General features: G+C 38.6%; 1 protein-coding gene across 1 annotated transcript; it reads left to right on the forward strand.

Annotated features, from left to right (window-relative positions):
• Nucleotides 1-5,647: 5,647 nt before the first annotated feature.
• LOC149012219 (SH3 domain-containing protein) lies at nucleotides 5,648-55,059 on the forward strand. The gene is made up of 27 exons (XM_089158351.1): nucleotides 5,648-5,693; nucleotides 5,807-6,225; nucleotides 6,341-6,400; nucleotides 6,517-6,609; nucleotides 6,994-7,222; nucleotides 12,962-13,068; nucleotides 13,423-13,479; nucleotides 15,470-15,570; nucleotides 17,978-18,072; nucleotides 26,264-26,284; nucleotides 28,871-28,966; nucleotides 29,061-29,181; nucleotides 29,306-29,491; nucleotides 35,196-35,389; nucleotides 41,369-41,640; nucleotides 42,302-42,403; nucleotides 42,938-43,114; nucleotides 43,245-43,433; nucleotides 44,016-44,257; nucleotides 44,347-44,493; nucleotides 49,035-49,251; nucleotides 50,098-50,223; nucleotides 50,346-50,480; nucleotides 53,067-53,150; nucleotides 53,239-53,415; nucleotides 53,766-53,825; nucleotides 53,938-55,059. Exons 2-27 carry the CDS (start codon nucleotides 5,962-5,964, stop codon nucleotides 54,010-54,012), a joined length of 3,627 nt encoding a protein of 1,208 aa, XP_089014477.1. The 5' UTR covers nucleotides 5,648-5,693; nucleotides 5,807-5,961; the 3' UTR covers nucleotides 54,013-55,059.
• The last annotated feature ends 17,030 nt before the right edge of the window (nucleotides 55,060-72,089 follow it).

Genomic DNA, 72,089 nt, shown 5'->3' on the forward strand with positions numbered 1-72,089 from the left:
TTTCAAAACTGCAGTCTCAGGTTCCCAAGTCATCATTAAATTGAGCATTGATTCATGAACCATCTCTTATATAAAATTGTAATTTTCTTGGAAATCAAACCATCTCATAATCATAAGGTTACTGTGCTCAGCCCCCAAATCATCATGCAGATCAGCCGAAATTTTTATCTTGTCAGACCTTTTATTCTTTCTTAAATATAACTTTCTGTCTTCCTTGATGTTATCCTTCTTTGCACCGTTTGATCATAAATTATGTCTCTTCCTAGTGTACGGTTATCACATCCTTCCCAACTCTTTTTATATTGTCTTCACGTCCAACCGTAATGCCTCTAAATCCACCGATTGACTCCACGCGTCGATTATGAGTCCACTTTTCAAGAAAAATCCTTCGCCACACTTCATCCCTTATATTTATTCATCTTCTACCATCTGCTCTCTCCTGTACTCTGTCTGCATTCTTCGAAAATATCAAACATATTCATCCGCCATCTCCATTGTTCTTCCTGCTTCTACTTTCATTCTGCAAATCTTCACTTTCTACCTTTCCTTCTTCGCCATGAACCTTTCAACTAATCCTTCTGCATCACACACTTTTTAACAACCCACTATTCTTTCGAGTGCCAACCAACAAGAAAAAACCCTTGGGTATTTTCTCCCCGATCAGGTTTCCTTAGACTGGAAACCCACTCCTTACGCTCACGATGAAGCTATTGTTCCTTACACACCTTAGACTGGAAACCCACTCCTTATGCTCACCATGGACTTTTCTCCCACGATATGCTGGTCCAGAGTGGTATCCAATGAAGGTGAAGAAGTCTCACCTGCTATCTTACTTGGAAGATTACCATTTTCCCTCCAATGCCAAGGTATGGGTCCCTGAACCTTATGATCGTCCATACAGTGTTGAACCTGGGGTCATTACCATTTATCTTGACCACCTTGAGTCTGGTTTTAGAGTTCCTCTAGTCCCGATAGTTCAGTCCCTTCTTGACTACTACCATGTTTGCCCTGTCAGCATACTCCAAAACGTTGGAGATTAGTGTACTGCTTTTTTGCTTTCATTCACAAAATGAAGCATCTCCCCAAATGAAGCATCTCCCCTCCATAGAACTTTCAGAAATTACTACACTTTGAAAGTATCCCGTGAATGCGGTTACATTCATTTTGCCAGAAGAACATGTATTGCAAGTGAACTGGGTCAAGATACCCGAATTTTCACTGATTCCTCCATTCCTCATGACAACAAACAATGGCGAGAGAAATATTTTTTCTGTGCCATTCCCATAGGGAATTTAGGACCAATTAGGATCAAAAGGAGGATCACATGCAATAGGATTAATAGGACAAGGGGGCTATAGAGACTTGACAAGGAGAAGGTTGAGGAACAAGTGGATTGTAGTTGGAAGGTCATTGGTTGGCAAGACAAAGTCATTAGTTGACTGGAGGATAGAACCCTGAGAGGGACCAACTTCGTGAGACATGGTTCCTTGAGAGAAGGAACAACGAGTACAAGATGTATAAAAAGTAAACAATGCAAATTGTTGGTGCTATTTCTGCCGATCGCCTTGAACCGTAGTTTTCCGCACCGAACTCCTCAGATCTGATTCGATCTGGTTTGCTCTTCGATCGATCAACCTCTCACTCCTGAAAGAAACAGAATACCAGTAAGAAACGGAGCCGATCATCTTGATCGGTGTCTCGTCTCCGACGATCTAGTCAGCATGGTGAAGATGGTGTTTCAGAGCTCTCTGGAGCTTCTAAAATGCTTGTAATGGAGTTCAATCAGAGTGAGCTTAGAGTTTGGTTGATTCCAGAGACTTACCTTGTTACGAATCTTCCCTCGCTTTTATACTAGCTTTCCCACTTTTAACACTTTTTCAATCACAGCCATCGGATCATCGCTCCTCTTTGGACGTCGCTGATCATCCTTCCTTTATCTCTCAATCGAACCCGGCTAAGATTGGTTTGGCCGGTACGAACCGGCAGTGGATATTTTAGTCACAACATAAGCCCCCAAGCCTACTGATCAAGTTGAACTTATATGAGACTCTGATCAGTAGGTTTAATCCTTTCTGTCAAAATTATACAGTATTCCCTGCTCAGCCATTACGCCTTTTCCCCAGATAATCCTTGATTTCTTCAAAACTTTGATGCCAAGTCACCATATCATCATTAACTTGAAAGTCGACTTATGACAATGTCCCTTATGAAATTATGTCCTCTGCAATGGTTGAAATTATAATACTGTACTCAGCCCCCAAATTATCTTAAAGTTGGCTGAAATCACTTTCCTGTCAGACCTTTTATGAATTTTCAAATATAACTTTCCAGCTTCCTTAACGTTACTGCCGCTTGATCATTAATTTCATCTTTTTCCCATGTATTACCATCATATTGTTCCCTTACCTTCTCACACATCATCCTCATTCTTTTCAACTACAGTTTTCATACGTTCACTGATTGATCCCACGCGTCGGTTACGAAAGGTAATGACCATTGATTTTGGACCATCGTGCATTTCCCCCTCCTTTCAAGAAATCTTCTCTCATTCTTTATATATATCTGTCAACTGTCACCTGCTCCTTTCCGTACTCTGCTCTCCTTCTTCGTGAACATCAAACATACCTATCTGCCATTTCCTTTATCACTTCTTTTCAGATTTTATCTTTCAGGTTTTCTTCTTCTTTCTTTCTTGTCTCCGCCATGGATTCTGCTTCCAACCCTTCAATACCCAGTACCTCTGCTCAACCTGATGTTCCTCAAAACGACGAGTGGATGAAAGACGTATCTGGTATTTCCTCATTCAGCATAATCCTTCAGACTGGAAACCTGTTCCATATGCTCACAATGAAGCCATCCTTATTTATACTCCTGTCAATATGTCCAGAGAGAAAATGGACCCAAAGTATGCTGGTCCCGAGTGGTATCCCACCAAAATAAAGAAGTCCCATCTGGACTCTTATTTGGAAAGTTATCATTTTCCTTCCGATGCTAGAATATGGGTTCCTGACTCCTCCGACCGTCCCTACTCAGTTGACCCAAGAGTTATCACCATTTATCTTGATCATCTTGACTCAGGCTTTAGAATCCCCCTGATCCCCATAGTTCAATCTTTATTGGACTACTATCATGTCTGCCCTTCTCAACTTACTCCAAATAGTTGGAGACTAGTTTACTGTTTTTTTGCTTTTATCCTCCAGATGAATCGTACCCCATCTGTCGACCTTTTCAGAAATTATTACACCCTGAAAGTATCCCGCGAACGCGGATACCTTCATTTTGCCAGAAGAACCTGCATTTTGAATGAACTGGGAAGAGATTCCAAAATTTTCATTGATTCCTCCATTCCCCACGACAACAAGCAATGGCGGGAAAAGTATTTCTTCTGTGCCATTCCAAATCCAAACTTTCGGTCTCGATGGTGCTTACATTCCTTGGAATCCTTATCTCCTCTGAAAGTGCGTCCCAAACTTACTGAATATGACCGAGTAACCTGGAGTATGATTCCCACCGGAACTCCAATAGATGTAGCCAAGTTGAAAATAGATGCAGGTCTCATTAGTCACGGCCTTTTTCCAGGTAAGGATAGTAACAACTGTATATCTTTCTTTCCTTTTCCCTTACTTTCTCTCTTTTTGTAATCTCTATTCATCATCATATACTTTTATCATCAGAAATAATTGCTCGTCCAGTCCCTAGCGTTGTTGATCTCCGAAAAATTGTTTCAGAAGAAAGGAAATCCGATTCTAGGGTTACCAAACCCTCCAAGAAAAGGAAACATACTACCTGTCATACTTCAAAAGATTCCCCTAGTCGAGAAAAAACCATCCAGGCTCCAGAAGATACCGCCAGAGAAAATACCGATGTTCAAATTGTGAAAACTGTTGCAAGTAAGACCCTTGGTCCCAAGATGAGGACCTCCAGAACTTCCAATACACTGAGATGCAGACTTAGGTCCACAAGTCCAGTTTCTGACTAGGGTTCGTCTGGCTTAAAGAAGAAGAAGAAGAAGAAAAGAAAAGAATTCCATACTGCTCCTACGAAGTCCCCACCGAAGAAAATAATCCACATGAAGAAATTCCTGCCGCCACCGAGGGTGATCTTTGAAGAAAATAGAGAAAGCTTACTGTCACACACACCAGCTGATTTACCCCACGATACTTCCATCTTCCCAGAAAAGATGGTTGAGGATGAAGATCGAGGTAAGGACTTTTTTGACTATTCTTCTGATCATCTGAAGAGAATTGCTGAAGACATATTAATACATGTTGCAGGTGATATTATTGAGGAAATAGCTGACCAATTGTGTGATGTAAATATTGATGTGCCTGTCTTTGTTAGATTTCTCTACAGGCTCAGAGTATTATGACTACACATACGAAGAAGCGCAGGGAGAGGAGACATATTTCCAAGAAGGTGATTGCGGTTACGACGATTACCTTGAAGATTCCTCGGGTGGTCATGCTACGTACAATGCTTAGTCCGTCGATAGAATGGAAGCGTCTCTGTGCTATTTTTGAACCTTACACTTATAGAGATGTTCTCTATAAGATTGAAAACGATTTAGTTACTGATGTTATATCTTTCTGGGATTAGTTGTAATCCCTCCCCTTTCCCTTTTTGCCACTTTCTTTTCGCTATTTTAGTATTGTGAGTTTCCGCCTCACTTTACTGTTGACTTGACATTTTCTTCTACTTGTTCGCACTCTGATATGATTTAATCTATTTCTTATCCTTCTTTGAATCTTTTATTATATATTTGCACACTGATTATTATGTTCATGATTATGTTATTGCTTACGTGGGAGGATGATTTCCTCGATACTTGTTCCTTGGGGCTGTGGATCACACACCCGAGTATGCCAGTTAAGGTACCGGCTTGGGGATGTGACAGATGTGGTCCTGCAAGTTTGTTGTGCTGTGAAGGAGTTTACTGGTTTTTTACAAAGTGGATGGAGGGTGGTATAGGTTGAAGACGTATTGGAACCTTAGAGGAAAATCTGGAAGCCCCCCTTGAACTACACTTACTTTGTGCATTTTGATGCTGCTCTATTTGCAGATTGAGGAAGGAGTGGGGTTGGTCTTGTGATTTAGGATTGGCATGGTGAACCAATTGTATCAAAGTCCATGGGCTTGTGTTTTGACAATATGGAGGTTGGTGAGGCTTAGCCATTCAGCATGGGCTTCTTGGGGGCATGTCGTATGGGTTGGACCATTTAGTCATCAAGTCGAATAAACATTATGTCATCAACATGTTGATTAACCAACAACCAAGCCCCTTTCCTAGGTACTAATGTAATTTGGGATATCAAGCACTTGGCAGACTATCTATATCATGTAGTTTTTCTTTACTTCCTAGGGAGGCCAATGTTGTGGCTCACTCCCTAGCCCAGAAGGCTCTCTTGATTGAGACTATAAGAAAACGGCCATGACCCACTAGTTGGTTAAGGGAGCCTGTTCCCCGTTAAAACCATTGGATTATGGTAAAGCAAAGGCCTTTTCTAATGCGGGCTAGTCGCAAATTCTGTCTTCCACCTCTTGATTGATGCACTTTGTTTTGCCTTTTAAATAACAGGGCCTTTCTACAAAAAACAAAGGAAACTTCTATTCCGTAGCATTTAACATTACAGAGTACTCTTTTTTCATCAACCAAGGATTTCTCATTTTGCAAGGGGCAGGACAGTCATTTGAAGGTAGCTGTGTCCGGACTCCGGGACTCCGTAGCCAATGGGGCTTCATTCTGATTAATTAATTTATTTTCTCCTTTTTCTGCAATTCCCGTTTTAATTATGGTTCGTCGTTTTAGTCTTTTCGGCAGAGCTTCTTTCCGGTTAACAGATCAAAACTCGCAGAGGAGCAGAACTGAAAAAGCACAAATCAACCTTAATTGGTCAATGTAAAGATTGAAGAAGAAGAAGACAACGAAGAAGCACTCAGAAAAGAGCTTCTGGTTTGAAGAAAATGGATTCGTCAGGTGCAACACTCATGGATCTGATAACTTCAGATCCTTCAACTACTTCCGCTGCTTCTTCCACCACTACCACCTCTTCTGCCACCATCAATTCAGTCGCAGTGCCTCCTCCTTCGACCCTAGGTAAACCTTCAGTGCCATCAGATCGTAAGAGCAAGAAAAGCACTTTGATGCAGATCCAATCAGATACCATTTCTGTTGCCAAAGCTCTGAATCCCGTCCGAAATATGCCCCAGAGACATGTCAAGAGAAAGGTTTTTTTCTCTCTCATTACGATTAATTTGTTTTGTAATCCATTATTCCTGACAAAATGCTACAATTTCTTTAATGGATATTGTATCTCAATGAGAAAACATGATTTTGTCGCAGCCGGTTTCGTATTCGCAATTAGCTAGGAGTATTCATGAACTTGCTGCCACATGTGATCAGGTAAACTGGTAGTCTTCCCTTTTTTTCTATCTTCTTTTTTGTGTGTTCTAGTTGGGTTTAACAGGTATAATACGATTGTGACGAATTTTTACCCCCCCCCCCCCATATCTTTGTAGAAAAACTCCCAGAAGCAGTTAGTGGTTCATGTATTCCCAAAGCTGGCTGTTTACAATTCTGTTGATCCTTCTCTGGCTCCATCTCTTCTAATGGTATGACTGTCTTACTCTCCACTTTCCTTTGGTTTCCTCTTCATGGTTTGGGTTTATATTTTCTCTCGCAAAATAGTTGTTACTTCCATTCTAGAAATGTCGCATTCAATTATTTAATTATTCGTATATTTAGCTGTTCCTGTTGTGGACTCCAGGAGCCAAAAGTAGTGGAAATTTTCTGAGTTCTATATCAAGATTAGTTTATGATATATTTCATTGTTTTAGATATTACTTACTTATAATTGTGCTTGAAATTTCTTCCATTCTCTGCTTTCTATGTGCTGTTGTTTCTTATAGCTCTGATTGCTTTAGAACTCTGGATTCAGATGCTGGAGAGGTCTAATAGAGTGAATCTCACACTGTTCAGCTTTTTCTGCTTTCCAGCTTCATCAGCAATGTGAGGACAGGAGTATCCTACGATATGTATACTACTACTTAGCTCGAATTTTGTCAGACAGCGGTGCTCAAGGTTTAGCTTCAGGTGGTGGGATTCCCACGCCGAATTGGGATGCTCTTGCTGACATTGATGCTGTTGGAGGGGTGACTAGAGCAGATGTTGTACCTCGAATAGTTGATCAGCTTACAAAAGAGGCCTTAAATGCTGATTTAGAATGTAAAGTGGTTATTGTATTATTTGAAGTTTATTTTATTCTATCCATAATCCTTGCATATTATTGATATGGATTATTTATTGTGTTTATGATTTATAGTGGTTATTATTTTTTTTGGGGTATGAAACATGAATTTTATGATTTATAGTGTTCTTTTTCTTGAATGAAACATGAAATTGAAGCAAACCTACAACAGAGTGGGTCTAGTAATCCCGTCTAAAATACATAAAGAAATTCTTTCAGTCTGAATGGGTTTTCTTTACATGAAATTTTCCTTGACCAGTTCTCTAGCTCATAAGTTGGCCAAATCAGATAATTCTAGTGATTACTTTTGCTTCAGGGCCTGAGGCTATCATTTTTAGTCCCTACTGAGGGTCCCCAATTCTTTGTGCTTGGTGGGTCATTGTATCTAATCTGGTAAAAATATGGAAATTAGTTGGAGGGTAGCTGGTACTGGTTTGGAAGAAACATAAAATAGGTTAATGACTATAGAATATAGATGTGAAGCATCATTCTCTGATGTGAACACAGAGACCGGCCCTGGCCGAACCCCAAAGTGGCCCCAAGAACCACCCAAACATGCCAGTCGAACTACATTCCAGGGGTATTTGGTCATTTTCCATCCCTTTTAGGGCTCAAGATGGGTCTGGTTGGAATCTCCTCGATCCAAGGGTTATGGATCTATCTTTATTTATTTATTTATTATTATTATTATTTTTTATAGTATTTTGTGAGTTGTGAAAGACTCCTAGTCCATCTTATTTCTTGTTTGAGTGGGTCTCTACTAGTTAAGTTGTGTATAAGATAAGACTCTTTTACAAGAAGGGTTCTTATCTTTTAGGAGTTTACCCTTGGTTAGAATTTATCTTTATTAAGTAGTTGTGGTTTATTTATGTAGGGAGTCTTTTCCTAAAGAGGACTCTTATAGATAAGTTAGTATTTTATTTCAAGCAAGGTTATCAAAGTGACAAAGCGAGGGAGGGTTTCAAGCGACAAAGCGCCAATAAAGCGATGTTTAAGCGGTCAAAGCGTTCTACTATTAATTTTTTGATATTTGATCCAAATATCAAAAGTTACATAAAATTCCTAGCATTTAAGTATGAAACATTTTGGAAACTCAATGAAAAGTTCATTCATATAATTAGTATATAAGATTGGAAAATATAACATAGTCATTAACTTCAAATATAACAACATCAAAGTCACAAATAAAACTTCAAAGTTTAACAACCAAATTATCAAAAGATTCAAAACAACTAAACAACCTCACTGGGAGACAAAAAATAACTCAGACACCTGCTGAATAAATAACTTAGGCATTATGCATTCACTTTCAGTTGATAACTAGGAAAAGTAACATAAAACAACCCTATCAGAATCTTAGAGATGAAATGCTATTTCAAAATCACGGAGATGTGATATTGAGTTTATTGTTAGTAATCAATGGTGCGATATATTGATATTGGGTTTACCATAGAAGTATTATTTCAGAATCTCAAAGAAGAAAACAGAAAAAAGAAGAAGATAAAGCGCCAATAAAGTGGTGGCTGGGTGACCAAAGCGCCCACTCAAACGCTTAAGCGACAAAGTGACCGCTTTATTGACTTCAAAATAAGCGATGGTCGCTTTGACTGGGTAGGGACTGCCCGGACGCTTAAGCGATGCCTTGACAACTATGATTTCAAGAATAATTCTTTTCTTTGATTTGGTAGTTAAGTTGGTCTCTAAGTCTTAGTTGAGTTTGAGTCAAGTTCTTCTTTCTTTGTAAAGGCTATAAATAAGCCTTACTGCTTATTGTAATTCTTCTGTTTTGATGATTCATAAAGTTGATTGAGTTTGACGATCAGGGTTTCCTAGTTGAGGCCTTGAGGGGGCCTTGGTTGAGTAAAGCTTGTTAAAGTTCAGCTTCTTCTTCTTCATTCCAGCAAGCTTCAAGCATTCCACAGTAAGTACAGGATCTCCCACTCCCATCACCTGCCTCCTCTCTCTCCCACAGATCTTTTCCCACCTTTCCCTTCCTTGCATGACCCTAGAAACCTCCGCCCCCCATCGCAGGTCCTATCAGGCCTTTCCCAAACCCCCAACAGCTCCCTTATTCCCTTCCCCTACAACCAGCGCAGCCCCTGCCCCTCCCCCAACTCTCCCTTCACAACTCCCCCACCCCTCCCTCCTTCCCATGGCAGCCCGAGGATCCCTGCCCCTGCAACTACCAAATTCCCAGCCCCTAGGCCTCCCCTTCTCTTCTTAGGTTGCTCCACCATTTAGGTATTAAATCTGTAGTTAGTCCCTCAGTTAAGCCCTGTTTTCTTAGTTCTTCAAAAATCCTGTACTACATCTTTTTTTAATCTAAAACTTATGCAACTTATTCACACTTCTAGAAATCCTTAACTACTGCAATTCAGACCTTCAATAGCATTCCAGACCACTAAAGTGGAGTCTGAAAATGCAAGGCAGCAAAGTACATAGCGGAATTACGCTAAACCCTAGTTTTCTGATTCTGTTAAATTTTCAGATCTGGAATTCTTAACACGTTATCTGAATTGATCATCACAGCGGGGTTTAGAGTCATAAAATACCCTATAAACCCTAGGATAACCATTTTCTTTTGGAGTCCGGATCAGCGACCCGTACGGGGAGCACAAAGTGCTCCCCCCACGCTTCCTGACCACACACATCAGTGGGGCCCACGGTGAAAAATACTTTTTGAAAAAATTAAAAAAAGTTTTTTTTTTTCACCAGTGGGACCCACTGATGTTTGTGGTCAGGAAGCCATGGGGGAGCACAGAGTGCTCCCCCGACGGGGAGAAGATCCGGATTCTTTCTTTTGCTGGAATTTCCTGGGCAGCCCTTTGGTTTAGGGAAATTCCCAAAATTCCCTTAACCCTAAATCTGGGTTTCCATCATTCTCTCCCCATCTCAAGTCAATCAAATACAAATGGTTAAGGCCTCCAAAAGATTCGTGCACCCTCTTAAAAGTGAAATAAGAGTGAAAAAATTATAACTTGGGAGTTGGAACTTGATAAATGTCAATCTTTCTAGAATTAATGAAAGGCTACTCATTTAATAATATCTAGTTTTTCGCTTGCCTGAAGATGAAAAGAAGGGAGAAAAAGGTTAGGTTTCTCCATGTTTATCTACAATCATGCTTGAGCTTGTGATTTATTATTTTTTCTAGCCCTGCGTGTGTGCTTATTTTCAATATTTCACAGTTAATGGAACATAAAGTTGTTGGTAACAATGATTTAGGCTATCATGTACCTGGACATTATCTTCATTTTTTTTCTTCCTATTTGCTTTGCCTTCTGTGTATTGTGCTCGATATCTCTTATTCCCATTGCTATGTCAAACTATTTTGGATCCATGTAGCTGACCTCATTTAGTTGGGATAAGGTTAGGGTGTTTGTTGTTGTTGTAGCTAGACTTATGAAGGACCAATTATAAGAAAACAGCTCTGCTTCAAGAACTAGGGTCAGAGCTTGACTGCTCAAACTGTAAATGGGATTCTCACTTATGGGACTAAAGTTAGGTTAATAGTTTAATGGTAGAGAACTAGGTTTTGTAGATCAAATTTTCAAGCCTATGGGTATTGAGTGTTAAGGTTAACTTGCCGGTTGATTTGTACAGAGGTTCTTTGTGGATTGGGTTCATTTGAAGTTGGAGGTCTGTGAACAGAAGCCACTACAAATTACAAACACCATCACCTCCTCGCCCCCACCCTCCTCTAACATGTCAATACCTATGCAATCTGAATGCTGTAGAATTGCTGTATAGTTCGTGTATGAGGTCTCGTCTAGGCTTGTAACCAAGACCAGGATTTGGTTTATGGATAGCATACAGAATTCTTCCTTTTTGTTCTTCTTGTTTTTGTATAATTTGTTGTTCCTTTTGCTTGAGTGGTGAATTAATTTGGCGGTCAGCATGAACCAAGGGGTTAACTCTGCAATCTGATTACACAAACCAAAAGAGAAGAAGAGTTATAAATATGAACAATAGTTTCAAAGTTAAGATTCAAAACCAAGATATAGGTAAATCACTTGAGTTTATAATTTAAACTACTGATAGTCTAACAGTTTCTATAGAGGTTCGATCTTCATTTGAAGCTCAAATATCTAGCACTCTGCTTGATTCTTCATGGCCACAAATCACAATTATGGATACATTGAAATTTGGTGTCACATTCCTCTAGGGGATAGAAGAGGAAAAAGGAGATGATGTGTTGCCTGGCAAACAGTTGTTGCTGCTCCAATTCTTTACTTACCTGTCATTCTTGTTGAATGGCAGTGAGAGGAAGGTGAAGGAGCGAGGGACAAGAGGGAGGGAGGATGCTGAATCTATGCTGACATCTGTTAAGTTGTTAACTATGCAAAATGAGAGGAACACATGAATGCTAATGCTTAGTCCTTATGACTCATTTGAGTTGGCTTGTTACAGAGCTACCCTTATGCAAATCACTAAAGATGCACAGACTCAAACCAATTAGCCTCATAATGACATAAAAATAATGTCATTACTAGTACACAATGCTCCTGTGTTTAGCAGGTTCTGGGGAGTTTCAAATGTATGCAGCCTTTCTCCTGCTACCAGGGAGGTTTATCTCTTATTTGTTTTCAGTTATGTGCCTCTTTTTTTATTTTTTATTTTGGGATAATTACTATTGGCCCCCTGTACTTTGATTTTATTGCTACTGTATCCCCTGTACTTTTCAAAATTACTAATCCAACCTTTAACTTTGTCTACAATTACTATTGCCCCCTACCGTTAAGTTCCGTTAGTTTACTGATGATGTGACATCTTTATATTTTCTCAAAAACCCCAAAATACCCTTATACTTATCTCTTTACTTATTTACCCTTTTGTCAAGTTACAGTAGTACCCTTAATTAACCGTGGAGAAAAAAGTAACTATAATCCGTTTTATTCAAAAAAAAAAAAACCACCAAATGAAGAAAGAATGATTGAATAAAACTCAAATAGAAACCGAAGAGGAAGGAAAATCGAATTCAACTCAAATTGGAAACTGAATATCACCTAAAATATTTTAAAAATAAATGAAGTTTAGTGAAGGTGGATTTTGCCCATTTCTTTAATTCAAAATAAATGAAGTTTAGTGAAGGTGGGAAACCAAATCGGATTTGGATTTTGCCCATTTCTTTAATTCAAAATAAATGAATTCAAAATAAATGAAGTTTAGTGAAGGTGGGAAACCAATTTGGATTTGGATTTTGCCCATTTCATTAATTCAAAATAAATGAAGTTTAGGGTAAAATTGACATTTAATCTGGTTTTTATAAATGGGGTAGCATCATCTTTTGATTTTTTAATTTTAATGAAGGGCAAATTAGACATAACATATTCAAACTTAACGGCTGCTTAACACCGTTATAAGGAAGGGGGGCAACAGTAATTTCGTAAAGAACAGGGTTTTATTAGTAATAAAATCAAACTATAGGGGGGCAACAATAATTATCCCTTTTATTTTTTATTTTTTTAATACTTTTCTCCTTGCATCTTGGTTCTGCTTCTTAGTGTGGTGGCTTAGGTTCCTCACCTTACATAGAATCTCTACCTGGAAAGTTCTTGGATCTTATAGTCTGCTTATATTTGTTATTTCTTTTGCAGTAGAGTTTTCAAATATTGGTTCCAATAAGTTAGGCAACAACAGTAAATTTGATTCCATAGGGTTTCCCATTCATGTTGATTTGGTCTGATATAGTTCTTGTTTTGTTTATTGGTCTTTTGAAGTTCATGCGCGGAGGATTGCGGCTTTGAAGGCCCTTACTTTTGCTCCCTCAAGCAACAATGAAATTTTGGCCAAATTGTATGAAATTGTGTTTGACATTCTAGATAAGGTTTGTGCTATCTGCAAATTATTTTGCCAATAGAAGCAGAGCTAGTAGTAATTTTCCATATTTACTATCCACTTCCAAAAATTACTGCAATCAGCATTACTCTAAGCGAACTACCTGTTCATTAAACTACCACTACTACATGGTCTGGGACGGCAAATGTATGCAACCTTACCCCCTGCTTTGCATGTGAGGTTGTTTCAATATATTGATCCCACAACCAACAGGTTGCAGTAGTGCAACTTAACTGTTGCGCCAATTGCCAGGGCTTCCCTCTAGCAATTTTATATGTTAGCTGTTGTAGTTTTATCACCTTAATAGTAGTTCCAAAATTTGAATTTTTGTTCTGAATTGCAGGTTGCTGATACAAAGCAAAAGCGTAGGAAAGGAATTTTCAAAGGTCTTGACAAAGAGGTAATTGAATTAAGAAACCATTGGAAGTGATGGAGTATAAAGAAACCAGGAGTATAAAATATTGGTCCTTGTTTCTTTCCTCCGGAGGGGAACCCCAAAAAAAAAAAAAAAAAAAAAAAAAAAAAAAAAAAAAAAAAAAAAAAAAAAAAAAAAAAAAAAAAAAAAATCTTAGGGATCCAGGATTCATGAAAATTTTGTTCTTTGCATGCACAATACCACATATTGGAAATTGTGTATTTCAAGTGTCTTTTTGACAGAGAATTGTGCTCTTGGAATACTATCCTTCCTGATATTTGCTGAATTTTATAAGTTATGCACTTAAACATTTTTTTAAGATAGATTAATAGCGGGGTCCTGGGAACAGAATCAGTCCTTTTTATATAGGATTGTAGGGATGTGACAGTAAATTGGCATTGAGTTCATGTGTTGTTTTTTTCTTCCTTTTGGTATGAAACCAAACACCTTCCCTAACAAATTACACCCAGACCTTGATTGAAAACTCACTCAGCAACTCTTAACATAGCAGAATGTTTAGACTATTCTTTCTATTCCTTCACAAAAGTAGGCCATGTCATGCAATGTCTTAAGAAATGCTCATTGTCCATCACAGCAGCCTGTGGGTCTCATTGACAAATGGTGTCTAACATATAATTGATGCCTAGCAAATGTTTGTCGACCCTTTTTTTCCCCAAAAAGGAAAAACTATTCTTTAAAGAAAACTGTTTTTCTAAACAAAAAGTTAAAAATAATTTAAAGACAAATTTAAACCCAACTCAATGACTACAGAGATCAGCCTACGATATGTAATTTACATATAACTAAAGACTATCCATTTAAATATTTATTTATTCTTTTAAAAAAATCTACTTAAGAGAAAGGTATCCACATCAAAGTTTGAATGTTCAACAAATCTCTCTCAACATGCACTCAGTTGTTGTGGTCTGTGTGTAGTATTAGTCTCTAACAAGTTCTACCAAGATTTGCCCATGATATGGCCACAGAATTAAAAAAAAATGGTTTCAGCAATTCTGAACGCAAAGGCAAGGCCAGCGGCAAGAGAAACGAGCGCCGGGGGAACCCAACCAGAAAGCCAAAGCCCAGAACACCGGTTCGGAAAGGCATTCAACCCCAAACGAAATAAAGGAGATATGGGTTTGCGAAACCACACCCACCCGAAGCCGAAATATAGACGTCACAAGTTGGTGCATTAGAGGCACAGGTTATCGGATCATGGCAAGTCCAATGTTAGAAATGAGGAGGCTCTGAAGTATGTTTACACCACTGTCAATTACCAGAGCTCTCCGTGACCTTGTGAAGCGCCATGAAGAGACTGTTAGAGTTAGCGGTTTCCAAGTTAGATTTCTGAAGCTCAAAGAAAAGTCCTCTCATCCCAAGTTTCTTTCTTATATTGTGGACATTTTGATTAATCACCACTTTATCCAGGAAAAGTTTCCCCCATGTTATTTCTGAATGATGTCAATGTGTAACCCCATGGCTGTTATTTTCTTACATTTTTTCCTGTTTTATGTTTGAGTTCATAATTATGAATTTATGGTCAGTTGACTACTGAGGATTTAGTGACTGAGTAGTTCCACAGTTCCACTACTTCTAATGCAAGTTGACAGACACGGATTATGGGAGTGAAATAAATTTGTCTTTTTTCCTCTTCAAATTTTTAAGTTCTGATAGTTTTGACGTTGAATTCAAAGTATATGCTATAATATCTCCAAGTATCCAACTATCTTATTTATGTTCAGAAGGGTCAACCAAATGAACTATTTGATTGCTTATATTTTCTTTTGTCATATGTCATCTCTTTTCTCTTTTCTTTGATTATTGTACATTTACTTACATATCAACATGTCTGATATGTTACATTTCATTTTCTGGTGCTTTTACTGATATTCTATTATAAAAAATGTGATGGAGTTTGTTTCTATTTCAATGGAGCAGTAAGTCTAAATCATGATTGATTGACAAATATCTGCAGTCTATTCTCAAGGGTAATTTGCAGTATGCTGCCATGAGCGCTTTAAGAAGACTTCCTTTGGATCCAGGGAATCAAGCTTTCCGTTATCGTGCTGTCCAAGGGTAAGTGTGTTACTTTTTTTCTGGGACAGTTGCTTATTTGATGCATGGAGTTCTGATGCATGGAGTTCATACTCTCATCAAGTTCGGAGAATTGTATCATTTTATGAGTTAGGGACCTAGTTGATTTGGTCTTGTACAATTCCTTTTGAGACAAGAAAATAGCTAAAGCAAGCTTGAAACAATTAGTTTGGCATGTGAAAATTGATTGATTCATAAACCTATGTTTGGTCAATTTTAAGAGTCAACCATTCAATTTCTTTTCTTTGTTGAAGAAGTGACTTGCGACATTGTTTTGATTTTTTTTTTGCGTAAATAATAATTTTACGGAAGACAGAAAGAATGAGTAATACAAAGCTGGGATCTGATTTTTTTCATTGGAGTCCCTCCCTGAATTATTTTTGAATGATTTTGTGATTATGTTTGGCAAGCCTATTTGGTTGAGCATAAGTTGACTTACAACTGTACTCATGGTGATGTAAACCAAATCCAAGACCACACAATGAGGGCTCAGGGGGTTTAACAGTATCCTGCAGCCCTACCAGCTACCCAAGCAATTGCGACCAAGGATAGGGGTATTTTGGTAATTTTGCATATTTTTGTGAGTCTAAATTAGGGTTTAGGGGACCCTAGATCTGCTTTTTTGACATTGAGTTCCTGTTTGTCAACTTATTAAAGAGTTTTATTAGAGTGGGGTTCCTAGTTTGTGAAGGGGTCCACTAGAGTGGTCCTACTCATTGCAAGGAATCCATATCTACTCTTAGAATTTAAATTGGTTTCCTCCGGAGTAAGTTATGAAGGTTCCTTGTGTAAATTGGAAGTCCTTGTGTGAGTTGAAGTCCTAGTCTATTAGGAGTTTCAGTTTGATTTGCATTGCAGGTTAGAGTCCTACTCTAATTTCTTTAGTAAGCTATAAATAACCCTTCAAACCTTGTGATCAGCAAGTTGATTTCTAAATAAAATGTTGAATGAGTGTTGAAGGTAAGCAGTAAGCTAGAGAAGTCGTGGGTTCCCTGGAGGGGGCCTATGGCACTTCAAGAGTACTGAATTCTGCAGAAATTCTTCAACTTCAGCTTTCATCTTCAATCTTCCACTAAGTGCAGGCCCCTTCCCCAACCCCAATACTCACTCTCCCCTCTCACCCGTAGTCTTCCTCATCCTGTTTAACCTTAGTTTTCTGAAGCCCAGCCCCTCCCTGTTCATCGTAGGCTTCTCCCAACCCTCCCCAAACCCTGTGGCAGCATTAGGAACACTCCCCCAATGCCTGTTAAATCATCCCGTCCCTTCCCCTTGTCCTAGACTTCTAATCCCAGCCCTCCCCCTTCACGTTTCTTCTTTTCCAGCTTGTTGCACATCTGGAAGTGCAGAAAATTAAAATACAGATTTGCAGCAAGTATTCTAAGACTAATAGGTCCCTGCCTCCTTGATCTAACCCTTCCCCTTTTAGAATTAGAATATCACTACAACCCCCCTATTTTTGGTCCCAACTTTCCAACCCTAGAATTCTGCAGTGTACTTTCTTATTAGGAAACCCTAACCCTCAAATGCTTCAAACCCTAAACTCAAGTTACAGTTCTAAAATTACAAGTACCGCAAGGTTTAAAGCTTGAGAAACCCTAAACCCCTAAGTCTGGCTGAGCCTACCCTACCCCTAGCCTAACCCTTACACCACTAGAATTTGTCAAAAACGTCCACTGAAGGGTATTGCCCTAGAAAACTGCTGGTTCTCAGGGAAGAGGATCCTGAAGTGAGACTAGATCTAGGGCATTATTCCATTCAGCCAAACCCTAGATCCTGGTTCATTTCACATGGTGTATATAGCTTGTATAATTTTCCTGCTTTTCCCTTTTTTTCTTGGGGGGTGGGGGGAGGGATATTTTATCTAATGCTTTTATCTTTTTTGAGAAATCAATATAATTTTGCTGTTGCTGACATTAGGAAAGATTGTTTTCATCTTCATATCTTTCTGTAGGTTGTTTATTTGTTCATTGTATCCTTTTGCACTTTCCTGAATAATTTTTTATCTTGTCATCCTTTCTGTACTTGTAGGTACATTTTTGTTGTCCCATTCTTCTAGAGTCCACTGTTATCAGTTTCACATTTCTTCTTTTGGCTTGTTAAATTTTCTTTTCTTTTGGTTGGGGTTTGGGGTTTGGAGTTTGGGAGGGCTGGGGAAGGAAATTGCAAACAAAATTTGGTATTTTCATTTCTCTACAAAAGGTGTAACGACAATGCGTGGTTTCCCTCTCCAAAAAGGAAAAAATTGGGGGGGGGGGGTGAGGGGTTAGAAAAAAGAACTAGAGTACTGTTGGTGGCTTCTGCCTCTTCTTCTTCTTTTTATTTTTTTATTTTTTTATTGATTATTAGTCAGTAATAGACTACTACAGATTTTGAACTCTTATTAGTGCAGGATTTCATTCACTGATCCCATTGCTGTAAGGCATTCTCTTGGAATTCTTTCTGAATTAGCGACTGTGGACCCAGCTTCCGTGGCAATGGATCTAGGTGTGTTGCTTGATTTAAGATGTTCTATTATGTTGTGTTAATAGTTTATTTGTACCCTTGATAAGTTCTACTTGATGCATATGTATGCTGAAGTTGCATGTGCCAGAAAGAATATTTTTAGCTCAGCAACTTGGTAATATATCTTTATGGAGCTTGTGGATCATACATCAGAATAATCTTGAGAAAGATTTCCCACTGCCATCCTAAAAGTCATGGGAATGGCTAACTTGTATTCTGGGGATTTTTTTCTTTCTTTTTTTTTTTTTTTTTTTTTTTGGGGGGGGGGGGTGTTGTGAATGACTAAATTTCCAGTGTGAGAGGGGGGAAATATAGGGTTACTCGATCTCCATGGCATATGATGTTTAGCTACTGGTACACCTAGAAGCTTGAACTGGTTGGGATGGGCAGGATATATGTATACAGTGGCACTCCCTTGCATGTGCAAGCCAAGATTGCATGGTCCTTGCATCTGGCCAAGGACACATGGTCCTTGCATGTAGTCGAGAAAACATGAAAGACCTAGTGCTCTTCCAGGGGGCTGACGCTGAACATTGGACCTTCCTACTTGATACTACATTAGCTACCATTTCACCTATAACTTGAACGGTTAGGGAAGGGTAGGATGAACATATAATAACATATTTATATTTGGATAAATTTCTCTCTCCCCTTTACTTACTCTCTGATTACTCTTACTCTCCTATCAAAAGTTTAACCTCTCTTCCCTCCCCCCCTCAAAAAAAAAAAAAAAAAAAAGGAAAAAGAAAAAGAAAAGATAAACTATTATCTCTCTTCCCCTGATATTTCAAAATGACTTAATTGCCCCTTTATGATTATGTTGACTTTCTTTTATTCATTTTTTTCTTTCTCCCCTCTTTCATAGATATTCTTTGTACATGATTAGCTGTAATATTATTATTTTTTTAAAGTTTTCTTTTTCTTTCTTCCTCTTATACATGAATGTTTTATTCTTTCCTTTCTCCCTTTTATCCTTGTAAGAATCCATTAAATGTAAGTAGATGTATTTTTATAAAAAAAAAATGTTCTTCGTCCATTTTCTTTATTGAAATCCATTAAATTGACAGATGCATTTTCTCTCTCTCCCTTGTTCTTAAGAGTTATAGCAACTTGGGGGGGGGGGGGTTTGAATAGGTTACCACTAGTGGATTAGGTTAATTTTCCAATTAATTGCCAATTCAAGATTAAATTGACAAATTTAAATTAAATTAAGCAATTGCAATCAACAACAACACAACAATTTATAGTGGTTCGACTTGAAAAAGTCTACGTCCACTCTTTGCTTGGCCTCAAGAGAGATTCCACGAGTGATATCTTTCAATAGGTTGTGGATCAAACCTTTACAATCTTTGTTGGTCTTGGGTAAAAGCACCCTTTACAATATTGTTTTAATAGGGCAAGTGCACCCTCTACAATCTTTGTTCTAATAGGGCAAAAACACTCTTTACAATTCTAGTCAACCTAGACTAGAATTACAACACAAAGTTTCAAGGATAGGGAAAGATGTTACCTATCAAGGGTTGTTACACTTTACCCCTAGAATGAGAGTGATGCAATGAGAATGAATGCTCAAATTGAATGAGTTGCAACACTGTTGAATGCCCCAAATGCCTTCAATCACCTCAGCCTTGTTCCATTGAGCTTACTTTGCTTCCTTGGAATGAGCTTCAAAGAATGGGGATGGGAGAGAAGCAAGAACACAAGTAAGAGAGATTAGAGAGATTGAGAGTGTGTAAGTGATGAGTAATAAATACACTTTGTAGAGGCTCTTAAATGGGGGTGTTTTGTCTTTAAAGAAGCCCAAAAAGTTTGTTGGTCCAAGTCCTAACAGCTGGAAAACAATAAGTTTTTGACTGAGACCTACACCATTTGGGGAGACAGCGCATCATTTGGAAAATATAGCTGTTGGGCACTTGGGCTAAGGTTGGGCCAGATGGTGTACTGGTTGGGATAAAGCGGTCTGCTGTTTCAAGACGGTGCACCGTTTAGTCAAATGGACCAATCCATTTGGTCATTGTGATTGCATATCATGCAATCTTTGTTCAGAGGCTTGTTGTTTTGGCTGAGTTGGTGCACCGTTTCAAAAGAAATGGCAAGCTGTTATGGATAGCAAGTGGATACTCGCATTTTTCATAGAGGTTTTGGTCTTCCTAACCAACCCTGCGTCCACAAATATTCTCCTAAGATGTCCTAGGTCATTTTAATGACAAGATGAATATGGTTACAAAAATTGAGTGTAAATACATATAATATGTGCATATGATGTGTCATAAGTCCTATGTGCATCCTATCATCATCTTGAGCTTGATCCTCCTTCAGTCTTCAATTCTTCATTTTGTCTTCAAGCTTTAAGTCCGTATGTCCAGTCTTAGTTGAGTCATTGCTTGGGACTCGAACATTCATTTGAGTTGGGTCTTCACTCTTCATTAGTGTCTTAATCAATCTTGCCTTTGGTCCATGTTCTTAATTTGATTCACTTGGCTTGATCTAGAAATGAACAGCTTGTGTTTGTTATCATCAAAACTAGTGGAGGCTAATGTGGCAATGCTGACCTGGCATTTCCCCAACAATAAAGATCCACTGGAGAAGAAAGAAAAAATTAAGAAGAAATTTAAAAATAAAAAGTCCTATAAAGAAGGGAAGGGAAAAATTAAAAATAAAAGACACATATCACGTATAATTGATTCCAACAAAAGAAGGAGAAAAGGTATCAAGAAAAAAATAGAGGATAATTTGGTCATTTTGAAATATTAAGGGAGAAGGAGAGGTAAAACTTCATTTTTTGGGGGAATAAGAGGTCAAACTTTTGAGAGGCAAATAAGAGTAAATAAAGAGTAAGTATAGTGAATAGATAGAAATTTCCTTTTCTATTCCAATAAAAGGGTAGGAGAGATGAAGAGTGTCTGTGATGGATAGTTGTTCTCATTTATATATCTAGGTTTTCTCCCTCACATTGTTTACTGGTGTCACATTGATTGCCTAGGCGATGTGTTGCCTTAGTTATTTACCCCTTAATTGCCTTGGTTTGGCTATACTCTGACAACTATAATGTGATGGTTTTATTTTCATAACTGTCACACCCACTTGAACTGCATAGGTTCAAGGCATGACTGCTATGCTACACCGGCACGCCACACAATCCAAGGTTGCATAGTTATTTGCCAATCTTACACCCACATCATAGATCTCAATATCAGTAGAACAAAGAGAATCCAAAATCATTAGTAGTAGAAAGAAAGCTAAATGGTATTAATAATGATCTAGGTTCCCACAAACTAATTATCTGAGTGCTTGATGTAAACTAAATCCAGGACCACTAAATGAAGTCCCAAGGGGTTTTTACCAGCACTCTACAGCCCTACCAGCAACCCCAGTAATTTTGTCCAAGTATAGGGCTATTTTCAAATTTCGGGTGTCTTAGGTCTAGGTCCTATTGAGTCGTTGTCTGGACTCAATAGGACCTAGACCTAAGACACCCGAAATTTGAAAGTAGCCATATACTTGGATGAAATTACTGAGTCCTTGTTTAAGTGGGATTCCTAGTTGTTTGGGGAACCCCTATTTTGAGTCCACTTTGATTCTACTTTTTATTAGGAGATATCCATATCTAGTTGTAGAATTTGGATTGTTTAGAGTTAGTTAAGGAGGTTCCTTGTGCAAGTTAAAGTCTTAGTTAATTAGTAGTTAAAGAGTTAGAATTGGTTAGGCAATTAGAGTTTTAATTGGTTTTGCAACTTAGGGTCTTTTTATAATTTATTTTTTGAGGCTATAAAGTAAAACCTCCATTCTCTGTGAAGTTAAGTTGAATTGGATAAAAAATTGAGAGCTTGGAGACAATAAGGTCGTGGCCTCCCCACGTCAGGTTTGAGAGTTTATGTTCTTCAAAATTCTTCCTCAATTACTGCAGCAATTCAACGATACCAGCAATCTTCTTCCATCCACAAGTAATTACTGTGATCCCCAACCCCATCCTTAGGCTTCACTCTTCTTATCTATCGCACCCTTTCTTTTTATTTTCTTGAATTTTCTTGAACTTTTGAATTTCTCTAGAGAGCCAAATTTCATGGTTAGATCTACACCAATCTGTTAGATCTATCCCAAACTTTAGGAGCCTTATCCCCCCAACCCTAGTGACCTTAGATCCCAATTTGACCCCAATCTGACTGTTGGATTTCAGGATATAATGATTTTCTTGAATTTTCATTCTTTCCAAGGCCTTAAAAACAAGGACTCAATTTAGCCTCCAAACCCCCACTAAACTTGGGGAATCTATCGCTATATTATTGTCTACATTCCTTAAAAGTTTCAACCCATTCTAACACCTATTGACCCAAACTTCCATCTCAAGGAATTTATCCCATATCCCCCATGGGATGAGCTTCATATCTTTGACATATTTGACCATTAAGCATAAACCTAACCTTCATAACACATATCACAAAGGAACCCCATATCCCCTAAATCCCCAAAACGCTTGACAAACCTAACCCTAGACCTTTCCTAACCTTAGAACCCCACAATCAGCCCATTCCCTTCAACTGCAGGGTATTCTAAACCCTAATTGACTGCTTATTCTAATGAATAGGATCCTGGAGTGAACCTAAATCTAGGGCAACATCATTATAGGGTAAACCCTAGAATTTTGGTTTACGCCAATGCTATATACTATCTTATTACATCCAAAGCACTGTTACATGGCATCAAAACTGTGTTAGAGAATAACATCTAGTGTTGGAAATCACATTAAAAAAATTAACTCTCTATGCTCCAAAAGCACAATTACACTCACACAATCTGCATCATATGTGTCAACCTCCTAAGTGGCTAAGCCAACCAAGTGTACTCCTCTAGAGCTAGAGTATCACTTGCAACACAACCTAAAAGGTCATCCTCTAAGAGGTGAACTTTTTGACACAATCTTAGTGAAAGATGCAAATGCAATGCAAATCTCTAACATATCGTATCTCCATATGCATCAATTACACCATCATAACGAATAATCGTGGAAGCAAGCAATAAAACAAACCACATAGTCCATGATAATACGTGGTCAATTTATTAGAAAATAAAAAAAACCCTCATCTTAGCAAATAATTACTTGGTCAATCCTAGCGTAGTACTACTAGCGACACATTACGATGACCTTAGTACCGCTTACACAATGAATACCTGTCTATTAAACGCTAACTGTGTTGGGAGCAGTCAAGGTCCAGACTCCAGACCTGAAAATCATTCTATCACCTTTCAGTTGGGATTCAGTCATTGGCAGACACCATCCGTTTCTGGTAGAATTTAACATCATACTCTGGAATAGGTAGTTTGGCATGATCTCATCAAATTGGCACATAGGAGTTATCCAACACCTAAACCCCTGTTGGTGTGTGTCGTATTATTGGGTATATTTTACTCAACCAAATGCACGCGCAATTCACATAATCATGACTTACAACTTATACATGTATCCCATACCACATGCACTCCTGTAATAAGTGAAGTAGAGAAATATAATAAAACTCTGCCCCATTTTTGTCACAATATCTATTGAAATCACGTATCTCATATCTCATCATTGTCACTACTATTCACAAGTACGCAATTATAATCACATAACCCAAACCCAATAAAAGATGATCAATGGAAGAATAATAGTGATGCATATAATCAAGAGAATAATAGTGATGCATGATGCATATAATCAAGTAAAAATTTCAAAAAGAAAACTAATCCTGCTTCCCTTTAGCGACGCGTCAACGGGTATTAAGCATTAGGCATCTGATATAGCCTCAGAATGGCTAGTCTTTAAACCTAATAAAACGACATCAATAAGTCAAAATATCCATAAGTTCTAAAGATCGAAACCATAAGCGCCTAGGATCTAGTCCCCACACTTTGTGGTGAACTATTTCACAATTTTGGTTCACAGATTCTGTCCAATTCCTATGCATCAAAACCATAAAATATGAGGGAAATAGGTCCCAAGTTCAGTCTAGTCTGAATTTAATTTTAATTAAAGTAGACTCCTAAAACTAACATCTCTTATAAGATCAAAGTCAGAATCCACTTAGAAATTGGGTTTTAGATCCCCTAAACTACAGTGTTTTGGTTTGTTCTGTTTTTATACAGAGTAGCAAAGACGACCGTATAGCGTACACCTTACGTTTTTTTAATATTTTTGATGAATGTATTATGTGATGTAGACTTAATTTTCAACATACCATAAAAATTTCATTTTGATCCACATTTGGATGAAAGTGTATGTTTTTGATCTGACAGTGATACAGATAGATATATGAGGGATCAAACCTCCTCCCATCTCAAGGAGGGCCTACACTTCTCTTTCCTAGTTGATCTTGCTCTTTGAAGTGGTTGTCAAATGTGAGGCGGAGAGCGAGAGCGATTCTATTTTTCAGTTGCTAAATTTGTTCAGCATTGAGAGAAGGGGTGCTTGCTGTTGTAGTGACAAGATCAATAGCAGCAGTGGCAGCAAAACATGGCTGGGTGCTGTGGAAAGATGTAGCACAGGCAACATCTCGTCAAGGATTCCACCAATATGGTTGTGGGCCTGTGGCAGCACAACTGCCGGTTCTGAAGTTTTGCCATTCATGGCATAGAATCCTTGGAAGATAATAATCTTCAAAGGCTGTAGTTTGCGCTTCCCCACGTGGGCAACAATTGATCTTGTTGAATAACCAACACCTCTTCCCTTTCCATTACATTGATCTGACTCTGGTCTGGATCTTGGTGTGCTTCATTCAGCTGGACATATAGAATGATAGTCCGAATGTTCGCTTATGTTACACACTCGCTGGCTGTAAGGTTGTTGTGCTTGTTCTCTTGATTTGCTATATACCCTATTCACCTATCTCACTACACTCTTACCTTGGGGCACGTGGAGCCAAATCCAGGTCAGCTAAAGATAGTGATCCGGAAGCTGAGATGTTATATAACGAGCAAGGTATTCCCAATGCCAAAGCTTCCTGAACCAACTGAAGCAAGGAATACTAGGATCAGAGCACTAGCATCGCTTGCTCTCTCTATCGATTGCTTGCTGCCATCTCATCTGAACAAAAAAAGGAATAGAATCGGGGACACACTTCCCATCTGTTCCCGTCCCATTTTACCAAAAATGAGATGGAATCTCGGGTCCTAAAACTCCAGATATGATTTTTATAAAATTTGGGTTCAAAATGTGATTCCAGTCCATTAGTCTTAATTATAGTATCCCCCCCCCCCCCCCTTATCAAATGAGGTCACAGTTGTCTCAAAATTTGATATGGTTGTTCATTTATGAGTCCCCTACTTACACAAAAAGTTTCATTTTTTTTTGGGTGATGAACTAGGAGATCCACCCATTCTCCCATGACTTGACAGAATCAGTCAACAACAGTAGGGAAGTGAAAATATCAAAAGGGATCATCCGAGACCTCACTAGGGTTTGCCATGTGGTCTAGGGTTTTTCTCCTTTTATGGGTTAAAAAATCTAAGGAAGCCATGGCCAAGCTAATATAACCTAATAGGGGAATCATGTACATCCCTTTGATGAGGTGGGGCAGTTGGGTGGCATTTGAACGTTCATCTGTTTTCTTCTTCTTCCTTTCTTTTTCATCCTCTTCTCTTTTGCTCACAATTTTACATATAAATTTATGTATTCTTTGTTGCCTCCTTTTCCTTTTGCCTCCTTTTCCTTTATAGCCCCCGATTTCCACCACCGGCGCCCATCTAGATTCTTCATAACTTCAAGTTTCTTCTTTATTTTTTTTTGTTTCATTCTTAATCGAACTCGCTCACACTTTCTTCCTTATTTTCTTCTCTCATTCACAATTTTATCTTCACTTCACTTTTTATTCTTTTTTATTATATTTTTGTTCAAATCCTATATCTCCTTTTTGTCGCATCTCTCCTAATTTCTCTCAACTCCTCAACCAACTCCAATCCTTTAATTACTATTCTTTCTTGCCAATTTAATTTTAAGAAAATACATTAAAAATTATTATGCTACATTGTCTAACCCTAGATGTATTCCATCTAATTAATGTTTCAAACCAATTAGCTACCAATTAATTTATCTTAAAAAAAAAAAAATCAATTGGATTATTTTAGGCACTAGTATTACAATTGTATGTAATGCTCTGTTTTTCGGCTTTACTGACATTTTCCTCTCATGTATGTGCAGGGAAGGCTGCGCTTCCTGGAGGTAATTATTTATTTTATTTTTTCCTATTTTGTTTTTCCCGTCAAATTTATGCTTCACTAAGGAATATGATGTCGGATTCATGGTTTAGTGTATTGCGGGATCACCTCCTGACTAGACTATACAGTGGTTATGCATATGGATGTGTTGAACTTATTGATTGAGGATCTTCTGCTAGATCTATTGCCTGCTAATGTTTTCTATTGGTCAAAGGGGTTTGAAACAGGCATCAAATGTGGTAGGTTTGTGGCACTTGATTTCCATGTGCTAGTAACTGGCCTGGGATGCTTCTCTTACATTTTTGTAGTCTTAGCTGATATTACTTGGAAAACCGTGTTATCAGAAACTTTTTCCTGCAACTAAGATGCAGGTGCAGTTATCTCTTTGTTGTATTGTCAAGACTAATCAAGGTTTGGTTGATCTCAAAGTACAGATAATTGGTTCACTGTTGGTTCCTGTTCTGGCCTCACCAAATTGTACATGTGGTGTCAGTGTCTTTGTTTTAGAGGAAAAAGGGTAGAATTGTATTACTAAAAGCAAGAAAAGGCAACTTTGCACTCTGGATGTGTTACAAAGGCAGAGAACCTATTACTTACCCCTGGAAAGTCCAGACCATGGTACTGGTTTTAAAGTCTGAATGTAAGCATATGAGTGACATAAACCAAATTCTAACTGGAACTCAAAATGACTCCAGACACGAACTAGGGTTCTCTTTGGTATCATTTCATTTTTCGTTTTTGGTCAATAAATTTTTTTGGTCGCATTTGGTTTCATTTTTGAAGCCTTTTCTATTTAATTTAGAGGGAAAAAGCACAAAACAAAAATAGGTTGAGAGTTGTTTTTATTTTTCTCCCAAAGGAGTTTCATAATCTTTGCAGTACATTATTGTGCATATGGCCCGAGAATCGTAGGGAAAATGATAACTTGATTTTGTTTTTTAAGAACACAAATTCCTACCTTTTTTTCCTTCACCTTTCAGGACTGGTGGTAAGTAATCTGGTCATGGGTGAATTGTTTCTATGCTAAGAAAAAACTTATCTGACAGCAGTCTGTGTGGTACTTACGTGTCTGTAGAGTTTGTTCTTCTGCTTCTTGCTAGTTCACTCTAGCGGGTGCTTCTCCTTCCCTGAGAGATGATTTCTCTGCCCCCGAGTAGTATGGACGGATTTTCTGCTGGCCTGAGGATGTTTTGGTCCCATTCTTGGCTTCTCTATCTTCATGGCTGTTCTAATCCTTGCCAAAAGGTTTAGGTAAGTTGACTGATAGATAAAGACTCACAAAAGTAATTGAGGACGTGTAGAACAGATGATACGGTGAAGGATGATGTGAGTGAGGGTGGAATAGAGGAACCATTAGCAAGAAAGAGAACAGCTGACTAGAATTGTTGTTGAGCTGTGCTGCACTAAGTGCATGCCCACAAGGAGCTCTTGAGTTCGAGCCTCCTGACTTGCCACATCCCCACCCCCACCCAAAAAAAAAAACCTTTTACCTTGCCTATTAAATTAAAGGAAATAAAAGGGAAATTAATTTTAGGTCAAGCAGTATGTCGTGGAGATAAGGAACGAAACAAGTCTGACTTATCATCCATATATTAGAAGCATTAGAGTTACTAATTGATGTTCTGGGGAAGGTGAAGAGAAAGGCAGAGGTACCTATGTGGGCTGAAGGAGTTGTACGGGTAATGTCAGTCTCAAGTTGGTGAAGATGCTTGAGAATCTGAGCATAATCGTGTCCCAAGAAATAGAATTAGTAGAAGTCCTAGATGTAGGTGTAGACGTGTAGTGGTATCACCAGAAGAACTTTCTTTGTAGAAGTTCCTGTAATGGATGTGTTGGCCAATACTGGCCACCTGTACCATGACCACGGATACTTCCAGTATAGGAACCACGCTTCTGCTAGCAACAAAAATATCGCCTTCCTTTTAGAGGAGTAGAAACACCTTTGAAGGGCATGGACATCCTATGTAACCAAAAAAGGTTCCATTGAGTGAACACACCTTTTCCCCTCAAAATAAGTTACTTTTCGCTGAGCGGAAGTTCAGTTATAGGCCAGCAATGAACTTAGGTACATGAATTCAGTTCTCAGCATCTTGAGTTGCTCCATGTCAGTAGTAACTAATAAGAAGGTTGATGTATCTGAAGCTCTTTTGTAATTCTCTTATAGGTGTGGTACTCTTTAAGATTTGTGTCCCTTTGTAATAGTAAAACTTTTATCATATAGCTCAATGAGGAACAGAAGACTAGGGGAACCAAGAAACCTAGGAGAAGTGGTGAGAAAGGATAGTATAGCTAGGCCGATCTAGCATGGCCCGAAAGAACGATTGGAGGGCAAGAATCCATGTAGCCGACCCCATTTAGTTGGGACAAGGCTTATTGTTGTTGTTGTTGTTGTTGTTGTTATCATATAGCTCATATATCTGAGGGGTAGACATGCCCAGCCTTGATGACACCTTAACCACTATGATGCTGAATATTGAATTTTTTGGTGGTTGCCTGTGTATATCTAAAATATGTAATAATGCTTTCTTTTAGCGCTAAGACTGATTTTTCTTTATGGTGAAAAATGACTGACTGATGTTCTGTGACTCAGGGGCTCTATATGATGTTATATCCATGGATGATGTTCTTGCTAGGGTTTCTCTTGCTAGATTATGCCATACAATATCTAGAGCTCGTGTATTAGATGGTAAATCTATGTTTCTTCGTTTGTAATTCCAAACTGGTACATGCGTATGCAAATAAACCCTTTGTTGACACAACCCAAAATTTTGTGTTTACAGAAAGGCCTGATATTAAATCTCAGTTTACATCTGTGCTTTATCAACTCCTTCTGGATGGGAGTGAAAGAGTTTGTTTTGAGGCAATACTTTGTATACTAGGAAAATTTGATAACACAGAGAGGTACTTCCCCTTTTCCTTCCCATGTGTATTAACTAGCTTCTTATTTTTATTTTTTTGTTTGTGATAGATTTTCATGCCATTTCAAGATAGTGAATTTTTCTAATCTGACATTCAATTCTTGTAGGACTGAAGAACGGGCTGCTGGGTGGTACCGACTGACCAGAGAGATTCTTAAGATGCCGGAGGCACCTTCTGTGTCATCAAAGGATTCTAATGCAGACTTGAAGGATGGCCTCCCACCAAAGTCTGCCAAAGATAAATCACAAAAAACAAGACGTCCTCAGCCTCTTATCAAACTTGTGATGAGAAGGTTGGAGGAGTTCATTTCCCTTTGTTGAAGTATATGCAAGTTTTGAGCTGTTTTACTGTTTACGTTACTATTCACCTAAACAGTATTATGCCAGTGATACTATTTTACTTTCTATTTTTAATGTAGGAATCTTGCTACACAGGTTTTGGGACTTTCTAGAAAGCATAGTTTCTAATTTGGTGATAATTTCTATTTTGGTGGTAGTTTCTATTTTCAGAGCTTTCTATTTAGGAACTAGAAAGTTATTAAAGCTGTAATTTTTTGTTTCTTTTTTCTAGAGGACAATTACTTATCTCTCAAGTTGTATTAGATTCATTAGAAACTATAAATAAAAGGGCTCTGCGATTCTACTCTTTAGCTAGAATCACAAGCCTCTTCTGCTGGTTCTTTATCTCTCCTCTTCTTCTTCTTCTCTCTTTCCTCTGTTCAAGTTCAGCTACTGTTTTGATTGTTTAAAGCTTGTTTTATAACATGGTATTAGTTAGAGCTGTTTTGAATCAAAATAGTGACGTTCTCAATATTCTCTTCTAAAGTTCTCTTTGTTTTTCTGTTTTTCTTGGTGTGCAACCACCCAATGCTGTATATTATGGACTGTTAGATCAAGTATTCATGTGAACTGATCTTCTCACCTATTACCTTACCCTTACAAGTTCCAGAACTTGGATTAAATATTGTTTTCTACCTACCTTCGTTACCTCTTTTTGCTGCACTTTGCAAATCTTTTTTTTTCTCCTATTCAGTCCTAAGGTTGCAGAATTTTTGTTGTGTTCATTCTACTTCAAAATCTGGAAAACTGATTTGAATACGGCTGAATCTAAAGGATCTCAAGGAGATCATGTCAATGTTCAAATTACATTCATCAAGCTCAAAGGTAGTTCTAATTACTTACTGTGGTCACAAGTGGTTCGGGTTTACATACTTGCAAAAGATAAGCTTAAGTTCATTGAGGATGAACCTCCTGCTGAGACTGACAAATCCTATTTTAGTTGGATCCAAGATGATGCAATCATCAAAGTTTGGATGTGGAATAGTATGAAATCTGATATTGCAGCAAATGTTATGTTCCATAGGACTGCAAAGGGAATATGGGATGACTTGCAAAAGATCTATTCCCAAGTTTAAAATATGACTTAGATTTTTAGTATTTATGAAAACTATTTCAATTTTAGCAAGTTAACAAGTCTCTGCAGGAGTATTACAACTCCTTTAAAAGCACGATGGAGGAGTTGAATGTCTTTCAACCTCTTACCATAGATATAGAGAAACTTAAGGCCCAACGGAATGAATTTTTTGTATCCATGTTTATTGTAGGATTGAACCCTGAATTGAAATTTGTCAAAGGACATCTTGTTGGTGAGCAAGTCCCCAACCTTAGTGAAACATATTCTAGACTTCAACATATTGCCATGCCTGAAGGGAGTTTTGCAGAAAAAAGTTCTAAAGGAGAAAATTCAGCCTCACTACCTCTCGTGGAAGGGAACGTGATCGTGGTTCAAGGGGAGTTAGCAGATTTTCTGGAGGTTATGGTGTTTAGTTGTCTGATAAGACATCTCGACTTTATACTGATTGTGGTAAATATGGCACTTAGTGGAAGCTTGTTAGGCCAAACATGGAAATCCAGAGTGGGCCAAGCAACATTCCAATCAATGCCGTTTCGATGGTGGTACTAATATTGTAGCAAACAATGGTAGTGGTTCTGGATCTTCTTTAGGGGACTTGTCTAAGACTGTAAGAAATGATGTAAGCCAAAATCCTTCATCGTTTGCAAAATATTGAGACCAACACTTCCACTGGTACTTCTACTGCCACACTTTCTTATGTAGGTAACACAACACTTCTCACTTCTACTCCCACCCCTTGGATCATCGATTCGAGGGCCTTTTACCACATAATTGGTAAGTCATCACTTTCTAGCTCTTTTTCTAAATTTACCACTAAAAATTATGTTGTCATAGCTAATGGGATTTCCACACCTATTTTAGGCTTTGGAAGTGTTTCTCCTACACCTTCTCTTACTTTGTCATCCGTACTTCATGTTGCTTACTTTTCTTTTAACTTATTATCCGTTAGTCAGTTAACTAAAGCATTAAACTATTATGTGACTTTTACTCCCATTAGTGTTTTCCAAGACCTTCACGTGAGGAAGATTATTGGTGGAGGGTGTGAAAGGAATGGACTCTACTATCTGGACTATCTTGCCCCTATTGCGGCTCTCTCTGATGATGGTGTAAATGCTCTCCAGTGGCACTATCGTTTAGGCCATCTGTCTTTAGCTAGATTAAAAATTTTATTTCCTTCTTTTAAGTCAGTGTTTAGATTAAATTGTGAAGCGTTTGAGTTAGGGAAACATGATTGTGCCACTTGTCCTTCACGTTCTATCCCTCGTAGTGAGTCCGTGTTTTCTCTTCTTCATTCCGATGTTTGGGGTCCTTGCAGAATTAGTAATAGGCATGGTTTTCGATATTTTGTCACTTTTGTGGACGCTTACTTTCGTCTTACATGGTTGTATCTTTTAGAGGATCGGATAGAGTTCTTAACTATATTTAAAAGTTTTATTCATGAAATTTGGACTCAATTTTCTTGTTAAAATTTTTTGGTCTGATAATGCTTTAGAATATGTGCAACATGATATATCTAACCTTTGTGATTCTCTTGGAATGATTCATCAACCAGTTGTTTATTCACTCCCCAACAAAATGGAGTGGCTAAATGCAAAAATCGTCACCTCTTGAAGGTTACACGCGGTATTTTGATTCAAATAAATGCTCCCAAGAGTTATTGGTGTAATGCGGTTTTGATTGCTGGTCATTTAATTAACCAAATGCCTATGACTTTGCTTTCTGAAAATCTCCTTTTTCAGTTGTTTATTCCACTACAAAACCATTTTTAATTCCACCCAAAATTTTTGGCTATGTTTTGTTCACATACCACATCCTTTGGATAAATTTTCCCCCAGTTTTGTTGAGTGTAGTTTTCTTGGGTACTCACGTACTCAAAAAGGTTTTCGCTGTTATGATTTGATTGTTTAGAAACAATTTGTAAGTATAGATGTGACCTTTTTTGAAGACACTCCTTATTATCCTAGTCAATCTGTGTCTGTTGAAAACTGTGTTTTGGATGATACTCCTCCTATTCCCTCTTTAGTTTCTTCCACTAGTAGTGTTCCTCTACAGGTTTATCAGCAGAGACATAAGTTGGCAAAACATACTGTGGATAGTATAGTTCCTCCTAAAGATACTAGCGGCTTTCTTTTAGTGGAGTCTGAAGCTGACCCTACGGATGTTCCTTCTTCATCCTCTCCACCGGTGGATTCTTCTAGTGGAGATCCCCCTCCACCTTCAGATGACATACCAATTGCTTTGAGGAAAGGTACTCGTACTTGTACTTTATGCTCTAACATTGTTTATCATGTTCCAAATTTGTCTCTGTCTCTCATCTCCCTCTTAGCTTTCGTTGCCTTGCTTTGTCTCTGTCTGCCGTTCATATTCCAACCCATCATATCGAGGCTCTTAAAATTCCTGGCTGGAAAGCTGTCATGGATGCTTTATAGTCTCGTCATATGTAGTCTTTAATATACTTACCTCTTAGGAAAGATGTGGTCCATTGTTGATGGGTGTATACTGTTAAGTTCCATTTTGATGGTACAGTTGAAAAGTTCAAGGCCTACTTAGTGGCTAAGGGCTATATACAAACATATGGTGTGGACTATTTTGAGACTTTTTCTCCTGTGGCTAGGCTTAATTTTGTCCGTGTTTTAATCTCTTTAGCTGTGAATTATGATTGGCTTGTTTTTCAGCTTGATATAAAAAATGCATTCTTATACGATGATCTTCATGATGGAGTTTACATAAAGTAACCTCCAGGGTATGTTGCTTAGGGGGAGGACAATATTTGTGTTTCCAGGCTTCATAAAGCGATTTATGGACTCAAATAGTCTCCACGGGCTTGGTTTGAGAAATTTAGCAAGACCGTGAAGTCTTTTGGATTTGTGCAGTATTATTCTAATCACTCTATCTTTGTTAAATGACAAGGTGATTGTGTTGTCATCATGGTAGTTTATATTGACGATATTGTTCTTTTAGGTAGTGATGTTGGAGCAATCCACGTAGTCAAGGCACACTTACAAAAATCTTTCCAAACCAAAGACTTAGGTAATCTACAATATTTCTTGGGGATTGAAGTGATCCATAGGAAACAGGGAGTAAGCTTGTTACAAAAGAAGTATGTGTTAGATCTTTTGACTGAGATTGGCATGCTTGCTTCTGAACCTAGCGGCATTTCCATGGATCCTCAGTTGAAATTAGGACGTGATGATGGTGACTTATTGGATGATGTCCATCGTTACAAGAGTTTTATTAGGAAACTTATTTATCTTACTGTTGCTTGTCCTGATATTTCTTATTCTGTTGGTGTGTTTAGTCAATTTATGCAGTATCCTAGGAAGTTCCATTAGGACATAACAATGAGAGTACTTTGGTACCTTAAGAGTGCGCCTGAAAAAGTCTATTGACCAAATCAGAGTATGGACTTGGTTGCCTTTTCTGATGTAGATTGGGTTGGATCCGTCATTAATAGCCAATCAACTACAGGTTATTGTACTTTTCTTGGTGGAAATCTTGTGACTTGGAAGAGTAAGAAGCAATCCACCATTGCCTGATCTAGTGCTAAAGCTGAGTATAGGGCTATAACCCCCACCGTTGCTGAATTGATGTGGCTTCGTTCGTTGTTAGAGGAAATGGGATTTCCAGTTTCTACCCCTATGAAAATGTTTTGTGATAATCACGCTGCCACTTATATTATTAGTAATCCAATGTTCCATGAGAGGACGAAGCATAGAGAGGTAGATTGTCACTTTGTGCATGATGTAGTCAAGAAGACGCTTATAGCGACTCCTTTTGTGAGCTCTATTGACCAGCTGGCTGATTTGTTCACCAATGCTCTGTTTAGACCAAGTTTTCAGTCTATCTATTGCAAGTTGGGCATGGGAGATTTGTATGCTCCAGCTCGAGGGGGAAGTGTTTGAAGTATATGCAAGTTTTGGGCTATTTTACTGTTCACGTTAGTAAACACGTGAACAGTATTATGCCAGTGATGCTACTTTACTTTCTATTTCTAATGTAGGAATGTTGCTACACAAGCTTTGGGAGTTTCTAGAAAGCATACTTTCTAGTTTGGTGATTGTTTCTATTTTGGTGATAGTTTATATTTTGGGAGTTTCTAGAAGCATAATTTATAATTTGGCGATAGTTTCTATTTTGGTGCTAGTTTATATTCTCAGAAATCTCTATTTTAGGAGCTAGAAAGTTATTAAATCTGTAATGTTTTGTTTATTTTTTCTAGAGGACAATTACTTGTCTCTCAAGTTGTATTAGATTCATTAGAAGCTATAAATAAAAGGGCTCTGCAATTCTAGACTCTTTAGCTACAATCGCAAGCCTCTTCTGCTGGTTCTTCATCTCTCTTCTCTTCTTCTTCTTCTCTCTTTCCTTTGTTCAAGTTCAGCTGTTGTTTTGATTGTTTAAAGTTTTTTTCTAACACCCTTAGTCCTTTTTCGTCTTTTTCTTTTATTTGATTGATTGGTTTTCTGTTGATCAATAAAAAATGCAAAAAAGTTTGTAATGTTAGAGAGTTCTCTCTTAAATTTACTTGTTGCTATTTATTTTGATAGTTTTTCTAACCTAGCTTATGATTTGATTATTCTTAGATTGGAGAGTGCTTTCCGCAGCTTCTCCAGGCCGGTGCTTCATGCAGCAGCAAGAGTTGTTCAGGAGATGGGCAAGAGTAGGGCTGCAGCGTTTGCATTGGGTGTGCAGGATATTGATGAAGGTGCTCATCTTAATGTATATTCCGAGAGTATTGATCCAGTTGATTCAGATATCAATGAGACTTCTTCTGAAGGTAGCTGCCTTTTCTGTGCATTGGTCAAGTAAATGCTTTGCTTTAGCTTGTAGGAACTTTTTGGATGTGTCAGGTCTCAATTGGGTTTTTTTACCATCATGTTTTATAATATCATATCAGTTATTCAATTATTGATCCGTAATTAGGGCACTTAAGTTTATGTAATCCTTGTCACTAAAATGTGTTAATATTTCTGAAGAGAAATTGTTAGGGTATGCTAGGTTGAGTGGGAATATTTTTTGATCTTTTAATGAGCACACCAAAATAAAATAAATTTTTTTTGTGACAACTAGCTACAATGGGAGGTAGAAGAACCAATGCATTAGTTGATTATGGTTATGTGGTCAGAGAGTTGGGAATCTAAATAGTTTTTAACCTTTAATGATTATATGTAGCAAAGGCAGTGGAAACTAAACAGGTTTTTCCCTTTTCAATTGATATATATATATAGTTTTTAACCTTTAATGATTATATGTAGCAAAGGCAGTGAAAACTAAAGAGGTTTTTCCCTTTTCAATTGATATATATAGGGAAATATTTTGGATGGTTATAACAGAAGCAAGCAATGGAAACTGAGTGTCATTATCTGGACTCTAGAGAAGAAATGGCAATTTGGGGATTTTGAGAACAAAAGAAGGGTGACTATATAGGGTAGAGAACTGCATAAATCTGACTGGAGAAGAATACTTTGTAATTTGGGAATGGAAAACTATCAGGATGGAGGGAGGGGGGGGGGGAGATGTCATGTTTTCTAGTGAAATCCACCTATCTATCTCTAGAAGTCCAATGTTTGGAAACTAATGGAAAAATAGTTATTTTCCTTTGTAACAAATATTTCTGTTTTTATAAAAATACTGTAAAGGAAATGGATTCGATGTATCTTTTCTCTTTTCCACGTAGAATTCTATCCCGATTTCATATTTTAAAACTCAAATGAATGAGAGAAACGAAAAAGAAATATGGATGCTTTGTAATATTTTTGGCCAATTCACTCAATTATATTATTAGAGAGATATTGCTCCCATTGCTAAGCAACCTTTCAAGTTCCATAAATATTAATGTATGTAGTAGTGAAAAACATCATTTTCATGGTCCACCTCAAGATTATCTTTGTCTCAAAATTAAAGTTGAAATTGATCATTTACCTTTCTCCTAATGCATTGGTCATGTGGATCAAAACCCACCCATGAAAGAAAGAGAAGTACTAAAGTAAGCCATCTAGTTGACTTATTTGCATCAACTGTTACCTATATTTTTTTTGCACAGGTAAAATCCCAATAGAAGTATGGAAGAGTTTAGAAATCCATGGGCTAGGTTGGTTGACCATGTTGTTTAATAAGATTATGAGCACAAGAAAAATTCTAGATGAATGGAGTGGAAAAACATTATGGTACCAATCTAGAAAAAAAATTAATAACGGGGATATTAAAAGTTGCAATATGTGTAGTCATAAAATTGATTAGTCATACTATCACGTTATGGAAAAGGATAATTGAAACTCATTTGAGACAAGAAATCACTATTACGGAATATGGAGAAACCAATTTCATGTAATGCTAGGAAGGTCTTCGACGGAAGCTATATAACTTAGTAGGAGACTTAGCGAAAGGTATTGAGAGTGTAAGAAGGATCTTCATATAGTCTTTATTAACCTAGGAAAAGCTTGTGATAGAGTCCATAGAGAGTTAATTTGGCAAATGTTAGAGAGGCGAAATGTTTCAAGTAAATATGTTAACATAGTCAAAGATATGCATGATGGTTCAGTCACAAGTGTAAAAGCTGTGGAAGGCCAAGGTGGCAAATTCCCGATTACAGTTGGGTTACATCAAAGATCAGCTTTAAGCCTGTATTTATTTGCACTTATCATGGATGATTTAGTTAGACATTTAAGATGAGGTTCCTAGGTGTATTTTTTTTGCTAATGATATTTGATTTGGTAGATGAGACACCAGTAGGGATTAATACCGAGTTAGAAATATGGTGATCACTTGGAGTCAAAAGGTTTTCAAATAAGTAGAACAAAGACGGAATATCTAGTCTGTAACTTTGGGCATGCTCGGTGATGTAGCCTCACTCTAATGAGGACTAAGTCTTTCAAGATCTCTAAGGCAGGACTGGTTTCCAAGCCCAAGTAGTGAAGTCAGGAGGGGGTTTGAACTGACAAGACATGTGAATCTCCTGGTTAGGGTAATAAGATTCTAATGGTTTTATTTGTTATTGGTGGATGGTTTTGGTGAGATATAGAATAATGGGTGTATGGTTGGATTGAGTATAGATCTGATTGCCTAGATTCTGCTCACCAAGTTTTAATGGATTTGGATGGTGGAATGTGGAGATATCAACCATCTTGATGTTGGAGGGAAATAGGGTCATAAAAACAAGAACTGGCTGATCTGGAGTATGGCTGGTTGGTATGGGCTGCAACTTGGATCGAAAGTCAGGGGTGATGTGGTGGTGTGATAGCTGGATTTTGAGGTTAATCTGATGGCAGGTTGTGGAGGTATGCCACTTCCTGATGGGGATGGAGAGAAGGCTTCAAACCAAGGGAGGTGATTCCTAAACAGAAAATAAAAGGAGGGGGGGGGGAAGGGTTGTGGTGAAATGCTGTGGACTGCCAATGTGTCTGAACGGGAAGCCTTGTTGATGGAAGGATACAAATGGAGAATGAGATCGAATTTTATTCTTCAACCATGATAGGTGTCTATGCTTGACTTCAGCTTAGAACCCCCACACATAACACTGAAAATACCAGAGGGATAGTTGAAATAGAAGCTTTATTCATCAATATTCAATATGCGCTCTTCCCATCAAGTGGACGGGTCTATTAACGGGAAGCCTTGTTGATGGAAGGATACAAGTGGAGAATGAGATCGAATTTTATTCTTCAACCACGATAGGTGTCTACGCTTGACTTCAGCTTAGAACCCCCACACATAACACTGAAAACACCAGAGGGATAGTTGAAATAGAAGCTTTATTCATCAATATTCAATATGTGCTCTTCCCATCAAGTGGAGGGGTCTATTTATACAAATCTTTGGCTGGAATCCCTAATCTACTTGAATTCCCAGCCTTTTTTGAGTCAAGTACCGCGAGGTATTTATTTTCAAATCTGTACGGGGACTGACCTGAAATAATAACAGAAAACATGTTTAGTAAAAGTCTCGCATACCTAATATGCCCTGGCTGGACAGAATTCCAATTCTGCCTCTGGATAGCAAGCTACACTAAAAACTAAAATAAAAATCACAATATGCCACTGGGCAGCAAACCTAGGTGCTGGCAGCAACACTAGGGCCTTCTCTTGGCCTTCCACTTTAGTCTTCGAGGGCTTAGATGTCACATGGACAGATAATGAGGTGGTAAAACTTGATGAGAAGGAGATTCCACAAACAAATTAGTTTAGGCTTGCTCTCAATCATAAATAAATAAATGTAGAGGTTGACTTGGGGAATCAAAAGAGGATGGATGAAGTGAGGAGTTGCCTTGGGGGTTTTCTGTGATTGACGCATTCCTTTAAAACTAAAGGAGAATTTTATAGGACTATAGTATGACTAGTGTAGCTATGAGACATGGTTTAGAGTACTGGACTGTTAAGAAACATCATATAGATAGATTCAGGGAGTGGATATAAGGATGTTGAGATAAATGAGCGGCAAAACTAAGAAGGATAAAGTAATGAACGATAATATTAGAGCTGGTTTGGAAGTAGCTCCAATAAATGGTAAGCTATGAGAAAGTCGTTTGAGGTGGCATGACTTGGTATGATGGAGTCATTTAATCTGGACTGATGGAACTAAAAGAGCTAGGGTCATACCTAAAATTACCTTAGGAGTAGGGGTGTCAAGAGCTTCAGGTTGGGTTGGGCCAGCCTTGAACCACCCTACCCTGGAGACTAAAATTGAAAGAAGCCCTTCCCAACCTTGTCAGGGTTTAAACCCTAACCCGACCCTAATAGGGTCCGACCTAACCCGGCCCACCCTGATTAACCCTAATAGGGTCGGGTTGGCCCTGATTTACTCTGACCCGAACCCTAATTTTTAGTTTTGAAGGGTTAATTAATTTAATAATTTAAAACACACTCCCTATCCCATCTAGATTCTAGAGTACTTCTCTTTCACAATCTTTACTATGATAAAACTTGTAATTTGATTATCTTCAATGCACTATCCTTTGTTCTATTTGAAATATTTTGCTGCCCATGAATTTTCTAAATTGTTCGGTGGTACTTACAGATCAAACACACACATGGTCTAAATAAAACCTTGACATTGGATGAATAAAGAACAAAATCTTTCTGAGATTAGCAGACTTGCCCTTCATCCTTCCAAACTCATTTTTCAAAAGAGAGTAAGAGAATCCTGTGAAAAGAACAAAATCCTTCACAGAACCCAACAGCGCCGGGAATGTTATATATTGTATGGAGAAGTGGTATATGCCAAGAACCCCAAAAAACAAGTATTGAACGTGTGGAGAGGTGGTTTGACAAATTGATTACAAGCACCAGTCTCCCTACAATATAACAACGTTAATTTCTACCACAAAAGATTCCAAACATTGAAAATCAGAACCAAGGAAAAAAGAAGTACATATATACCAAAATCACGAAAGATTAATGTAATTCGATATTATTGGAGTCTCTTGATCAATTGAGCGACAATTGGAGGGATGGAGTTGAAGAGACGAAGAGCATACACGATTATTGATTTGGGAATGTGATATTTGTGGAAGTATATTTAGATATTTAGGGTTAGTCATGATCGGGTAGACAATGAGGTGGTGAAACAATAAGGAGATTCCTAGAGTGATTGTTTTAGGTACCTTGGTTCAATTATAAATAAAAAAAGGTGATATGGAGGATGATGTGAATTAAGTGGAGAGGTGCGTCCGGGGTCCTGTGTGATTGACGTATTCCATTAAAGCTTAAAGGAAAGTTCTACAGGACCGTCATTCGACCAGCTTTGATGTACGGTGCAAAGTGTTTGGCTATTAAAAAGAATTATGTAGATAAACTCAGTATAGCAGAAATGAGGATGCTAAGATGGATGAGTGGCAAAACTAGGAAGGATAAGATAAAGAATGATCATATTAGAGTTAGGGGCAGACCTAAGATAATCTTAAGAAAAGTGGTGAGAAAGGAGGGCAAATATCCATGTAGCCAACCCCATTTAGTTTGGAAAAGGCTTATTGCTGTTGTTGTTGGGATATTGAGATTGTTACTTACCAAAAATGAAGGGATACTCAAATTATTACTTACCAAAACAAAAGGGATACTTGAATTTTTTAATATAACTTTAATTTTATTAAACTAATGCAGGGTCGGGTTGGGCTGGGCTGGGTTGGCCAGAGGGCTAAACCCCAACCAGACCCGACCTTGTTAGGGCTGATTATTTTGTAACCCAAGCTAACCTAGGCCCACCCTTCGGGTTGAAAAAATAAGGCTGGGTTTAGGCCAGACTCAGGGCAGGTTTGACCAGTCAACAAGGTTTTATTGACACCCTACTTAGGAGAGGTGGTTAGAAAAGATATATGTGGCTTAGGCCTTTTATCCAGTATGGCCTTCAATAGATCTGATTGCCAGGCAACGATCTACGTAGTCAACCCCATTTAGTTGGGATAAGGCTTGTGTCGTCGTCGTCGTTGTTTCACGAATCTGTTTCAAATGCTATTTTCTTAATATGCTGAGTTAGATGAAAGTTCTAATGTGTTTGTGTTTCAAACCTGGAATTAAAAAAGCAAGAAATGATGCTTATGGTATTGCCCCTTGATCTCAATTGACGTAATAATTTTTTTATTTTTTTTTATTTTTATAGGGAGTTACGTCCATTGCACTGATTAATTGTAACTTTAGTTATCCTTTTTTCTAGTACTTTATTGCAAAGTACAAAATGTACTGCCATTTCATGTATTCTGTCTGGAGACTTTCTTCTTTGTAACTTCTCCCCCCCCCCCCCCCTCTCTCTCTCTCTCTCTATTTAGGTAGCAGGAAGGCTTCTGCAGTATCTAATGGAACAAGTGGGAAGGACTCGATTGCAAGTCTACTAGCTTCTTTAATGGAAATAGTGCGAACTACTGTTGCATGTGAATGTGTTTATGTTCGAGGGATGGTAATTAAGGCTTTGATCTGGATGCAAAGTCCACATGAATCTTTTGAAGAAATAAAATCCATCATCGCATCTGAGCTCTCTGATCCAGCATGGCCATCTACTCTTTTGAATGATATCTTACTAACTTTGCATGCTCGGTTTAAGGTATTCACGTGAGTCAATGAGTTTTCTTATACTCTTGTACTTGGGATGCATCTGTAGATATTTATGCATGTATAAAGGATGCGCCTTGCCTTGCTGTTATTCTGTCTATATTCTATGTCTGTTCACTTTCTGCCCTATACCTTTTCAGTATTAGTTCTCACATGAGAAAATGCATATTTTGAATTGACAGAGTATATCTTTGAATTGATGAATGTTATCGTTAAGTGAAAATGGTGAATGATCTAGATGAGAAAATCGTATACCTTGAGCTTTAGATTTAAAACTTAGGTAGAATTGGGCCAAGGGTTCAATTAACGGATCTTTTTTTTGGATTGATGGGACATAATCCGACTTGACCTTTAGGAACTGAGAAATTATAAGAAAGAGTAACTGGGGGGGGGGGGGGTAGGCCCTGCTTGTTTGGGAGCATCTCAGAAGCATCTAGGTGGGTATTTTGGCCTTACTCTGTATCTGGGTGCAGGGCACTCCTGGAGAGAGTTCTTTTTTCCATCACTTCTAGATTATCTTCATATACATCATAAGTGCCTGCATGGGTAAAGTTAACTTCCATGTATTTGTATATACCACTTCTATTTAAATCTTCAGCATGTGCTGCATAACCTGCATTTCCTTGACTAAATGGTGATGTATGGTGTATCAGGCTACTCCAGACATGGCTGTTACTCTTCTTGAAATTGCAAGAATTTTTGCCACCAAGGTTCCTGGAAAAATTGATGCAGATGTGTTACAGCTTCTTTGGAAAGTAGGTGCATATGTTTACTTTTAATTATCTTTATGTTGATGTATTACTGTCCTACAATTTCAGTTTGACCTAGACTTTTTTATATAAACCATAATAACAAAAAAGAATGTCGATCATTGAATCCTTGCATTTTTTCCCTAAAAGTTCATTGAGAAATTTATTGTTTTTTTTTTTTTAAATCTTATGATTTGTCTGAAGTTCAAGAAATCAACCCATGTCTTGTGATGATTTCTAATCAAGCTAGGGATTGTTCATGATGTTGGGTCTATTTAGCTGATGGATTGCAGCTGTGAACCAATCTTGGCCCTGTCCTAATTTTCTTTTTTACTGTTCTCTTTTGAACCTTGCTGAACCTTTTACGTCTCAGATGCTTCTTGCAAGTTATGTATCAGTTGAACAAATTTCCAAATCAGAAGTTCGTCATATATAAAGGATATTAAGATTTATAGGGAATGTGAATGTGCTCCTTTACAATGTTGGAACCTCTAGAGTATTTTTCTTGATATGGATCCTATACATGAATCTATATTCCAGACGTGCCTTGTTGGAGCTGGACCAGATGGTAAGCACACAGCCTTGGAAGCAGTCACAATTGTTCTTGATTTACCACCACCACAGCCTGGATCAATGTCAGGACTTACATCAGTAGATAGGGTCTATGCATCTGATCCAAAATCGGCACTAGCATTGCAGAGATTAGTGCAGGCAGCTGTAAGCATAACCTTCATTATTTATTTTCCTTGTGAATTTAATAGAACTTCATAAAAGGAAATATTGTGTCACACAGCATTCATTGAAGTGTTTATGACTTTATCAAATCCTATGGTGATTATACCTGCAGGTATGGTTCCTTGGAGAAAATGCAAACTATGCTGCATCTGAATATGCTTGGGAATCTGCAACCCCTCCTGGTACCGCATTAATGATGTTAGATGCTGATAAAATGGTGGCTGCAGCCAGCTCTCGTAATCCTACTTTGGCAGGTGCATTAACTCGGCTTCAGAGGTGTGCTTTCAGTGGGAGCTGGGAGGTAAGGATCTCTATGTATCTGCTTGCGCTTTCTCTTCTGTGTGTTTTCGTTCTTGTCCTATCATTTATATATAAGCTCTAGTTTGTATCCCTCAGAATGTACATACAGTTAAGGTTCTTGGTAACCCTTGGAGAACGAGTGACCCAAGTGAGTAAGCAGGCTGAGAAGATGGAAGGAGAAGTGGAGAAGTGAAGGAGAGAAAGATGGGGAATTCTTTTGGGGAAAGATTGGTTCCTGAACTAATTGCAGTTTTCAAGGCTCCAGATTTATCCTACAACATTGAACTGCATTTCCAACAGCTCAACTCTTACAACAGAGTGTCTTTTTTTTTGGGAAAAAAGATGTATCATCTAACCACATTATGCAATTGGATTGGATTTAAAAATTGTCGTTGACAGGATGATGTTGCCAATTACCTCCAATTAGTTCTTGTGCTAATTGAACTCTAAATGACTTTTTGTTAACTGATGTGGTGGAGTGACTAATGATTGTGCCTTTTAATAGTAAGGCTCTGTCTTTTTTATTGTTTTCTAGTGCTGTTAACTTGTCATAAATCTTTTTCCTCCATGTGTGCCAACTCAGGTGCGTATAGTTTCTGTTCAAGCGCTTGCTACCATGGCTATCAGGTCTGGTGAGCCTTTTAGACTCCAGATCTATGAATTCTTGCATGCTTTAGCACAAGGTGGGGTGCAATCTCAATTTTCAGAAATGCATCTTAGTAATGGAGAAGATCAGGGAGCCAGTGGTACTGGCCTTGGATCCTTAATCAGTCCCATGTTAAAGGTTCTTGATGAAATGTACAAAGCACAAGATGATCTGATCAAGTAAGAGCTATGGTAACTTCCATACTTCAATATTTAATTTCAATCTGATGGTATAGCCCTCAGCAATGTTTTTAATATCTGATATCCAGGGAAATACGGAATCATGATAATGCAAAAAAGGAGTGGACAGATGATGAACTTAAGAAACTTTATGAGACCCATGAGAAGCTGCTTGATCTGGTTTCCTTGTTTTGTTATGTTCCCAGAGCAAAATATCTACCCATGGGGCCTATCAGGTATGCTTTCCTGAAACTGCATGTACACGTCCATCTTTGCTTTTGACGAGTAGATGGGATAGTGACTAGATAAACCTTAAAATTTATACTAAATCATAGTACTTGATAACTTGTTTTGTCTCTCCTTAATTTAAACATTTAGCTATTTCAGTCTTCAGCATCTATAAATTGCCTGAAGATGGGAGTTCTTTTCCAACTTGCCTGAGTTTTTTTTCCTGCAATGGATTCGTTTCTTTTCTTTCCTCACCCTTCTTTTCTTATGGTTAGTTCTCTGGTTTAATTTCCACCCTCCTGTGGTCACCCATCACCTAACTTCTGCCGGATTTTTATCCAATCAAGTTCTGACTTGCTCAAGTTCTGTCAAGTGTACCATTAGATGATGTACATTTGGCATATTCTAATCCTAAGGTTAGTATTTTCCCAATCTTTAAACATGGTTTCTTTTCTCATCCCTCTACTCTATTCTCTTTACTCTTTCTCGGCTCTCTTGGCTCTCTCTTCTCCTCTGCCTTCTCCCTCTTCAGTTCCAGCAGCACCGGCCTCTCCACTGCTACGTGTTTTGAGGTGAAATTGCTAAAAACAATCTTTGAATAAAAGTGGATTGATCTTTTCTGGGAACAATCTGGAACTCCCACAGTTCTACGTATTATCCTTCAAAAAGTCAACAAATCAATAACCAAAAAATATTTACATACCCTGAGTTGCATTTTTTGCTAACATGGACATGGAAGATCCTTCAATATAAAGTGTCTATTGCTTTGATGAACTTCTCTCGTGACAAAGCCCCAGGTAAGACCAGAAAATGCATCTGAGTATCTCTAAGAACCAGTTCTGATTTACATAGAACCGAGAGAAGAGAAGAGGTATTATCATGGGGCTTTTCAAACAAGGATTGCAAATCATGTGGTCAAGGGCAAGGAAGAGTGGTTAGAAGGGTAAGCTGAAAGGTAGTTGGTTAAAAACAGCTTTAGCCTTCCTAATTTATGTCTAGAATAGGCCCACTTCTAATGACAGCTATCTAAACAGTATTGAAATAGAATAAGCTCCTTAATGATAACTAATGGAATCGACAAAATCTCATTTATATATTTAATTCCGTATACAGGATTAAACCCCAAATATGGGCCCTTACAGAAGAGGTCTATTACATTAATGAACTCTAAAATAAGAAGTGCAAGGCTTATAAAACCCATACATGGGCCAAAAGTAGTCTTTCTATGCCCAATTGCACAATTTAGTGCAACAGTATTGCACATTCATAGAATTTTGGTATCTTTCTTCTGGTCTTCAAATTGGACTAGAGAACTTTTCAGTGATTTTATTTGTTTAATAACCAGATTCAAGTTTGTGCTTGGGTATGAAATTGCACTTTATTATACAAGCCAATTTTTTCACTGAATTAAATTTGGGCATGTATTAACATTATTCAACTTCCGTTTTGGCCAAGTTTTTGGATATCGATTGAAAAATAATATTACCCAAGATGAGGATTGAATTATTCTGCCATGTCTCGGTTACTAGTGGTTCATTACTTTTCAGAATGTGTATAAGTGTATATTTTGTACATCATATATCTCTATGCACAATCATGTAAGTATTTGAAAGTACATTATTATCCAGGCCATTCATCAGCAATTGACTGTTAATTTAGGGTCTGCTGAACCTGCTTGTTGAGTTCTGGTAATGAGATCTTCTCTACCAAATATTGTACCTTTAACTTTGCTTATTGATTTATGGAGAAGTACCTGAGAAATATGTTAAACCTATTGCCATGGATGAAACCTTCTAGAGAATCAACAACAACAACAATAAACCTTGTTCAACTAAATGGGTCGGCTACATGGATTCTTGCCTTCCTTTCAATTAGTTATGTTTGAGGTCATGCTAGATACAAGGTTTAATCTATTCATATCTTTTCTCACACTTTTCTTAAGGTTGTCTTAGGTTTATCCTTAGCTCTTCTAGTTCCTTCAATCTAAATTATATCACTTCTCCGTATAGAGGCATTTATAGGTCTCCGTTGAACATGACCATGCCGCCTTAAACGACTTTCCCGAAGCTTTTCACTTATGGGAGCAACTCCCATACCAACTCTAATATGATCATTTCTTATCTTATCCTTCCTCATTTTGCTACTCATCCATATTAGCATCCTCATTTATGCTACACTGAGTTTATTTATATGATTCTTTTTAATAGCTCAACAGTCTGCACTGTACATCATAGCTGGTTGAACGACAATCCTATAGAATTTTTCTTTAAGCTTAATGGAATACGTCGATCACACAAGACCCCGGACATACCTCTCCATTTCATCCACCCTATTTTAATTCTTTGGGAAATGTCATTTTTCTATATCACCCTTTTTATTTGTGATTGAACCTAGGTACCTCAAACAATCACTCTGAGGAATCTCCTTATCGTCAAGTTTCACCACCTCATCATCTGCCCGATCATGACTAAAGTTACAAACTAAATATTCTGTCACCGTTCTACTTAATTTAAAGCCTCTTGATTCCAAAGTTGCTCTCCATGGTTCTAACTTGGTATTAATCCGCATTTTAGTCTCATCTATCAACACAATATCGTTAACAAAAAGCATACACCAAGGGACCTCGTCTTAAATGTCTTTGGTTAATTCATCCATTACAAGTACAAATAAATATAGGCTTAAAGTTGATCCTTAATGTACTCCAACTGTAATTGGGATTTCATTACTTTGCCCCCCCCCCCTGTTCTTACACTTGTCATTGAACCATCATACATATCCTTAACTATGTCTATATATTTACTTGCAACACTTCTTTTCTCTAGTATTTGCCAAATTAATGCTTTAGGAACTCTATCATAAGCTTTTTCTAGGTCAATAAATACTATATGAAGGTCTTTCCTACACTCTCTATACTTTCCCATAACTCCTAATTAAGTAAATAGCCTTTGTTGTAGATCTTCCCGGTATAAACCCAAACTGGTTCTCCGTATTGTGGTTAAGTGTCTCAAACGGATTTCAATTACTCTCTCCCATAATTTCATAGTATGGCTCATCAGTTTAATGCCCTTATAATTTTACAACTTTGAATATCTCTTTTATTTTTGTGAATTGGAACCACGATGCTTTTCCTCCATTCATTTGGCATTTTTGTTGTGCTTGAAGCATGCTCGTTTAGTAGACTAGAGAAATAGATTTCGCATCTTTTCTTAATATCCTCATCACATACTAGTACTTTACCATCTCCATTTTTAATACATCTAACATGGTCGAGATCTCTACTCTTCCTATCTTTTATTTTAGCATTCTTATAAATAGATTTTTTTTTCCCTTCCTTCATGCCCAACTTATTGTATAACTCTTCATACTTCTTCTGCCTTGCTTTTCTTGCAATTTTCCTAGTTTCATTTCTAGCCAACCTATACCTTTGAAGATCCTCAACATCCTTAGTTCATTGTCATGTCTTAAAACTAGCTTTCTTATTCTTAATGGCAGCTTGAACCTCACTATCGCACCACCAAGCTTCTCTATAAGAATGGAGTTTTCCTTTTGATTTACCTAGGACATCTTTAGCCACTTTCTTGGTATCCCATTCAAAATCCCACTTTCCTTGTTTGATTACTTCATTAGCGAAGGATTTCAAACACTCTCCTTTCAAGTTCCACCATCTTATCTTGGGATAGTTAACTTTGCACCTTTTATGAGTTTTTGGGGTTAGGCACATATCCAAGACCATAAGTCTATGTTGTGTGGTTAAGCTTTCCCCTAATATCACCTTGCAATCCTTGCACAACAATCTATCAGTCCTTTTAGTTAGGAAGAAATTTATTTGTCTTCTATGATGTCCACTTCTAGAGAATCTGCACTTGTTAATTTATATTTTCTGTGCATGATACAAAATTTTCAACAATTAATGTTGGAAGGTTACGTTAAATGAATTCAACCCTCCACCCATACTAATGTCCAAGTGGATGTGTTTTTTACGACTTCCAAGTGCATCTTAGGTATGTGGTCGATGGTCATCAAAAAATTGGTTGCACCACTACCTGATCCTTTGTTCTGGCAATCTGCTTAGGATGAAATTCGAGGGTTAAGTATTATAAGGATTTGTACTAGTCCATATGAATGATGGATCACAATTTTGATCGATCAAATTCAATCAGTATATCCACCCATCCTTGACTGCTCATCTTCTGAGGTTAACTAAGATTGGCCAATTTTGGCTGAAGTTAACTTGGATTAGTCTCAGTAAATCTCTATCAGAGTGGGTAATTTAAACATATATCAGCCAACCCTTAATCTAGAATTTGCCCAGTTAAGTGAAAGAAATTTATACGACATTTTTAGTTGCCACTTAGTGAAACTTGTTCAATTTGAAATTGTACTTTTTTGCTCCCTCTTAATTTCTTTGCTTCAATGCCAATATTTGTCTGTGGATAAAATTTTTATTGTGGATCCTTGACATATGTTGTTCATAGTCTGTTAGATACTTGGGACTTTTAGAGATTGATTATCTAGCCTCACTTGGTAATGTTCTAAATTTTTGTAACAGTGCCAAACTTATAGACATCTATCGGACCCGGCATAATATAAGTGCATCAGGTGGTCTCAATGATCCAGCTGTGGCTACTGGGATTTCTGACCTTGTTTATGAATCAAAGACGACACCTACTGAATCAGATGCACTTGATGATGACCTAGTAAATGCTTGGGCGGCAAACCTAGGTGATGATAGTATATTGGGAAACAATGCAATGGCAATGAACCGGGTGAGGAATCTAATCATTTTGTATATAATATTTTTTGGATGAATAACTAGTATATAAATTTGGTACAGTTATCTTGTTTGTGTTTATTTTCTTTTGAATTATGTTGGACTACATGATGTCAAACTAATGATGTCCTCAAAAGCCAATCTATAGGTTGTCATAGGAGCATGTCTCCTGTTCTGTTGGATTGTTACAATGAAGAGCAGCCAGTTTGAATAATTTTTTTGGTTCCAACTTAAATTCTTCTATTATCTTTTTCTAGTTTCGGGTTGGGGGTTTGGGTCAATGATGTTCATGAGGCTGAATGGTTATGGTCATCATCTTGCTGTCTTTTTTTAGCCCGTGTATCTTTGAGGTGCAGGTAACTCAATGGCCAGCTCTTCTCTTTGTTCACTATTATTTCTCGATGCAATTATTTGTTACATTGATTTGGTAAATATTACCACTTGAAATTATCAAGGTCGTTCAACAGTATACTTTATATCTTTGTTCTATTGTTCATTCTCTGACTATGTGTGGACCTCAGTTTCACCCTACTTTCTTTTGATAGGATCCATGTTGCCGATCCAATTTAGTAGGGATAAGGGCCTTAAGGCTGAGTTGTTGTATTATTCAACAATACCTGTCAATCTTTTTCCTTTCATTTTTAAGGGGAAAAAAATGTTGTCCTGCTACTTTGTGTCACTATTCGGTTCTCTTTAATATATTTGATGTGGAGTTTAAGTTGGACTTGTGTTAAAGCTAATTTTTCGCTTCTCTGGTTATGAGCTTTGTTCATCATTTGTATTTAGCCTATTTTTCTTAAAAAATTCTTATGTAGTGTATTCTTTCTCCACTCCATTGTAGGTTAATGAATTTCTTGCTGGTGGGGGACCTGATGCCCCAGATGTTGAGGAGAACATTACCTCTAGACCATCTGTTGGTTATGATGATATGTGGGCAAAGACACTTCTGGAAACTTCTGATGCTGAGGTGTGTGTGACTGTCACAGTTTCCTTCTATTTGGTGCTAGATACACAGAATGTAACCTGATTCAAATATATAATTGCATCTAGCAAGTGACTGGAGATTGTAACATTCCCTTATTTTCGCAGGAAGATGATGCAAGGTCATCTGGATCATCTTCTCCTGGATCTGCAAGATCTGTTGAGTCTTCCATATCATCTCACTTTGGCGGCATGAACTACCCTTCCTTGTTTGGTTCACGACCTGCCTATGGGAGCTCAACGGTATTTGATTGCATGCACCTTTAAGTTGCTTGGTTTTCATGTAGCTTTTAGTGATACTTGATTGTAATATGGTTGAGCTTTCTGTGGTCCATATGGAAGCATTGAGTTGCAAGGTGTCTTTTTAAATCCCTCCTATTCTGCATATAGCATCACTTATCAATCTTTTGATAATTTACCTATTCTATTATAATTCACTATATATCTAAAATTTTTGTTAGTGTTATGATAATGGCAAAATTATGTTTTGAGTAAACCCCTTTTTTGTTACATTGTTAAGCTATGCTGAAAAGGTAATGTTATATTTTATTTACTTCGTTTTAGATTCTTCATGGTCTATTATTACTTTGGTGATATTCTTCAGGTCAAGCAATGAAATATAAGAACTTTCAGCATAAAAGATTGAGAAAAAAAAAAACAGCAAATAGCCACTGTGCTGGTGCCACGTGGAATCATTACAGTAATGAATTGACACCTAGAATTTCAACTTCAAATGCTGTTACTTTCACATGTCATAGGTTGTTCTCATCTAATGCTCTTTTGGGCTTTCAAAGTCAAGAGCGGCTGATGCTATAATCTGTATACTGTAGTAGTATATTACTTATTTTTTAGTTTCATTCAATTATGTATCAATATTCTAAATGTTGTTTCATTTGCTTTGGCAATTATTATGTTTTCCAATGTTCTATTTTTCATATCCATCTTTTTTTAATTTCTGATTTTCTTAGAACTGCATGCCATACCATTGTATTTCTTTCACTAAGACTGTTTCTTCTGTGGTAGAACATATTGGTAATAACCTCTATTTGCAAAATAAAATAACCGCAAGCGCACAATATCGTGTAGCTAACGGGTCGATCTTAGGGATATATACCACTTAGAATTCAACTTCTTAATGATTCAAAGATTTGAACTAATTAATTAAACTAAACAAGTGATCCTAATCCATACATTTAATGCAATTGAATTGAAATGAAAAATAAAGCAAACATAACCAACGCATAAATAAAAGACAGGAAAAAAATGCGAACAATAAAAATAAAAGGGAAGTGATCCGAGTGTCAGCTCTGGATTGAGGGAAGGGGAATATAATTATAATGACTTTGACCGTGGACCCTTTGCCGTAGCTTACAGTCCACCGATCGGGGGAGAAGATATTAGAGAAAAAGAAATTGCAGAAAGTAAATAACAAAGTAATAAAAGGAAAAGGGAAATCTTAACCAAAGAGAGGCACGACTGTAGGCATCTTTGATCAAGGACCCAGGGGGAAGGGAGAACAATAAATAAATGCTGAAATTAAATCCTAAATTAAGAATATGGAAGGGTAGATAGAAGCGGGAATGGAGGGGGGAGAGAAGATTATTGAAGAATGTTACTTGCATCTTTGAATCTCCAAAAAAAAACTTAAATAAACGATTCAAATCTCAGCCAACCTTAACAACCAGATCTAGAATAATCTAGATCTGCAATTGCTAGACCCAGAGAGAAAGCGAATCCTCAAACTTGAAACTTAAACTTGAACTTGAAATTGCATTGATAAAAACAAAGGAAATACACTTGCATCAAATAATTACACAACTTCAGTCTTCCTTGCAAAACATTAAAACCTAAACATTCAATCTAGAATTAGAACCCACAAATTAATCAAAGAACTAGAGAAAACCTAGAGCAAGCTAAAGAGAATAGAAAGTGCAAAACTAAAATAAACTAAAGAGAAAATAAAATGTAAACTAAACCTAAGAGGGGAGGTAATATTTATAGAAGAAGGAGAATAATTTACAAACAAGGAAATAAAATAATAATACTACTAATAATAATAATAAGAGTAAAATAGAAAAAGAAAAACAAATAAAGAAAGAGAAAAATTCGTTAGAAATAAAGAGAGAGAGAGAGAGAGAGAGAGAGAGAGAGAGAGAGAGAGAGAGAGAGAGAGAGAGAGAGAGTGGAGAATTAAATAAAAATAATTAAACTTGATTTTCACGTGGAGGAAAAGTGGAAGAAAGAGAGAAAAAGTGGAAGAAGGAAAGAAGGAAGAAAAATCCATATTTTTAGAAAAACGATTTTGGGTTAATTAAGGAAAAAAATAAAATAAAATAGTGAAAATAATAGAAAGTGGGAAGAGAGAGAAAACTAATTAGAGAAAAAAAAATCTTCTAGAAAAATAGAAAATCCTAATCTTTGACTACTTGTGGGCCCCATACATTCATTCAATTACAATAAAGAAAAATAAAATAAAAATTCTAATCTAATTTTATAAGATATTCTGGAGTTGGCCCATGATTGCATCTCTAGCCCATCATGCTCCAAATTAGGCCCACTTTTGCACTTGAGAATTTGAACTAACTTGTAAAATCGCATGTTTCATACCCAAAACTCTAGATATTCGCTAAAGTCCTAAAAATTCATAAAATCTGCAAAAACAACATAAAACCCAAGGTAGCTCTACTCAAAGTATGTAAAATGCATGCTTTATGCCCTAAGATTTCACAGATAAATGTGCTCATCAACCTCCTTGTTGGACTTTTATTATATGGTTTGTCAATGTTTAGAAAAGGAACTTTTCTTATTAACTGCATTTGACTATAACAGGAGAGGTCATCAGCACCATCTGCAAGCAGATTTAGAAGCCCTTCTATTGGTGCTTCTTCGTCAATCGACAGTCATGGTTCTCCGGTTAGAGTTTATACTCTTTTGATATCCTCCTAATTCTGTTTCCTAATTTGATTAGATATTCTAGTCCTAATTGTTAAAGCCTGTTCAGGTTAGAGAAGATCCTCCATCATATTCAGCATCTGTTATGCAGAGATATGAGTCATTTGATAACCCCATGGCCAGCTATGGGTCCCCGAGTTTTGAATCACAAGAAGAAGAACGATCTTCTGACAATCCGCAGTTTGGAAAGGCACTCTATGATTTTACTGCTGGCGGTGATGATGAGGCAAGTTAACTCTGTTTTCTTTTCTTTCTTTTTTTTTTTTTTTTTTTTTGGTTGGGGGTGGGGGTAGAGGTGGGGTTCTTTTAGATTAACTGTTGTTTGGAAGTCAAGAAGGAACTTTTGCCGACATACGTTTTGAAATTCTTTGTCAGTTATGGTTTGTTAGCATAATTCTTGCCTCGTAATTAGTGGCTACTTAGAAATCTTTGTAGTTGAACTACTTATGCACACACACTTGGATACCATCCACAGTTGATGTGGTCAGTGCAGTGAGTCTCTCTCCCTGCTAAAAGTCAATTGAATGGTTTTAAGGTAGGTTTAGAGATGATTGGTTTGTTTCTGTTTCATTGCAGCTAAACCTGACTGCGGGAGAGGAGGTCGAAATTGAGGATGAGGTGGATGGTTGGTACTATGTAAGTATAAAAATGGAAAGAAGAAACAACAGTATTTGAGCAATCTGTCAAATCTCATCATGTCTTAATTGGAATAAACATGCCTGATGCATTGCCATTTTGCAAATTGCAGGTAAAAAAGAAACGTCCTGGAAGGGATGGAAAAATGGCTGGTTTAGTTCCTGTTCTCTATGTCAGTCAATCTTGATATAGTTGGCTTTCTCTATCACAGTTTGATCTTCTACATTTTCTGGCCTCCTCTACAGACTCCGTTTTTTTTTTCTTTTTCTCATTCCTATTTGAGCTTTGTTCTTTCTCTAGATGGAAGTTTTCTTCATCAGTTAGCTGAACCATTTGAGTGTTGGAATTGCTTTTCAGATTCTTCTCCTATTTCTCTATGCTACTCTCTTCGTCATCTTCGTCCGTTTCTCTTGCATTTTCAGGAATATCCATCTTCTACTTTCTTGGGTTTCTCTGTAGAATTAGGTAGAGCCTTTTTACTATGGAAGGAAAAAAAAAAAGGAAGAAAGAAAAAAAGCTCTTGGTTCTTGGTTCTTTGTATGATATGCTGAGTTCCCGCTTGTGTATTCCATCAGTTTTTACTGAATTTTGCTCTCAGACTAGGAAATGGTTAGCCACAATTACAACCCAATATTTTTTGAGTGAGCAGACATAATTAGTAGCCTGTTGTTCCCCAGTGTGGAACAATACGATTGTTGTATTCTTTATTGTTTTAGTTGATGTATTTTTGTTCATATACTCCCTCATTTTGTTAAGGATGCTTAAAAATTATCTTCTAGATGGGTTTGTGCTTCTATTTTTAAGCATAACAATATGTTTTTTCATCAGTTAATGTAGGTTTGTCTATTTTCAGAGACGCATTTCTCACTTAAGTTTTTCTGGCCTGTCATAGATAAAATAGCTAGCAGATCTCAGGTGAATTTAATACGTATTTCCTACTTCAGCTAGGATTTTGATATTTCCTACTTCAGCTGGGATTTTGATGCTCTTTGATAATATGGCTGTGAACATTATTCATATTTGTTTGTTCTAATTTATCTATTTATAGAAAACAAGAAGTAGCACTGCACTGTACAAGTGATACAATCTATGGCCTGGTCCATGCCACAATAAGCAGGAAATCTTCTGATGTCTACATCCCAGTATCAAATTAGATGGTTCCATGAGAAGTATCCTCATGTCCTGCACAGCTTTATATTTTTGATAGTCTATTAAGGGACAATGTTCTCTACATGGGAGTAGAGGGTGCATCAGCACCCATTGGAACTCTTGTTTGTTGATATCCATGTGGCTCTCAAATCATGACACGTGGTATTTTTAAGATCCAATGGTTGTGATCTCTTTTACCCTTGTAATCAAAATCATTTGGATTTCAAAAATATCATGTGTTGTGATTTGAAAGCCACATAGGGATACAACTGCAAACAAAGACTCCATTCCCTGCTTACTATCTTTGAAAGCTCATTGGTTTTTTTTTTTTTTGGGGGGGGGGAAAGGGGGTGGTTGTGTTATATGTATAGTTTTTAGATTGCGACACGTGGTATTTTTGAGATCTAATGGCTATGAACTCTCCTTGTAATCATCGTTGTTAGATCTCAAAAATGTCACGTGTCGTGATCTGAGAACCATGCAGGAGAGGCGACAACAAATAGAGCAGAGGCTTCACCTTTGCTTACTATCAGTTATGGATAAAAATAAAATAACTTAATTTTGAAAAAAAGAGATGGAGAGCGGAGATGATGGTAGACCTCTGCATGAGGAAAAAAGAGAACTACAAAAGAAAGCAATGCAATAAAGTGTTCGATTCTCTACATCGGCGGATGCAGGGTATTGAGTTATAGTGAAATTCTATGGACAAGATTCAGCACGCAGAGGAACGCAACTTTAAAGCATTGAAGATAAGCTTAAGGAACCATGGGGATTAGATATAATTTACTAATGCAGACACTCAATTTCTCTTAATTTATTTGCTCATACTTTGCATTTTGCTTTTATTTCCATTCTACCTGAAAGAAAATAAATCTTGGTCGATGCTTCTTTGTAATTGAGAAGCACTTATTGTTGCAATTACATTTCGCGCGATAGTGGTGCCCCAGTCATTCATGTACATCAACAAAATTGACCACAATTTACCTCCAAAAATATTTGTCTATATAACAATTACCTCCATTCCCCCTTTTGAATTTTCTTACAGGTAAATTTTCCTAGGTAATGATAATGTTGTCAGTAACTTATTTCTAAGAATGAAGGCATTCTGAAATAGGGAAACAATGCCAGAGAGTAGGGTATCAACAGTGCGATTTGGGGTGGTTTCTGGCTGGGTCTAACGGTTTTGGGCTGAAAACACCTAGTCCAAACACGGCCCATTAGCAAAATAACGGTTTGGGGCTGGTTTGGGGCCGATTTCGATTTGGTGTGGTTCGCGTTTGAGCTAACGGTTCAGACTCGGTTGACTAACGGATTTTGGTGTGCAAGAAAAATAACAAGAAATAATTGAGCATCTTACCACAAAAGCCAAAATTTTATGGAAAACAAAGATGCTATTGGTCAATTTTCATTAAAAAAATCCACCAATTCTATAGAAATCAAGAATTTAGATATTAAGTAGTAGAATGACTATTTTATCTTTGAATTCATAATTAATTTGTTTAGTTGTTTATGCCAACTACCTAGTGGTAATATATTGATTCAAATACTATTTAATGTAAAATTATAAAATGGGCTGTAAAACGGACTATAACGAGTTGCGGTTCCGTTTCGGGTTGTGCGGGCTCCGCCACCTTCAGCCCAAACATAGCCCATTAAGGTTTGGTTCAGGCCGATTCGTGCTCTAATGGGTCGGTGCAATTCGGTTTTAACAGTTTGGACTACAAATTGACACCCCTACTAGAGAGGGTCTAGTCCTACCAACAGCCAATTTGATCAGTACCTTATACAGGATCGTGCATAGAAAAATTGGATCAAAACATGGAAAATAAAAGTGGCATTCTCCTTTTCTTGTGATAAAAATAAAAGAGATTGATAGATGCCAATAGGAAGGGAAGCAATTCTTAAAAAAGAAAACCGAAACAGATTTGTAGACTTGATAAGGTCCAGACTCGTTGAAGAAAATACGCTTGAAAGGCGTCCACCCTAGTGCTTTATAAGGGCCCATACAGAAGAGAACCGAGCTAATCTCATCTAGTGTAGGCTCATGAAAAAAAGCCTCCATATCCTTAGTAGACAACGTAGTGCAAATACTCAATGAAAGTAGGGTCCATATATAGTTCTACAACATCTAAATACATCCGTGATAAGGAAAGAATAAATAAGCTTAAACCAGTCCGGTTTAAGTCCCGGTCCGACCAGATCGGAATCAAACCAGTTCGGTTTGAGCCTAGTCCGACCAGCTCGGATCGCGTTAGACCGACCAAGTCAAGGTCAGTAGAATAAGTACAAAGGCTGAATAACAAAGTAAATCTGAATAAGATTCTAGCCAAAGAAACAGTATTCAGTCACGACTCAACTACTCGTGTTTGAGTAGGACTCAATGACTAAGAGTCAGATCACAACCTAACTAGGGTTTGAGTCTCACTCAAACTCATACATAGAAAATCTATAAAAAGGTAAGGGAGCACAAGAGAAAGGTACGCTGAATAGAGCCATCACTATTCGTATTATTATTGTTCATTACTTTCTTGCCTTCCTTAGTCGGATTTCTAACTAGATCGTCGGAGGTGAAAACTCGACCTCCACGGTTGAGCTCATCTTTGCAGGTTCAACCGGTTGAAGGGACGAACAGGATTGTGCAACAACAATTGGCACCGTCTGTGGGAACCTGATCAAAAAGCTATTATGAAGATGAGATCAGGTTTGGTAATCGAAGAGGTGTCTGGCGGAGAAAAGGAGGTTGACCAGGGCGGAATGGAAAAAATTCCCGAACTCCAGATTCAACAAGATTCTCCAATTCTTCTAGACACTCAAGCAAATCAATACGCGACAATGCATCAAATTGTCGAAGTTCAAAAAGAACAATTTGAGATGAGAAAAGAAATCTCATCCCTAGGCGAGTTGATCAGGATGGCAATGCAACACGTAATTGCTCCCGAAGCAGACTCTCAGAAAAAGCCAAAAAGTCCCGAGGGGAGCAGGCGTGACTGACCACCCTTGACCGACCAAATACCTCAACAATCTCAAAAAGAGCTGGCAAAATCTCGAACCTCGAAAGAAGTTATTCCAGAAAAGAATCCTCTAGTCGACGGAGATAGAGATCGAGGAAGCGAGGAAGGAGATCCGATAGAAAAGCTTCAAAGGACAAAAAGGCCCAAAGGAAGGGGCGATCGAACGGACCGGAGGACGGAGAAAAAACCCAAACCCAACCGACGACCAAAACGGCGGAGAAACGGTAAAAAACGGCGGAGAAACCGATGAAACGGAGGAAAAACGGCACGGCGGATACGGGCGAGTACGGAGAGGGAACAACCAAGGGAACAGCAAAAACACGATATGAATTATAATAAGTAACACAACGACGGACATACAACCACACACCACAACCGGGAAACAAACACCCCCCACCCCCCGAGTACCCCGACCGCTCGACCACGCTCTCTAATCCAAATAAAATTACCCGGAAGTACAACATCAACGGAAACGATAAGAAGAGAAAGACCAATATAAATAAGTGCAGCTCACATTAACAAGAAGTGGACAAGAACAGGGATGGAGAAGAAGCGCGCAAGAAAGAGGCAAGAAGCCGGCGAAGAGCCAAGACCGCGCGACGGGAACGACCAGAAGGCAACCAACCAGCGGGCACCCGACCCACATATGCAATGCTAAAGCGCGAAAGCTGAGGAGCAACAGCCAGATCACAAAACCCAAAAGAGCAACATAAACACCACAAACACAAACCAAACCAAGAACGAGGAGGAAACCACACAAGTGCCACAACCAAGCGCCAAAGGAGACCCTGGGAAGGAAAAAACCAGCAACCCAAACACAACAAGGCAGAACAACCCCGACTCCGGAGCGGAGAACAGCCACGAACCGAGCGAGACCAAAACACAAGCGCCAAAGGACACAAACGAGCCAAGCAAGGGAAAGTAGGCCAACAGGATAACAAAGAACAACATCAAACAGAATATTCACAACAAACCGAAAAAGTACACAACCAAGGGCACCGCAAGGTGACAACACCCACCGAACGAAAAAGAAACAAAGCGCAACAAGCATAAGACAACCAACAGCCGCCCACCCGCCCCGATTGTGACAAACAAAGGAAAGTAGTGTAGAATAGGGATTAGGGTTAAGAGCGGCAACGGAGAAAACGGAGAAAACGGGATGGATCGGTTAGCGGAGGACGGTATTACCACGGGACAGCCACCGGACCAACGACGTACCCGGATTGAAACGGGGTATGGCGATTTAAACGGTTTGGTACGGTACGGTTTAACGGTTTTTAACCATATTGACACCCTTACCTAAAGGTTCAAAGAAGCGGGATGAAGAGATGAATAAGCGCATCACCTTCCTTGACGAGATGGTCAAAAAATTGAAAAATCCTGGCAAAGACGAGCTATACGCCGTTTTACAAGAGGATCCTTTCATCCAAAGCCTCTCGGAGGCAAAGATGCTGGTAGGTTTTAAATGCCCTACCTTCAAGGCATACGATGGATCGAAGTGTCCTAAGCATCACATTATACATTATAAGTCCATCATGTCTACTTCTAGACACAATGAAGCGGCTATGTGCCGTAGTTTTCCAGCATCATTGACTGGAGCAGCATTGGATTGGTACCAAGCTCTGCCCCGTGGCACAATAAAAAGTTTCGACCATCTAGGTCGGACTTTCTTGTTGTGTTTTCAAAGTGGAGTAGAAACTAAAAAGAGGGAAGATACCTTGTTCGTTGTAAAACAAGGGCGAACAGAGTCTATTAGAGATTTTCTCGCGAGATTCAATAATCTGACTATGCAAATTGAAAATCTGGACCAAAAAATAGCCTTCCACGCCTTGTACCAAGGACTCAGCCATGAAGGCCTACTTGAGAGACTTTTGCTCGACATGCCAAAAACATATGATGATCTCAGAGAGCGATGCCACAAACAAGCAGAGATATCAGAAACAATCGAATCTCAAAAGAAGGAGCATCCAACCACTGAGGCAAGAACATACAAAGAAAAATACCAACCCGTCAGAAGATCGACCATAGACTCGACCAGGGATGGTCGACCTGAACAGGAAAGGTTACCGGCCATAAGGAGATCGGAAATCCTGATGCAAATTAAAGATCGAGGAATTCTCCAACGGCCCGAAAAGCTACATTCTCATCCAAGAAATCGGGACAAAAGCAAATATTGCGACTTCCACAAAGATCACATACACTGGACAGATGACTGTCGACAACTAAAAGAGGAAATTGACAGAATCATTGATCAAGGGCGGCTTACAAAATACCTCCAACCTACCCAGCCTGATCAAAAGCAAATAGAAGGGGGTAGGAAGAGGCATAGATCTCCAAGCAGAGAAGGACGCCAAAACAAGTCCCGACCACGGGAAGGAGGAGACAATCAAAAACGACCACCAATATTTACCGTGTTCGGTGGCCCAACTGAGGAGTCAAGTAGACAAGCCAAAAGAAAAGCACGATATGTGGGGAATGCCGAGCTTGAGAAACCAGATGAGAAGATCACTTCAGAACCGATCACCTTCTCATCCAAAGATAAACAGGGGGTAAACACTCCCCACGATGATGCCCTTGTCATCAAAGTCACTCTGGCCTGAACAGAGGTCCATAGAGTCCTAGTAGATACAGGGTCATCAGTAGATATCTTGTCATTAGAAGCTTTCCATAAATTACAGCTAGACGAGAAAATGTTGATCCCCTGTGGGACGCACTTATATAGTTTTACAGGAACCTCAACCCGAGCAGAAGGCACCATCAGATTAGATCTTCGTATCGGCGAACACCCCAGAGACAGGGTCATCCAAACAAATTTTATGATCGTCCGAGATTTGTCAGCTTATAATATGATCTTAGGACGACCAACCCTTTGTACCCTGGAGGCAGTAGTATCATCCTTACACATGAAGATGAAATTCCCAACAAAAAAGGGAATAGGAGAAAGTTCCGCCGATCAAAAAGGAAGCAAGCAGAGCTACGCCAATTACATGAGAAAGTGAGTAAAAACAAGCTCTACCATGGCGGTCGAAGTTAGAGATGATCGCGATGAACAAAACATGCAAAGAGCCGAACCAGTAGAAAAATTGGAAAAGATTATGCTGAATTCAAGGGAAGATCAGGGAACTATGATCGGAGCAGAACAAGAAGAAGAGTTCAAAAATAGTCTAACCAGCTTTCTACATAAAAATACTGACGTCTTTGCATGGTCGGCAGAAGATATGCCCGGAATAGACAGAAAAGTAGCCGAGCACAAGTTAAATATTGACCCACAGGCAATTCCAGTAATACAAAAAAGAAGAAATTTTTCTTTGGAAAAGCATGAGGCCATCCGAACAGAGGCTCAAAAGCTGAAGCAGTCCGGATTCATTAAACCCATCGACCACCCAACTTGGTTGGCCAATGTGGTAATGGTAAAAAAGGCAACCGGAAAATGGAGAATGTGAACAGACTATACTGACCTCAACAAAGCTTGTCTAAAGGATTGTTATCCTTTACCAAGGATAGACCTGCTTATCGACGCAACGGCCGGTCATGAGATGCTCAGTTTTATGGATGCCTATTCAGGATATAACCAAATCTTGATGAATCTAGACGACCAGAAACACACTGCATTCATGACAGACAGGGATAGTTACTACTACAAAGTAATGCCCTTTGGTCTAAAAAATGCCGAGGCAACCTACCAGAGAGCGGTTAACAAAATTTTCGAGCAGCAGGTAGGCAGAAATATGGAGGTATACGTCAATGACATGTTGATAAAAAGCACATCTCAATCCGACCACCTCAAAGACCTAGCAGAAGTCTTTGAGGTACTCCGAGCATACAGAATGAACCTCAACCCAGAAAAATGCGCTTTTGGAGTATCTTCAGGAAAATTTATGGGGTTCATGGTATCCCAAAGAAGAATAGAAGCTAATCCAGAGAAGATAAAAGCCATACAAGAGATGAAACCACCAAAAAGCATCAAGGAAATACAAAGTCTCACTGGTCGGGTAGCAGCCTTAAACAGGTTCATAGCCCGATCAGGAGAGAGATGTTCACCTTTCTTTCAAGCCTTGAAAAATATTTCCAAAAAGGGAGTACCAGAATGGAGCGAGGAGTGTCAACAAGCTTTCGAACATCTGAAAGAAAAGCTAACTACTCCACCCCTACTCGTACGACCGACCACAGGAAAGGAACTGATCGTATACTTGGCAACTTCACCCCTGACTGTTAGTGTAGTACTAGTGCAAGTTGAAGGAAAACAGCAAAACCCCGTTTACTATGTGAGCCATGTGCTCCTTGATGCTGAAACAAGATATCCATAAGTAGACAAGCAAGCTTTGGCCCTAGTCATAGCAGCCAGAAAACTGAGACCATATTTTTAGTCACATCCTATTGCAGTATTAACAAATTTTCCCTTGAAGAAAATACTGCACCGACCAGACCTGGCCGGAAGACTGGTATCATGGGCAGTTGAGCTAAGCAAGCATTAGATAGAGTTTCGACTAAGACCAGCTATTAAAGCACAGGTCCTAGCTGATTTCATCCTTGAAACTTCTGAACCAAAGCATGAGCAAGAAGAAGAGGCCACTTCTGAAAGCATCAAAAGATGGATACTTTCAGTGGATGGTTCTAGCAACGCACAGGGGAGTGGAGCGGGATTGCTCCTAGTAAGTCCAGGAGGATTCCAAATACGGTATGCACTACGCTTCCAATTCAAGGCCTCGAACAATGAAGCAGAATATGAAGCATTAATAGTAGGTCTTCAAATAGCAAAAGCCCTTGATATTCAAAACATCGAAGTTAGAAGCGACTCACAACTAATTGTGAATCAAGTAAACGGGTTATATGAAGCAAAAGAAAAAAGGATGACTAAATATCTGACCATGGTCAACCAATACAGACAATTCTTCAAAGACATCAAAATCCAACAAGTCCCTAGAGAAGAAAATGAGCAGGCAAATGCTCTATCTAGGTTGGCTACGGATGAGATGGAGGTAGATCCAGTCGTATATATGGAAGAGCTACAGTTTCCAAGTATCAGTCTGATCGACCAAATGCACATACAGACCGAGCACGGTTGGATGACTCCAATAATCAATTATCTGGAAAGTGATTTACAACCAGAAGATCCAAAAGAAGCTAGAAATGTAAAGCAAAGAGTAGTTAGATACACTGTCAGAAATGACAAATTATACAAAAAGTCTCTCACCCGACCATTGTTACGATGTGTAGGGGCTCCAGAGGCAGCTGTCATCCTAAAAGAAATTCATGAAAGAAACTGTGGGGGTCATATTGGAGCCAGAGCCTTAGCAAACAAAGTAATAAGGCAAGGATACTATTGGCCCATGCTACAAGAAGATTCGAAAGCTCACGTCCGCAAATGTGACAAGTGCTAAGCACACGCCAACATACCTCGTGATCCCGCAATGCCTCTGACATCAACCCTCTCTCCGATTCCCTTCGCTAGATGGGGGATAGACCTGGTAGGAAAACTACCAAAGGCCACAGGAAGCAGAGAGTACCTGGTGGTGGCGATCGATTACTTTACTAAATGGGTGGAGGCTGAAGCACTAGCATCCATCAATACCGACCAGATGAAAAAATTTGTCACGCATAATATCATGTATCGGTATGGTATCCCGAAAATCATCGTCACCGACCACGTTAAATAGTTCGAAAATGCTGAATTTGAACGATTCTGTAAAGAGCAAGGTATAGAGCACCGTTGGTCTTTTGTAGCATATCCACAGAGCAATGGCCAAGTGGGAGTTACTAATAGATCAATGTTGGAAGGATTAAAGAAAAGATTGGACCAGTCTAAAGGCAGATGGGTAGAAGAGTTACCTAAAGTTCTGTGGTCTTACCGAACTACTGCCAGGACGACCACCGGCGAATCTCCATTCCGACTAGCTTATGGAGTCGAAGCTCGGATTCCCGTAGAGGTTAAGGTCGGGTCTATCAGAGAATAAGAATTCAATGAAGAAGCAAACATTGAAGGAATGAGGGCGAACATAGACTTCATCGAGGAAGTCAGAGATAAAGCACAATATCGCTTGGAAGAATACCAAAGATGCATTGCAACACATTACAATGCAAGGGTTAAATTACGACAATATCTACCTGGAGATCTAGTCCTCCGCAAATCATCTGGCTTCGATCCTACAAATCAAGGAAAGCTTGCTCCAAACTGGGAAGGACCATACATTGTAGTACAACAAGTTGCCCCGGGAGCATGCAAGCTGCAAGATCCAGAGACTGGCCAACTAATACCTCGGACCTGGAATTCAAACAACTTGAGGAAATACTATCAATAGTATAAAATCCTCAACAAATTTTGGAATTTTCTTTCAGTTTTGTCGTTAAATTGTTTAGATACACACAATAATTTGTGATTCATTTTGAATTTTTTGAATAAAGTTTTTGAAGTTTCTACATATCATCACAGCTCAAGCTAGAATAGTCAGCTAAGATGATTACGGGGGTATTGACAAAAACTAAAATTCATCAACCGACCTACCAAGGTTGGAAAATAAAAGCCCTAAATCACTTAAGCACAAAAAAGCCCTAAGTCACTTAAGCACCAAAAGCCCTAAGTCACTTAGGCACCAAAAGCCCTAAGTCACTTAGGCACCAAAAGCCCTAAGTCACTTAGGCACAAAAGCCCTAAGTCACTTAGGCACAAAAAGCCCTAAGTTACTTAGGCAACCGACCTACTAAGGTCGGAAAACAAAAGCCCTAAGTCACAGGCACAAAAGCCCTAAGTTACTTAGGCAACCGACCTACTAAAGTCGGAAAACAAAAGCCCTAAGTCACTTAGGCACATAAAGCCCTAAGTCACTTAGGCACATAAAGCCCTAAGTCACTTAGGCACAAAAAGCCCTAAGTTACTTAGGCAACCGACCTACTAAGGTTGCCAAACACAAGCCCTAAGTCACTTAGGCACCAAAAGCCTTAAGTCACTTAGGCACAAAAAGCCCTAAGCAACTTAGACATACAAAGATTTAAACTTTGGTGTTCGGAAGAAAGGGGGTAACGATTGACAAAAACATCTGTTATAGATTAAAAATACCATTCTATTCCGAACAAAGAAAGATTACATAGAGCCTCAAAAAGAGGGCAGTATATCAACAAAAGACATTTAAAAAGTCATCCGAACTAAGTCTTTTTCTGCTCAGATTTACTTGAAGAGGTAGAAGTAGTCGAGCGTCCGACCTTGGGCATCGGATCCCAGTTCGAATCCAAAAAATTATTTACTTCAACATCTGAAGGCTTCGGGAATCGAGGCTGGTCGGCACACCACTGGGGACGAGGAACTTTCAGGTCGTCATAGATGCCCGGGTCAATAAAAGCCTTGAAAGCCTCCAGATTCAAGTCCTTAAAAGCTGCTATGATCCCCTGATAGACTTGGTGACGAGCATAAATATACCCAGGGGCACCAACCTTCGCCATAAACTTTCTGCACCCTACCGTCTTGATCCACCTTTTAATGACTTCATGACCAAGCTCGTCGGAAAGATCTTCAAAAACACAGGGAGCTTTTTCTTCAATCATCCTGGTCAGCCGAGCAACCTCGCTATCCGAACTCTCCAACTTTGTTTGCAGGCTACTGATCTCTGCATCCTTTCCGACCAGGGAGCCTTTAGCCTCTTCCAAGCTAGTTTGCAGAGTGGATTTTTCAAGCACTAATGCCTCGTTAGTACCTTTCACAGCTGCCAACTTGCTCAGCAGCTCGGCTTCCCGAGCAATCAAGGAGTTGTTACTCGATTTCAAAGCTAACAACTCCTCTTTCAACTTCTCATTACATTGCTCGGACTCTTGAAGAGAAAAGTAATCTTGCCGAGCAGAGCCAATACTTTGATCCAAGGATTGGACCAAAGCACAAGCCATCCTATACACCAGGAAAAAGGGCAAGATTACATATGAAGTAAAGAAAATAACAGTCAAAACAAGAAGAAAGTACACATACCTCACAGTAATGTTATGTGCCTGAAGACGACCAAAGGTATGGAGGTATTCGAGGTCGGACGGCAAAATAGCCCCAGTCAGCCACTCGTTTGCAACGTGGGACATGGAGCGAGGATTCGGCCCCTAAAAACCGACGAATTACCATCCAACTACCAATCTGGTCAAAGAATGTTGATAGAACCTGAGGTCCTAACCTCATCAGGATTACCCTGACATGAAATATCCTCACCCAAGGAAGGGTGAGAATCAGGATCCGAACTGTTCTTGCTAGCCACCTTCTTGGTTGGTCGGGGAGGAAGATCGGAGGAGTTCCCTTTCCGAACACGGGAAGACGATTTATCCTTCACTACAACCTTATCCTTCGAGGGAGAAGACAGATCAGCAGCCTGCGCCTTATCTGGCTTGGTCAGATGCTTGGCTTCCACCTCTAACATACTAGCTGCAGCATCCTCAAAATCTTCCTCACCGAGCATCATTGCATCATTTTTCCGAGTAAGATGACTTGGGAAATAATAAAGTGATACAAAAGCAGGATGAAAAGGAGAAAGGACTCATCTTACCGGTCAAAAACCCCCAGTAATGGAGGATGTTCGAATATTCCGGACAATATCCATTAACAACAAATAAGTTCCGATCTGCGGTAGGGATCTTCCGAATACGATCCTGGGCTTCCTGTTCGGAACAAGTAAGAGGAGGGATGGCATTTGAATCCTCCCTAGGTATCTTAGGCCACAAGGTCAAGAAACCGGGAGAAGAGGGAGGACGAACAAAAAAATATCTAGACCTCCAACCCTTAGTGTTGGTAGGGAGAGTACCCTTCCCCACAAAATTCCCCTCCCAACCAGAATGAAAAGCAGTACGCTTGGAAAGATAAAACCAACGATTTTGTTCTTGTTTTTTACACATAAAGAACTGAAGAAACAAATTCAAGGTCGGCACCACACCGACCTCATCCTGTTTACAGAATCCCCAAAAACAGATGATATTACGCCAACTATTGGGTGCTAACATCCCCGAACACATCCCGAAACGATTAAGGAAATCAGCAAAGACAGAGTGCATGGGAAGCCTAAAACCACTGACAAAGGCATCCTCGTACACAGCAAACTCACCAGGAGGAGGTCGGTGAGCCCGATCATGAAAATATGGAGCGCTCAGCATATGAAACTATCAGGAATAGCGTACCGAGCTCGAATTTCCTTCAAATCAGCTTCTGTGAGCTTAGACGGATAAAATTTGGGACCCAAAGTACTAGGGTCGAAATCTATGTGTTCAAAAGTCTTAGGACGACTTCTCTCAAGAGCTAAGGCTGAAGGAGAAAGCTTAAGCAGCCAACGCCTCCTATTCGTACTAAACCGACTACGAATGCTCAATGAAGTTAACTCAGCATCACTAGTAGGTTTGGACGAGTACTTGGAGACAAGGTCGGGTCAACAGCAGGTGTCACTATCGTTGTCACTATATCCAAAAGAAGAAGCCCCACTGTCCCCAAAACGAGCAGTGGAGCTCCCAGAAGAGGGTTGACTAGAAGAGGCCCTAGAAGGTTTTAAAGCTTTCCTTTTAACACCCATTTCCTAAAAAGCTACGGTTGCAGTTGTAGAAACAACATGAACAGAACAGAGAAAATGCAAAAAAAATTCAAAAATTGAATACAAATGCAATAACAAAATACATCACAAAACTCAGAAGAGACAGAAGAGCTTACTCGTGAAAAAGAAGGCTGAAACGAACACCAGAGGAAGGCCTAGAGCAACTCTTGAAAACTCTACAACTCCTTCCGTCTTCGCAGAAAAAAGAAATGGAATAGCATAAATGAACGACAGAGGAAGAAGAAGGGTTTATATACCCCCCCAAATATCCTAATCTAATGAAGGTCATTAAAAGGCTGCAGAGCTTCCAAAAACGATCTGGATCCAATGATCATAAGGAGGCACTTCATCTGATGGTTCACAAAACCATAGCAACTGTGCATCTTCCATAAGATTCCAATCTAAAGGTTGGGATTTAAGAAAGAAAAACGATTGAAATTCCAGTATTTTTGAAAATTAAAAACATCATCATCAGAGGTCATAAATGCCTAGACACATGTTTGAGAAGTGACTTCCTCAAAGAACGTACGCCGTCGTTCCCAACTTTAACAGCGCAGTACCCTGTCAGATGACGTCAGCCATAAACCAGGAATACTGTGAATATAACTCAAGTAACACTGGTCGGAAATGCTGTCATAGTCGATCATCAAATCTCTAAAGCCCGAACTAAATAAAGCTCGGACTTCAGAGACTGGGGGGCTTATGATAAGGAAAGAATAAATAAGCTTAAAACAATCTGGTTTAAGCCCAGTCCGACCAGTCGGAATCAAACCAGTTCGGTTTGAGCCTAGTCCGACCAGCTCGGATCGCGTTAGACCGACCAAGTCAAGGTCAGTCGAATAAGTACAAAGGCTGAATAATAAGGTAAATCTGAATAAGATTCTAGCCAAAGAAACAGTATTCAGTCACGACTCAACTACTCGTGTTTGAGTAGGACTCAATGACTAAGAGTCAGATCACAACCTAACTAGGGTTTGAGTCTCACTCAAACTCATACATAGAAAATCTATAAAAAGGTAAGGGAGCACAAGAGAAAGGTACGCTGAATAGAGCCATCACTATTCGTATTATTATTGTTCATTACTTTCTTGCCTTCCTTAGTCGGATTTCTAACTAGATTGTCGGAGGTGAAAACTCGACCTCCACGGTCGAGCTCATCTTTGCAGGTTCAACCGGCTGAAGGGACGAACAGGATTGTGCAGCAACAATCCGCATAATTGGATACAAAGACGATGCCAATTTTTGGGATTCATGACAAGTTTACCTTCAAGATTCAATATGCCCTCGATCCTTCTTTTTTGGGATTGATTTTGGAGATCCTAAAAACGTGACCTTACTATAAAAATGCAAAACATTTGCACATTCACAAAAATTACTGATGAATCCACTGATTTCATTCCACATATTTGGTTAACCAAACGGTTAATTTTATAAATTATGACTCCATAGATTTGAAATCTCTAAATTCATGTAACCAAACAGGCCCTAAAAGAATTTGGTATTTAGTCCATTTTAAAAGGTAAGCTATTCTTGACTTCCTCTACATCAAAAATCCATTTAAGTTGGTGGGAGATTATAGTCGAGTTTGGCTTAATTAACTTCAAATATCGCCTCATCACGTTGAATAAAGAAGTCATCAAAGTTGCTACTGTCCGTGAACCCATGATCATGATCCTTACAAGCTATCAAATTGGCCCAAGTCAAGTAACAAGTAACTGAAAATACCACACTTGAAGCCTCCATTCCATCATTTGCGTAAACAATTCATAATAGACTTACCTAGGTCAACCAAAGAAGAACTGGATTGATTAAATTTTGATCGGACCACAAATAAATATATGAAATGAAGGCACTAAGCAATGTGTACAACATAATCAACATCGTTAAAGATAGGGATAAGGATCTTGATCAAATCAAATAGTTTGAATAGCTATTAGAGTCCACAACCCAACCCAAATAATACTCTATCAACGGATAAGATACCTCCTTTCCTCTGTTAAGTTAGCAACAATTATAGAGTTCAAGTTGAACTCCATCACCGGACAGCCAAGGTAACCTCCTAAGCTATAAACACTCACAACTCCACCATTATCAAGTATGCATTCTTGAGTCACTTTCTCTAGCATTGTGAGCTCTACAAATTGTTTTTTTCTTCTTCTAAAGTTGTGCACTTCCACTAACTTGATTGTTGAAGACGTTCCTCGACCAATCTGGTCGAGCACGTTTTTGCAGGTTGTTCATTTGCACCGCCGAATAGGTTTTTGGAGCAACAGTGTGCATCAAGGACCTACTAAGATTGGAATGTAGACTAAAGAGGCTTAGGTTTGAAAACCTTGATTAGACTCAGCTAGTTAAATGGCTCAGGAGAAGGGTTTCCTTGTAAATTCCAACTTAGGTTGGACTAGTCTTGAACCCAAAGGGTCCGGTCTAGTTCAAATTTGAACCAAATTATATATAAAAGTCTGAAGGTTTCTTTTAAGAGCTTTAAGCTCACAACATAAAGTAGGAACGGTTTGGTAAGACCAATACCCATTAGCGAAGACGTCATGGGTTCAATTTTTGCCAATGGTATATATTATACAATACCCCCCCCCACCCCCAATATATAAAATCCCCTCTTACCCCCAAATAAAATAAAATAATAATGGGACATTCATTTTCCCCATCATCACCTATGTAGCTACAACTTTCCTTACCTAATGAAGCTCCTGCTTGAAAGTGCATTAAAAATAAAGAATCACACCTATACCCTTAGAAATTACCAATCATCCATCTTAGATACACTCAAACACACCTTCCCCAATTACCCCAACCTCACCATCGGTTCCCCCCACCACCTTGGCCAATCATTAGGTTCAATCCCTATGGAAAATGATTCCCATAACGGTCATTTTTTAATGAAGGAGCCCGTGGAGTACCCTCCAATCAACTCCATGGGCAACAGACAAGGTTTTGAGCTAGGATGCTCAAGGAATGGAAAATCCTACATTGAGGAGATTCTTGAAGAAACTCATAAACAAGGATTCCCCGGATATAATTTTCATCATGGAAAGTAAGGAACCCTTCGACATTTATGCAGAAGTTGGGTAATTCTATAAATATGGCTGGAGCTTTCCATGTCACATCCACCCAGCCGGTACCCCATCTGACATACCCAAATGTGTGATCCACACCCCCGAAGATCAAGTTTAAGGCAATCATATCCACATAGCACAATAACATAATCAAAAGCAAGAACAAAACATTGTATTTAAGTTACTTTAAGAAACAATTTAGAAAGGATCACAGAAGGATCACAAGGAATATCAAAGTGCGGAATAACAAGATACCAATCAAAAGAGAGAACTGTAAAGTATAGCGGAAATATACCCTACAAACAAAGCGGAAGGTAGATCGGAACTCTAAGCATAGTTTAAAACTATTACAATTCAAAATAAAAGTCTAAAAGAATAAAGAGTAAACTAATCAAATTCTTCCATAGGCAGATAGGCTCTTCTTCTTCTTCAATCTTCGTTTTCTTCACCTTAGGATTGTGCTCTTGTAATTTCGGGTCAGCTTCTAACTCACGATCCCATTGACAAATAAGACAATATCTGCTACTGTCAATAAGAGCCATCAGTGTGGTCCACACTGATGTACCAGTCACACCACTGGTCATAATCTTCTCCAATGAAAGCCGTAGTTGTACCATGTAGGGAAAAGTCCTCTGTACCGAGCACGATATTCTCTTTCATTCCTGCAAAGGCATCTAAAAACATATCCCCCGAAGGGTAAGCTCAAAAGAACTTAGCAAGTAGTTCAATCACAATAAACATTTACAAGCAATTCAAGGTAAACATAAGTGCAATGACATGAGACAATGAATGCAAGTATGCTTCTAACTCTATATATGCTAGTCTCTACTAGCAGACACGCATCAAGACAAATCACCATACTCCTCTAGGTAGATCTCAAATCACTCTTCCCTCAACCTTCTCGGTCTTTTGGGTTCTCCACGGTAATTGGGTCAAGGCATCCTTCCCGGACATTTCATGGCTGGAATTAAGTCAACACTGTGAAATCCCCAGATTTCTACCCCTTTAACCCATGGTTTAAAGATCGAGAACCTGGGCCTTGATTCGGCGACAATTGTGGACCATTCAATTCGAGCCCGAAAGATTGGAAATTGAACCAATGTTGGTAGATGACCCTTGTAATGACTAAAAAAAAACTCTCCTAGAGTTTAAGTGAAGAGAAAAGATTAGTCTCAATAGTGTAAAAAGGGTAATTTTGGAATATCTGTAGATCAGTGATGGAGAATCCGATTGACGCGAATAAGATATCAAATTGAAGATCGTCGAAAGGCCTTTCTAACGAGTCAAAAATCATCAAAATCAGAGTTCGTTTGGGGGTCCAACCATTGACGGAAAGTTGGGCCGTTTGGGTGAACCAACCCCCACCCTATTTTCTGTTTAGGGGCAAAATTGGAAATTCGGATTTTTAAACCCTATTTATGTTTTATCTCATCCGTAAATGCATTTTTGGAGGCTAGAAAGAGGCGGAGGCTTTGGGAAGAGGAGAAAGAA

This window comes from Hakea prostrata, chromosome 6 (genome assembly GCF_041222555.1).
Source record: "Hakea prostrata isolate BN-2017 chromosome 6, UWA_Hpros_2, whole genome shotgun sequence".
NCBI classification, from domain to species: domain Eukaryota; kingdom Viridiplantae; phylum Streptophyta; class Magnoliopsida; order Proteales; family Proteaceae; genus Hakea; species Hakea prostrata.

Bases quoted from the DNA above. Each gene is read 5' to 3' on its own strand.
- LOC149012219 (XM_089158351.1), top strand. From the start codon at position 5,962: ATGGATTCGTCAGGTGCAACACTCATGGATCTGATAACTTCAGATCCT. The intron at 18,073-26,263 runs GTGTGTTGCTTG...ATGTATGTGCAG, and splicing joins TTCCGTGGCAATGGATCTAG to GGAAGGCTGCGCTTCCTGGA. The intron at 42,404-42,937 runs GTAGGTGCATAT...TCTATATTCCAG, and splicing joins TGTTACAGCTTCTTTGGAAA to ACGTGCCTTGTTGGAGCTGG.